Source organism: Pocillopora damicornis, chromosome 10, assembly GCF_964200805.1.
Source record: "Pocillopora damicornis chromosome 10, jaPocDami1.2, whole genome shotgun sequence".
NCBI classification, from domain to species: Eukaryota; Metazoa; Cnidaria; class Anthozoa; order Scleractinia; family Pocilloporidae; genus Pocillopora; species Pocillopora damicornis.
This window is the reverse complement of record NC_142679.1, coordinates 11,949,935-12,002,860: the sequence shown is the minus strand read 5'-3', so window position 1 is coordinate 12,002,860 and position 52,926 is coordinate 11,949,935. Positions and strand designations below refer to the sequence as shown.

Sequence of the window (52,926 nt, the reverse complement as noted above, 5' to 3'; positions counted from 1 at the left end):
ATAAAAAACATTACTACCATCCAAATTTAGACTGGTAAATGAAATGGTAAAGATTCATAGCTTAGTCTTTTCCGCCCTTTTTAAAAAAACGACGGAACACTTTGGAGGTAATAACTGTGACTGTTTGGGCTAATGGTTTCCTTTAAGAAACATAGTCTAGGCTAAAAAAAACACTACAGTAGAAAGATTCTTGTAAGTGCTTTTGTGGTAGGTTTCCATTTCCCAAAAGTAATTGCAGAAGACTCTTAAATTCAAAGTGGATCCTTTGACAATTACAGCACCATAAGCTCCTTGACCATGCGTATTAATATACATTATCCGCGGGACATTATCTTCCGGTTTGAAATAATGTCTAGGAAATACGTTCTGTCAACCTTAAGGTTATATAGCTGACCACATGCTGTGGACAGTACGTGGTCATCTTCTACTCTAACAGGTAAGGGTTCTGTCACAGAAATATTTGCAAAGGACAACATGGTGGCAGCTTCTGGTACGGAGAGATATCTCTTGGGTAGACTGTCCCGGCAAACCTCCTATTTCCTAAATCTATACAGGCACAAAGCATCCTAAATATATCGTGCGGAAGGTGTCCTAGATCAGGAATTTTAATTCCATTTCTAAAGAAAATATACGTAACAAGAAGAAAAATTAAGCTACAAGCATTAATTTCATTGCTTCCGTTGAAGGTGCTCTGGCTTATCTCTTGAGGGAACTACCAAACACAGATATCCATACTAAAAGTTAAGGCATTTTAAGGGGGCAATGCTTGCAATTCATCGACGATCTTTCATAACTCCTCTCTATATAGAATTCCGGGTCAAAAGCCTTCGTAGTTCCTTTTTCTTTACTGATTTAATTGGTCTGCCTCCTCCTCGTCCTCTGCGTCTGCTAACCAGGTGTCAGTAGGTTTTGCTTCTTGATTGTCTTCGCACAACTAATTCTCGGAAGGAATCTAGTTCCTCTGATAAAACAGGGGCAAAGTAATTCAACCCTGATGCAATTTTCTTTAAAGCAAAGTTCCTTCCTTCTTCTAACAAGGAGATCTTTCCTCTGGTCAACAGCGGATCTGAAATCGATCCAGAACTACCTGACACCTAAATTTAAAAAAAATAAAAATAAAAAAAGGAAACCCTCTTCTGGAATCATTACCATAACACAGTCTTGAATCTGGTAAAGGTTAAGACTGACACCCACTGAAAATGAACAAGATAAGCAACCTGCCGATTGCGATTGACACTATGATCCTAGCTTACAAAAGACTAAGTGCTAACTGAACACGATAAGTTGAAAAATGTTGTTGCAATGTGTCAACAAAGAACGACTTTTCCTGTAGAGGCTTTTTTGTTGGTTTCTATTTTGTTTTGAATTCACGTGTAAACCACGGAACAGCACCAAAACGTTACATTTACCAAGCTTTCAGTACAGTTTTCTGGTTTTGGATTTACGATAAGATTCCATCTTTGTAGAAGGACATAAATCCAGTCATCTCTTTTTTGATCAACAGCAGCTCTTCGCTTAATTGCTGAACTTCAATTTGCCTTTCTTACCACTGCTCTTTTGATACTGAAAGGGACTGGAATGTCATCCAATTGGTTTTCACTGAGAAAGAATACTCTATGGCGATACGATCAATGCTCAAAAATGATTGTGGCTTACCAGTATTGTTAGAGTTATCAGGCTACTGTCATGGGATTTCCCCTTTCTCAATCTTCTCGGGTACCACGCTACTGGTATCACCAACAAGTTGACTGTAGTCGCACTCGGTTGTTTTTAGCGAATAGCTTTCACTGATAACTTTTCTTCGCAGCCTTTGCCTCTGCTTAGACGAGTCTGCATAAAAGAAAGGAAGGTAAAGAAGTGTGCTTCCTTTTAAAAGGTCAAAACGCTCTGATATTTGAACAAATTAGATGACCACTGTCACTCTTAATTAAAAACCTTAAGTTCATTTATGAATGGCAGACTAAACTCTTGTTTTCAGGAATCTGATAGTTTCCAAGAGCTCTAACCTCATAGCTTTCCTATGTTGTATATCATCTGAGAAATCGAGAAATAATAAATTTCCATCTGCTTTTTTAAGAGTCTGTCCAAGAGAGACCGGGCAAGCGTGACACATACCATCTCACCGATTTCTTTAGGGTCACTAAGTTATTCAAGAATCCAGGGTGGTTCAGGCTCCCGGCTTATCCCTGGGGTATTAGAGCCCCACACCAAATTCGTGGGGTAAAAGGCTAAAATTAGCAACATAAATAAGATGGAACCTTCTCCGAAGTTCCCCTCCCCACCCCCCCCCCCCAAAAAATACATATATACATATATGGTGCATTGAGTAAAATTATAATAGGTATAGAAAGTGTTTCATTTGTGTAAGTTACATTTGGCAAACGTTGCTGTCAACTGCCGACGTTCATTACTCAACTTGGTAATGTTTAATCTATAATTATGTACATACCTTCATGATTAATGTTTTCTAATAGATTGTGTCACCGTCACAGAATTTCTATTATAAGTGATATCTGTTGTTTTTAGACATTAGTGCCACAAAACTAGCGTCAGCGATCACATTCTCAAATTAAAATTGAATGAATGAACATCAGGTCATGACCAAAACTTGAACAGATTAACGTCGGAGGTTAGGTATTTCAGAGGGACGTGATCAAAAATCTTTTACAAAAGGCCAAAAAGTTTTTTTTCTCCCACAAACGTAGTGTTAAGATAAGTCTTTCCTGTGATGGTATGTTTGTCGACATACAATGTTGCCCATTAGAGATATTTGCAATTATTGGTTCTTTTTAAGTGGCCCTGCAGGATACGCAAATAAGCCTAGGCCATAAAATTTATTTGGCATTACAGATATCAGCACCTGTGTTTAAAAAGCAGGGATAGATATATAAATGGTCAAAGTTTTCTTCAACGAGGACGTTTTTGAGGGATTAATGCTAATTGTAGACTGAGTTATGAATCAAGTTTGAAATAGGCCTGTACCATGAGGGATGTTTGATGTCAACTTACAAGCTGTCATGGAAGTGTTATCATTCCAAGTGATTGTCTGCTAAAACAGGAAGCCGTGAGAATAGTATAATTTGCAAAGGTTTAAAACCACAGCTTGCAGTTAACACAGATTTTTAACTTTAACTGATATTAAATTGCGTCTTGAGTCTCTTAGTAATCTCAACATGTTAAATTTTATTGGCATTGGAGACATCAACAGAGAACGTGCAGAGAAATGGCATGTCTATGTCTGTGTTTCCTAGAAGACGCGATTTTCCAGAGAATCTAAAATTAAACTCTAGAAAGTAACTAGGGACTTTAAGAAACGAGAATAGGGACGGCGACGGGGACCCCAAAAAAGACTGGGGAGATAACGCCGTTGGGGCGGGAATTTCCGCTTATGATGTCTGAAAGAAGTTCGTAATCAACTTTTGATTAGCCACGATGATGGTGTGATAAACGATGAGGAACTTCTACTCCTGTACGATTTAAACAGGTCCGATAATGTTGATCTTCCGTACAATTCTTATCCTGGTTTTGACTTCGATGATTTGGAAAACGACGAGTGCCTTTCAGTTTTTCGCTTCTACAAGAACGACTTACCATTTCTGGCTGAAGTATTGGGGATTCCTGAGGTAGTGGAGTGCTATCAAAGAAGTATCTGCAGCGGATTGGAAGCTCTTTGCAATTTTCTAAAGAGACATAGCTATCCTTGTCGATAATTAGACATGATTGCTCGCTTTGGGAAGCCTGTTCCAGTGTTATGCATGATAAACAACTACATGATCGACTACACCTACCAAGCACACAGTCACAGAATTTTGTAGTGGAATGATAGCATCTTACAAGGTAAATTGAAAGAAAATATTCTCGGTAGATGTTTGTCGACTGGCGCGACAAAATTCTTCAAAATTGTGCTGACAGATAAAAAAACCAAAACGGCTACATAAGTTGTAGAATGAATAAAGGGGTAAGTTTCTAAAGAAACTGTGGTGCTGCGTCGGTGGGAGAGTATAGCAGGTAATTTAGTGTTAACAACTGAGTTGAAACGTAAATTAGCCACCGTAAAGGGTAGAAAAAGCTGACGTTTCGAGTGTTAGCCCTTCGTCAGAGCGATTGGAGGAATTGTGGGTTGTGTGTGGGTTTATGTGTAGAAAGTGGAGCTACGCCATCGGTGGGAATATGGTGACAAGAAAACAGGAATAATGAACTTTAACATAATAAATGAACTTTAATATAAGGAATAAATTAGTTGAATGAAAAGCGCTAGTTCATTCCGTGGGGATTAAGGGTGCCGATTTGGAAGATAAATTTTTGTTCTAGTGTTTTACGGCTTTCCGAACTAGGCAGTTGTAAGGATCAGTAGGCCGCAAACTGCCATATGCTGTTTAGAATGATTAGGAAGATTAAAGTGTCTAGCGACTGGTCATTTTTTTCCACGTCGCGAAGGTGTTCTCGGAATCGGTCACCTAGTCGTCTTCCTGTTTCGCCGATGTATAACTTATTGCAATAAGTGCAAGTTATGTAGTAAATAACATTGGCGGAGGTACTCGTAAAGTGATCAGTAATCTTATTGGATCTCTTGGGTCCCGATATTTTCTCTACGTTATGAATGAAAGAACACTGAAGTTTTGCATCGTGAGCGAGCGCATTTGAAAGTTTCAGATTGGTCATTGGTTTGAAATGAACTCCTGACTAAAAAGTTGCCTATGTTTTTGTCACGTTTGAATGAAATAAGTGTGGGTTTGCGAAACGACAGTGCCAGTCTCTGAATCGTTTTGGAGTAATTTAAAATTTTTAAGAATGATAGATTTAACTGCGTGGTTGTGAGTATGAAATGTAAGAGTAAATGGAATCCGGTCAGTATTTTCCTTCTCAGCCGTTTGTAGTGCTGACTGTCGATCAATTTGTTAGGCACGGTGGTGGCCCGCTCGAACGACAGAGACAGGATAGCCACGTTTACCGAAAAACTGGCAGATTGCCTCTGATTTTTCGGAAAAATCAGAGTCGTCATTACATAAACGACGAAGTCTGAGAAACTGTGAAAAAGGTATGAAGTTCTTGACGTGAGATGGATGTGAAGATGAATACAACGAGTAACTACGTGAATCTGTAGGTTTGTAGTAAACACTAGTGCATAAACCGTTGCCTTCAATTGAAATTTTGATGTCTAGAAAAGCCAAAGAAGTGTCATCAGGACTCGAGGGAAAACAAAACTAATTAGTTTCCCGAGGGACCATGCAGTAAGTGCTTTGTTATATATTTAGACTTTCCCTTTAACAATCATATGGCAGAAAAAAAACTAAAAAACAAAGACTGCACAACTTCTTTATTCATAATCGTCAATCCTGCTGAATGAATAAGTCTTAATTTTATTACAAATGTTTCGAAGAACATAAAAAAGTAAAATAGGCTTTTATGACCTCAATAAGAAAAAAAAATCATTTGGAATTATAAAAATTGATGGTAACATTTGCTACCGAAAATGCCTCTTGCGTTTAGTGTTTACAGTCTCCTGGCTATGAGAGTATTCGGCGCGGGCAACAACTGCGCAATTGTGTCCCGGTCAGGATATATTTGAATTTGATCAGGGGCATGTGACCAAGAATTAACCAATGACAGTGCTCGTTGTGTTGAGTAAGAGTCTAGGTATATAACAATGTCGAATGTAATCCTCAGATGCAGTGAAGTAAGTCAATGTCCGACTATCAAGGATTTCTACTTTCTAAATGGAAATGGCAAAGAAAATGTTTTCAATTTCTTACCAACAACATTACTTTTATTGTATGCATGGTTTTACGCAGGGTTTACAGCTGTGTTAGTAAGATTGGATCAGCGGGTCCAGACTCGATTGGTAGTCATTACAATTATCAAGACCACAACAGACAAGTAACATTGTTTAGCGGTATTCAACTGTGGACAGTGCCACGCAATGGTGATTACAGGATAGAAGCAATAGGAACCTCAGGGGGATACGGTGAGAACAGTATCATAAAAACCGGAGGAAGAGGAGCACGGGTGATTGGGAACTTTAATTTGACCAAAGGTCATTAATAGACTTGTTGGTCAAAAAGGAGAAAAATGGAATTCAAACCGAGAAACTGCCGGAGGTGGTGGAGGTACATTTGTAGTGAAAGAAAACAACAAGTCTTTGATCATAGCTGGAGGTGGAGGAGGGGTCAACATCCAGGATGTGATGCATCCATAAACATAACAGGGAATGGAGGGAACAACTCGTCACTGTGGTCAGGAGGAAGCCAAGGACATGGAGGAAAAACTAGTGGTAAATTTGCAGATAAGCGGAGAAATAAGGGAAAAAAAACCAATCAGTATGTTCAATTCACCAGGACAGGAAGACGACAGTAAGATTTATTTAAACTTAATTATCGAGATTACTAATTCTAATTTTAAGGTTTTTCTTTTCTCGGAAGCACCTCTTAGAATATCTAAAGTTCAACTGAGTTTTCCGTTCAGTTTTTAAAAATCCAACACATTTATTTACTGCTCACCACCGATCTGTCAATATGCATACGCATCACTTCATTTATATTTCTCTTGTCCTGATAAGCTTCTCTATTTCTATTAATTGACTACCCAATAATATTTTAAAATAAACTTCCAAAAATTGAGAAGTGCACTTAGTTGATTCCTTAGGAGCCATTATCTGGAGCTTCCATCTTTCAAACTTACCCTCTGAGTCAACACTGTCCCGTATCTTTTAATTTTTAGAAGAACCTCCCACGGGGTTTTTCGCGGGTGTTTACAGAATAGCCGACGCTCATAATAATAGCCAACGCTCTTAAGTAAGTAATCTGTTTTGAAGGCTGATTGTTGTTAGTCTAAACTCCAGAGTTGAATTATCTTTTGTTTGATCTTCAAGTTTAGTTGCTGAGCATTTAAGGTGTTGACCGAACGGTGCAACCTTAGGAATTAAATCGATTTTCAATTTTAATACGATCAGTTATACCCAGTATCTTTGTTTTTCCGGCTGCTATGTGGGCCGACTGATTGCATTTTTTCGCATGACACAGATTGCAGTTTTACTGCCATTGGCGCTGGTTACAAGTTATACAAAAAACTTGTATTACAAGGCCTCGTTTGCTGAGTATCAATAGAATCTTCTATTTATAAATATTTTAGCTTTGTTTTGGTTATACGATGATACTCTTGATTCAAAGTTTCAAAGCTTTCAATAATACCTTAGGTTGGAAAGATCCAGACAGTAGAGAAGGGGAAAGCCGAAATATAGTGGCAAGGGCACAACCCCCATTGTATATAATAGGCCAAGCCGAAAATAAAAAACAAAACTATCAATGAAATTTTTAAAAGCACAGTCCCCGTCAAAGTACCTGCTTTAGGGTTATGGAAATTTGAAAGCTTTTTGGTTTTACTAATAAATCTCATCAGTGATTCGGTCTTGTTTCTCTAAATACGTGAAAGTAAAATTAAGGATGTGAATAAGGTGTGCTGTTTTAAAATCATGTCCATTTATTGGACTGGGAATACTCATACGCCTGTCGGGCGAACTTATGTAATAATCGGTGTTATAACAGAGTTTGCGACTCAAAAGACTCAGTCTGACTACAGATCAGGGCTCACACTGGAAGAGAATTGTTCAATGGCTTTCGCTGGAACTGTAAGTTCGATCGACTATGTGACGATTTCGACCCTAATTGTATCTTGGTTGATATCATCCATGCATAGTTATTCATTAAATAACATGCAGGGAATTAGGACTAGCTAGTATTTCAAATAGAAACTATTGTGAAGTCAGGTCTTCAGATTTCATGTGCTACATTATAGGAGTGGTTTTCAATTGACCGTGATGGTTTATCATGTAATCAATTTGTTTTTCTCTGTCATCTCAAAACAAAAAGCAATTTTCAATTTTCACTCTACCAGTAAGGCCCAGTATCTTTGTTTCTTCTCCTTTTGGGTCGTATTTTGCTGCCGGTTGCAAACTATTCGCGAAAAGTGTGTTTTACTAATTTGTGATACGTTTGGTGTCTTATGGTTTTTATCATTGTAATATACCATTCTCTATTATTTTAGTTTTGGTTTTTAGGATTCCAGTCGATTGAAAAGGGTTCAGCTACACCTATAGCGGAATGCCTATTTGAATTTTATGTTTCAGCGAGAGGTACATTGTATTCTTGATAATTCATTTTACATTTTGAGGAAATATCAGGGAGCGTGGAAATGAAATATCAGAAGTATTTGCTGCAAAAGGCATTTTTTTTACGATTAACTGATAGGTTAACTTAACAGATACTGTGTTGTGACTTCGGTGATTGTTTACAGTTGTTTCTGGCATCTTATGTTAATGCATCATTCACCTTCTATCGTACAAAACACGTGATTCTAAACCGGGATGTAAGAGTTTCTCTAATTCGCTTCAGCATGAGGGAAACGGGAAATTCAATGGTTATTCCTGGACATGAAATCATGTAAATTTAATTCATATTTCTTGAAAAATTCAGTCGCCCTTGACCACTAAGTATTTCTATAATCTGGAGGTTTTGTTCAAATTTAATTATATATTGAAGTTATGCTGGAAAACTCCTTCTCGACGGAAACTGGAGTGCTGATATGCTGAACTGAATGCACTGCACTGAACTGTTTCCAACATATATATACTTTATATCCCAGGGGACAACCTATGCTTAACTTCCTTGTTTTTTTAATTACACTAATGGCTACCTGTTTCAGCCAACAGGTGTCTTTTCTCATAGTTTTTACTCAGTCTTTGACTCTTTGTCCCTTCGTATTGCTTACTTTCAAATGCTTACAACTCAAAAAGAAAATCCTTACCACTAAAAGTTTCATTTTAATATCCCTTCTTAGTGGGTATGGCTTGCATTGAGAACATCTCGGTGGACGTAACAGTTTTCATGGGTTCCTACAAGTTTGTTAATATGATTGTGGAATTTTATAATGCAACGCGAGAATTCCGTCAATTTTGTATTTTGGTTATAAAAAGCTTTGACCCACTAGGTACACATGCTTGGCGCCCTTGGTCTTATCTTCATAAGTGAATGGGTTTCTGCTCAGTTAACATGTATCTTTGCATTTGAGTGTTTACTCTTTAGATATCAATGCTCGCCTGGCTATGGAATAAATTCATTTGTGGTTATAAACTTTCACACCTGTGTTTCACCAATCGCGAAAAAGTAGATGTTCAAGGTTTGCCTTACGTTTGCATCCAAAACTTAAGTCAATTTCAACCCACAGGAATAAAGAGGTGTTTCATTATTTCTGCTTTGCTGTGTTTATAAATGTTATACCACATATCCGAAGCATGGATGCTATACTACACATCTAAAGTGTAGATGTTCTACCACAGATCTGTGGTAGAACACCTCTTGCATTTTCTTCCCGGTTTTAGGCGACACTTACCCTGGATCTTAAAACTTTCATGTTATTCCTTATTTGTTTGATAATCAAACATTCCTCGTGGTGCTGAAGTATTTCGAATTGCCAGTTTCATATAGACTTAATTCTTGAAAACTAATTGTCAGAGAATGCCTCGGACATCAGTGTTCCGTGATTGCTGAAACACCGATGAAAACTCTGAAATGACGCTTGAATTTGATAAGTTTTGGGATTACTATCGATCATTAGCATTTGGATGCCAAGATACCTGTCAGTTTCTGAGCCGAAGATGGGTGTTGAGGGGTCTTTCTGAAGACAAAAGAAATTAGCACAAGTTCCACTTTGCAACAAGATATTGTAGGAGCATTTAAAACCGAAAGAAAGCTGTTACAAACACAAAACCCATGGAGGTGTTCTGACTGCTGAGCACAGATAATGAGATGTTTGATTTCACCATATCCTACGCGCGGAGTTCTTTGAGGTTTTAACCAAATATTAACTCTGAGAAAAATCCACCTTGTTGCTTGAAACAAAAATCAATTAGTCTGGCAAGATAGTTAAGGGAGGAAGAAGGAAGTTAAGAATAGAATTCCCACAAGGATTAGGTGTGTAGATGTTGCAAACAGTCGCAATTCATTCGATGAACAATTTTGATGTTCCAGTTTCTGTTTAAAAGGAGTTTTTAGTGTCTTATCAAGAAATGAATAAGGCTGATTGAAGAGCCTTATTATCAAGTTTACAAGGAAGAACAAACACATAAAAACTCGTCAAGGATGAATGAATTTTCCAAGAAATATGAATGAAAATATGGATCCAAAAAAAATTTGGACGGACGATTTTGCTGACACTTGTCAATGTGCGTGTTACCCGAAAATATGGGATTCTAAGAAAAATCTATAATCTTTAGCTGAAACGAATGCAATTAGCTCGAATAAAAATTAAAATACGAAATTCGAAGTTGAACAAACATATCCCTGTACGTGTAAAAGCTCCAAGTTTTGTTGTATAAGGTGTTGGCTAACACAAAAACATTGGTAACAACTGCAAACTATTCCGAAATTGCAAAAAAAATAGCTTAACTTATACCTCATTCACACCAAAGCATCTTTTAAAGCTGTTTTGTTGCACACGGTTTAAAATTGTATTCTTCACAAAAGCTGCTTTAATTGATGTTTCTAAGAAAAGATTATAGACTATTGTTTGTAATCTAAAATGTTATAAACTATTTGTTTCAGTCGTATCTGATAATATTGCGCCACCTCGGAACATTAGAAGATACAATTTCATAAACCAGTGCAATTTTATGTTGCCGAAAATGCGCACTCATCGTTACACGTACACATATGTTCAATCCATGTCCAATCGATAAAACTTTTATATGTTTTTTTTTCCCACAGTCATTTTATAATACATGAAATTTTTATTTTACATATGTGTATGTAACTTTGACATTTTGTAAAAATCATGCAATTGGCAGCCTAAGGAGCCTGAAGATTTGAATATTTTATAATCTTTCTATCTATCTCCAACTATGTCCAGGTTCTGGGTGTGATTAGAAAGTGGCGGAGGTTAGTGGTGTGACTGTGGGCTGATATTTTTTAAGCTCTTTTTTCTGAACTTCTCTTCGATTCCATGACTCAGCTCTCCGTCACTTCTGGAATACTATTGACAATGGAGCAGCCTGTGGCTAATAAATAGCTCTGTTTTATGTTATCGAAAGACAAAATAGAAACTCTCTCAGAAGTTGTACTGTTAAAAATGCTCATTTTTTCTCCTTTTCTCACCATGTTCGTCCTGGATGTATTTCATTGTACACCTCAACTTAATTCCGGGAAACAATGAGACTCTCGGGAAAGCTAAACCAATAATACTCGTGAACAAATCACGCGCGTCTGATTGGCTGAGAACGAGTGCATTTTTTATGTAACACGAATGCAAAGTTGTTACAGGAGTTCATGCAAATTACAATAGCGTGCGCGTTGTCAAAATTTCGTTTGTCTTGACTTTCTGTGATGCCTTTTTCATGTACATTACTAACAAGTAATAACATGATTTCTCTTTCCACAAAGAGTCATTTCGGTCCACGTTGCGAGGGAGATCACTCTTCGAAGGAATGAAACCTCCTTACCAATCAAAAGTTAAAGGGACCTGCCTCTGATATGAAAATGGAGGAAAAAGTTTCAGGAAAATGCAGATTAAGTCAAGGGTGATATCAAGCCCCCCATTACTCAATAACAACAACAAGTGATACTTTTGTGAAACTTAAAAGCTTACTTGTTTATTGAAATCACACTCAGCAATTAAAAATAAAGATATGAAATCATCATTATAAAAACCCTTAACATGACATTACGTGACATTTCTAACGATGTAGTTGCTGTAATAAGCAAAATTATTGTTAAAAAATGGGATTAAGAACAAAAGGACTTAAATAAAAAAAAAAACCTCTGGACTGAATGTCTGCCGTGCTAAAATATTTTTGCTTCTCAGCCTTGGCTTCCTAAGACTCCTGATACTATCAGCTACAGTCAGTACAGATTTAAGATACATTGCTAATTGGAAATACGATCTCATGCATGGGAAACGGTGAATTTCTCTCTTCTCAAAATTGTAACTTTCAGTAAAACAGTGTCTATCGAATTTGTAATATGAGCAACGCCACAGCGGCGCCGAGAGCACATCTCACTAAAAGCTGGACTACTAAATTAAAAATGTAAAAAAGAAAGAGCCACTGTGGGTTCAAATATTACTGCTTATCTTGGGGGTAACAAAAAAAGCGTTGAATGTTTATGATATAATAAACACCTGATTTCCGTTAGCATTTTGTCTTCAACACGGTGAAGATACCTACAACGCGATGGATACGTTTCGTTCATCATATGGGCGTAGCTCATCATATGGGCGTGGTCTATAGTATGTTGGACGTTGGCAAACATATTGGGAACAATATACATAGTTAACCAAGTGCTTTGACCAACAAAACCACAAAAAACACTCCCGGATCGTAACGCATGTACGTGAAGCTATCTTGGTTTCAATTTTCCAGTATCCTCCAATATTGGAACACCAACACTTATCCCAATAGGTAACGGTGCCTTTTCCACCGGCGCACAGATTACATGGGTGAATTGGCGGAAATGATCTCGCATTTCGACGACTGCGATGTTGCGTTCCTGTTGTAGAAAGAAGAGACACAACTGCATTAAATGTGTCAGAACAAGTAAAGTTTGCTAAACAAGAGTTTGGTTTGGGTTTGGGTTCACTTCATAAATTAATAAAAGTCATAAGGAAAGCGCGAACGCAATTTAGCCTTCTGTTTTTTTTCGGTATACGCATTTCAAAATTCTCTGTCCTTGACTCACCTTCTGTCTCAACCCTTGTAGAAGTCAATGAGTCGTCCATCATTTTCACCTGATATATCGGGTATTGTGGACAAAAGTTTGCCAACTCCTCGCTCAGTTGAGACCGATTAGCCATCTCTTTGTCTACTATCCACTTGCTCTCAATTATTTTGGTCTTGTCCTTGTCTAATTCCTGCAAAATAGCAACAGGATTTCTTAGTATTTTTCAGCTATCCCTAAGAGAAATCATGCGTCTCCTGTACTTCTCACCAATCGATGCACTAGTCAGTTAGCAGCCAGGACAATATCTAATTCTTGTAAAACGGCAACGAGATGTTTAAGAATTTTTCAGCAACGTATCTTTCTGTAAAACAGTACACTGTATTCTTTGGTCAGCCAGCCGCCAGGACAAAACCATTGAAACCCGTACCCACATATTTCTCTTCTTGAATTTTTCATTGGTTTCTCAGCAATAGACTGGGATACCTAGTTAAGTTTCCAAAATGTTCCCAGCTTCTTCTAATGATCCAAGATGTGAGACATTTAAGTGGCAGCACCTCGAATGATGATTATAGCGAATAGTTAGCAAATAAAGACTTAACACCAGTTGTGTTTTTAACTAAAAGATGAAAGATTAGGGAATTTTGTGACCGTTTTATTTCTTTGCCATCTAATAATGTTTAAATAATACAGTTTCTCTGAGTCGTTTGTCTGAAGAAAGGATCATGTCCTTACCTCTGTCCGGTCAAGATCACTCTCGAGTTTTGCTGGTGTCGGCATCTCTTCTGACAGTGGCATAAGGTAGCATATCTTTTTTTCCGGCAACAGCATCATAGTCATATTCTGTTTTACGATAAAAGAGGAATTTTTCGATAATCCCAATGTTGTTTTAACACTGGTGTTTCATTTACACGAAAACATAAGTTTGTAAGCATGATGAATATGTCCCCTTTGTCTTGTCTAGTAAAGGGTAGCTGATCATGTTCAGCGTTGTCCCAGTTGGCTTAAAGAGGTCTCATCAAGACTTGCTATGCTTGAAACACGATAAAAAGATTGTGCTTTATAATGAGTCAGTTGGGTTTGAACTGATTAAGCACTTTTTTAGGTTTGATCGACGATTTGATAAATCCTAATGTTTTTACACCGCTTGACGCTAAAACAAATAGACTTACCGTCTTAAAGTCGTGCAAAATATTGCTTTCGTCCACGTCATTATGAGCAGGAACTTTAAACAATTCAGTTTGCTTTTCCGTGGCCACTTCGATGGTCTCGTTGTACTCTGTCCCAGTCTCGCTGATTTGAACTTTATAATCCACAACCTGTGCAATAGAAAATGCTCAGATTAGAGCGGAGTCTTCTTATATTCAGAACGGTGCGCTGACCTTTGAATTTTGACAGGTTTGTTGAGATATATAGTAAAAATATTTACGTAGAATGTAGCTAGCAAAGATGACAGGAATCGCGATAACGCGTCGGTTCGAGTGAAGTTTAATTAAGATGTGAGATGTGATGTTGAGATGTGTGGTAAAAATATTTACGTAGAATGTAGCTACAAAGGACAATAGGAATCGCGATAACGCGACGGTCTGAGTGAAGTTTAATTACAACATTGTGGCAAGCAAAGAGATTTGTATCTCTAATGAAAGATGCATTTCTAAGTGCAGCGAAGCTTAAATTTTAAATCCAGTTATTTTGGTGATTGGTTTTGAAACGTTTAATTTTTTCAAAAAATTATACGAGCGAGAGGTTATCAGAAAATGACGGTAAAAGAAGACAGAGAGGGGAAAAAAGGCAAGCTCTTCATGGCATGCAAGATGAATTACTGCTGAGCCTTTTTGTGCTGATTATTGGATTGAGAGGAAATAATTAATTTACCTTCTTGGAGGGAGAGCGAGCGGAACGGACGGGACTTGCAGATGTCCAGTTTGCTGTGGCAACAAGCAGCAGGATTACGAGGGCTGGTTTCTACAAAGAACGAACAAAATACATAGAGATTGTCATTAATTATTTTAATTAATTTCTTCTAATCACTGAAAAACACGAGATGAAGCCCTTAGTCAACCCATAAAAGTTCATCTAACTCCTACTTTCAAAATTTTTATTTCTATAAAAACTGTTGCCAACAAGATGATACTGCGCTGGGAAAAATGGGAGACATCCTTTAGATTCTTTCTATGTAACTTAGCCGACATTCAATAATCAAAGTTTAGAAATAAAGATGCAGTTAAAAGTCAATCATAATAATGATGACAATATTCAGTAAAATACAGATACACAGTTGACGAAAAAGAGGCAATGATCAATACATCAGTTCTAGAAATCTGTTTCAATTGTTTGTGTAGTGCATGCAATTATAACTAGGCGATATCTAAACTTAAACAGTGTCTGTTCACTTACAGCGAGCATAGTTGTTAGCTTCTTGGCTCAGCTTTGTTTGGTTTACTCCGTCAATTTTCTTCTTGGTGTTGCTCGTCTCTCTTTGAATGAAGTTGGCGTGCACTGTAGCTTGGACGTGCTTTGCTTCTTTTTATGCCGTACTTAATGCTATGCATATGCATTATTAATGCATATTTGAATTTTATGTTTCAGCGAGAGGTACATCGTGTTCTTGATAATTCATTTTAGATTTTGAGGAAATATCAGGGTGCGTGGAAAAGAAATATCAGAAGTGCTTGCTGCATAAGGTATTTTGTTACGATTAACTGATGGGTTAATTTAACAAATACAGTTTTTTGACTTCGGTAATTGCTTACAGTTGTTTCTGGCATCTTATGTAAGTGAATCATTCACCTTCTATCATTCAAAACGCGATTCTAAACCGGGATGTAGGAGTTGCTCTGATTCGCTTCAGCATAAAGGAAACGGGAAATTCAATGGTTATTCTTGGATATCTGATCATGTAATTCTGATTCATATTTCCGCATCCCAGCGGACAATCTATACTTAACTTCCTTGTTTTTATTTAATTACAGTAATCGCTACCTGTTTCAGCCAACAGTGTCTTTCCTCATAGTTGTTACTCAGTCTTTGACACTTTGTCTTTCTTTATTGCTTCCTTTCAAATGCTTACAACTCAAAAAGAAAATCCTAAGCACTAAAAGTTTCATTTTAATATCCCTACTTAGTGAGTATGGCTTGCATTGAGAACATCTCGGTGGATGTAACAGTTTTCATGGGTTCCTACAAGTTTGTCAATATGATTGTGGAACTTTATAATGCAAGGCGAGAATTTCGACAATTTTGTATTTTAATTTTACAGCTTGAACCCACTAAGTACACATGCTTGGCGCCCTTAATGTTATCTTCATAGGTAAATGAATTTATGCTTAATTAACATGTATCTTTGCATTTGATTGTTTACCCTTCAGATATCAATGCCCGCCTGGCTATGGGATAAATTCATTTGTGATTATAAGTTTTCACACCTGTGTTTCATCAATCGCGAAAAAGTAGATGTTCAAGGTTTGACTTACGTTTGTATCGAAAACTTAAGTTACTTTTAAACTACGGGAATAAAGAGGTGTTTTATTATCAAATAAGTAAGGACTGACAAGAAAGTAATGATTTAATTTTATTGTCCTCTAAAGCAGGAAGAAAATCATGAAGAACGATAGAGACAGGGTAGAAATACTGTAAAGTATTTGAAAAGTGCCCACGTCCTTTCCGTGGGGCCTGTGAAAGAGGCGTAACCGAACCTGTGTGACAACAAAACTCCTATTGTAGATTCAATTTACAACCAACCATTTTGATACCAAAATTTCCATGTTTATCAAGAGCGAGTTTACCACTCTACAAAATATCCTGGAAAGATTACCAAACATGCTTGATTCCATATATAAGCATAAGTAAATATGCTGTCATACACTGCAAATATTTTGCGAAATGCCGTCGTTGCTGACTCACATCGACTCACTTGAAAGACATAAAATAATCATACTAAATATTAAACGACGAAGAGGAAAAGAACCTAGAGAGGGTGTATTTTTTACTACAAAAATGATAACTTGTGTTGAAAAAAGAAAAGCTTCCGTGAAGACGCATAAAGCTCAGAGAAAACATTCCATTCTATGTCATGCGAAAAATATTCATCTCACATAACCTTCGATCTAAAGAAAGCAGATGGCGAGTAAACTTTTAAAACACAGATAACTGGTTATCAACTCTAAAGTACAAAGCACAAACAGCGGTCGGATAAAGGTGACACTGAGCCACCACTTCATTTCAAATTATTCTTAAAATGAGCACAATGACTTAGAAACAGAGAACACAGGAAATTCTAATGAGGTTCACGAACAATGACGGAAAATGAAAAATAATTATGTTATCTTCAGCAAAACAGAAGTAAGTCTTAATACGCTTAGACAGTGAATCAAAGTATTTCTCTGCAAAACATTTGCAGTGTTACGCATACCCATAGCTATTTCTCAGGATATGTTGCGTGATGTTTGCCTTGCTTTCAGCAAACACGGAACTTGATGGTATTTCGTCATTTTCAAGGGGGATACAGACTTGTACAAATTAATTGAAAGACGCCGAGAATTGTTAAAGCAGGCTACATTTGCTATACTTGCATTATTTCTGCTTTTCTTTATTGTCTATCTCTTGCATTTTCTTCCCGGTTTAAGGAGACACTTACCTTGGATCTTAAAACTTACTTGTTCTTCCTTATTTGTTTGGGTAACCAAACATTCCTCGTGGCGTTGACGTATTTCGAATTGCCAGTTTCATTTAGACTCAACTCTTGAAAACTAATTGTCAGAGAATGCCTCGGACATCAGTGTTCCGTGATTGCTGAAACACTGATGAAGACTCTGAAATGACGCTTGAATTTGATAAGTTTTGGGATCAATATTGATCATTAGCATTTGAATGCCAAGATACCTGTCAGTTTCTGAGCGTAAACTCATTAACGAAACTGAATTAAAACGAGCCGAAGATGGGTGTTAAAGGGTCTTTCTGGAGGAAAAAGAAATTAAACAACACAAGTTCAACTTTGCAAAAAGATGTTGTAGAAACATTTAAAACCGAAAGAAAGCTGTTACAAACACAAAACCCATGGAGATGTTCTGCCTGCTAAGCACAGACAATGAGATGTTTGATTTCATCACATCCTACGTGCGGAGTACTTTGAGGTTTTTACAAAGTGTCAAAGGCCAAATATCAACTCTGAAAAAATTCACCTTGTTGTCTGAAACAATAATAAATTAGTGTGACAAGATAACTAAGGAAGGAACAAGGAAGTTAAGAATAGAATTTTCACGAGGATTAGGTGTGTAGATGTTCAAACAGTTGTAATCCATTGATTGAACAATTATGATGTTCCAGTTTCTGTTTAAAAGGAGTTTTTTAGTATCATATCAGGGAATGAATAAAGCTACATTTGAAGAGCCTTATTATTAAGTTTACAAAGAAGAACAAACAAACTAAAAAACTGGTCAAGAATGAATGAATTTTCTAGGAAGTATGAATGAAAATATGGATCGAAAAAAAAATTTAGAGGTACGATTTTGCTGACACTTGCCCCAGTGTGCGTGTTACCCCAAAATATGGGATTCCACTAAAGAACAATCTGTAATCTTTTGCTGACGCAAATGCAATTAGCTCAAATAAAAATTGAAATAGGGATTTCGAAGTTGAACACACATATTCCTGTGAAAGCACCAAGTTTTTTCATAAAAGGTGTTGGCAAACACAAAAACGTTGGTAACAACTGCAAACTATTTCTAAGGAAAGATTATAGACTCTTGTTTATAATCTAAAGTGTTATAAACAATTTGTTTCAATCGCATCTTATAATACTGTGCCAGCCAGGAACATTAGCAGATACAATTTCATAAACTAACGCAATTTTATGTTGCCGGAAATGCGCACTAATCGTTACACGAACTCATTTATTCAATCCATGTCCAATCTGTAAAACCTTTTTACGTAGTTTTTTTTAAAAGTCATTTTATATTACATGAAATTGCTATTTTTGTAAAAACCATGCAATTTAGCCTTAGGAGGCTGCAGATTTGAATATTTTTATAATATTTATATCTATCTCCATCTATGTCCAGGTTCTGTGCGTGATCCGAAAGTGGCTGAGGCTGACGGTGTGAATGTGGGGTAATATTTTTGAAGCTCTTTTTTCTGAACTTCTCGTTGATTCCATGACTTAGCTCTCCGTCACTTCTGGAGAATACAATGGAGCAGCCTGTGGCTAATAAATAGCTCTGTTTTACGTTATCGAAAGACAAAATAGAAACCCTCTTAGAAGTTGTACTGTTAAAAATGCTCATTTTTTCTCCTTTTCTCACCATGTTCGTCCTGGATGTATTTCACTGTACATCTCGACTTAATTCTGGGAGACAATGAGACTCGCGGGAAAGATAGACCAATAATACTCGTGAACAAATCACGGGCGTCTGATTGGCTGAGAACGAGTGCATTTTTTTTGCAAAGTTGTAACAGGAGTTCATGCAAATTACAATAGTGTGCCCGCTGTCAAAATTTCGTTTGTCTCGACTTTCTGTGATGCCTTTTTCATGTACATTACTAACAAGTAATAACATGATTTCTCTTTCCACAAAGAGTCATTTCGGTCCACGTTGCGAGGGAGATCACTCTTCGAAGGAATGAAACCTCTTTACCAATCAAAAGTTAAAGGGACCTTCCTCTGATATGAAAATGGAGGAAAAAGTTTCAGGAAAATGCAGATTAAGTCAAGGGTGATATCAAGCCCCCCATTACTCAATAACAACAAGAAAGATACATTTGTGAAACTTAAAAGCTTGCTTGTTTATTGAAATCACACTCAGCAATTAAAAATAAAGATATGAAATCATCATTATAAAAACCCTTAACATGACATTACGTGACATTTCTAACGATGTAGTTGCTGTAATAAGAAAAATTATTGTTAAAAAAATGGGATTAAAAACAAAAGGAGTTTAATTAAAAAAACAACTTCTGCACTGAATGTCTGCAGTGCTAAAATATTTTTGCTTCTCAGCCTTGGCTTCCTAAGACTCCTGATACTATCAGCTACAGTCGGTACAGATTTAAGCTACATTGCTAATTGAAAATACGATCTCATGCATGGGAAACGGTGAATTTCTCTCTTCTCAAAATTGTAATTTTTATTAAAACAGTGTCTATCGAATTCGTAATATGAGCAACGCCACAGCGGCGCCGAGAACACATCTCACTAAAAGCTGGACTACTAACGACACTAACTTAAAAATGTAAAAAAGAAAGAGCTACTGTGAGTTCAAATATTACTGCTTATCTTGCGGGTAACAAAAAGAGCGTTGAATGTTTATGATATAATAAACACCTGATTTCCGTAAGCATTTTGTCTTCAACACGGTGAAGATACCTACGGCCCGATAGGTTCGTTTCGTTCATCATATAGGCGTGGCTGATAATGTGGGCGTGGTCTATAATATGGGCGTGGCCTATAGTATGTTGGACGTTGGCAAACATATTGGGAACAATATACATAGTAAACCAAGTGCTTTGACCAACAACACGACCCAAAACACTCCTGGATCGTAATGCATGTACGCGAAGCTATCTTGGTTTCAATTTTCCAGTATCCTCCAATATTGGAACACCAACACTTATCCCAGTAGGTAACGGTGCCTTTTCCACCTGGACACAGATTGCATGGGTGAATTGGCGGAAATGATCTCGCATTTCGACGACTGCGATGGTGCGTTCCTGTTGTAGAAAGAAAAGATACAACTGCATTAGATGTGTCACCACAATTTAAAGTTTGCGAAACAAGAGCAAAACATTCAGAGAAATACCTCAATTAATTTGGCGCAGGAACTTACGACATCTAGAAATTTTATAAATTTATATCACCTTCAAGATTCACCAGATGTCTATATATTTTGCATTCTTTAATTCTTTCAAGGAACAGTTTGGTTTGGGTTCTCTTCCTAAATTAATAAAAGTCACAAGGAAAGCGCGAACGCAATTTAGCCTTCTGTTTTTTTTCGGTATACGCATTTCAAGCTCCTCTGTCCATGACTCACCTTCTGTCTCAACCCTTGTAGAAGTCAATGAGTCGTCCATTATTTTCACCTGATATATCGGGTATTGTGTACAAAAGTTTGCCAACTCCTTGCTCAGTTCAGACCGATTAGCCATCTCTTTGTCCACTATCCACTTGCTGTCAATAATTTTGGTCTTGTCCTTGTCTAATTCCTGCAAAACAGCAACAGGATTTCTTAGTATTTTTCAGCTATCCCTAAGCAAAAGAGAAATCATGCGTCTCCTGTACTTCTCACCAATCGGTGCACTAGTCAGCTAGCAAGCAGGACAATTCCTAATTCTTGTAAAACGGCAACCAGATGTTTTAGAATTTTTCAGAAAACTTTCTGTAAAAGAGAAACTATGCGTATCCCACAGTGTTCACAAATCAGTACACTGTATTCTTTGGTCAGCGAGCCGCCAGGACAAAACTATTGAAACCCGTACCCACATATTTCTCCTCTTGAATTTTTATTGGTTTCTCAACAATAGACTGGGATACCTAGTTAAGTTTCCAAAATGTTCCCAGCTTCTTCTAATGATCCAAGATGTGAGACATTTAAGTGGCAGCACCTCGAATGATAATTATAGCGAATAGTTAACAAATAAAGACTTAACACCAGTTGTGTTTTTAACTAAAAGATGAAAGATTAGGGAATTTTGTGACCGTTTTATTTCTTTGCCATCTAATAATGTTTAAATAATACAGTTTCTCTGAGTCGTTTGTCTGAAGAAAGGATCATGTCCTTACCTCTGTCCGGTCAAGATCACTCTCGAGTTTTGCTGGTGTCGGCATCTCTTCTGACAGTGGCATAAGGTAGCATATCTTTTTTTCCGGCAACAGCATCATAGTCATATTCTGTTTTACGATAAAAGAGGAATTTTTCGATAATCCCAATGTTGTTTAAACACTGGTATTTCATTTACACGAAAACATAAGTTTGTAAGCACAATGAATATGTCCCCTTTGTCTTGTCTAGTAAAGGGTAGCTGATCATGTTCAGCGTTGTCCCAGTTGGCTTAAAGAGTTCTAATCAGGACTTGCTATGTTTGAAACATGATAAAAAGATTGTGCTTTATAATGAGTCAGTTGGGTTTGAACTGATTAAGCACTTTTTTAGGTTTGATTGAGGACTGGATAAATCCTAATGTTTTTACACCGCTTGACGCTAAAACAAATAGACTTACCGTCTTAAAGTCGTGCAAAATATTGCTTTCGTCCACGTCATTATGAGCAGGAACTTTAAACAATTCAGTTTGCTTTTCCGTGGCCACTTCGATGGTCTCGTTGTACTCTGTCCCAGTCTCGCTGATTTGAACTTTGTAATCCACAACCTGTGAAACAGAAAATGCTCAAATTAGAGCGGAGTCTTCTTATATTCAGAACGGTGCGCTGACCTTTGAATTTTGACAGGTTTGTTGAGATATATAGTAAAAATATTTACGTAGAATGTAGCTAGCAAAGATGACAGGAATCGCGATAACGCGTCGGTCCGAGTGAAGTTTAATTAAGATGTGAGATGTGATGTTGAGATGTGTGGTAAAAATATTTACGTAGAATGTAGCTACAAAGGACAATAGGAATCGCGATAACGCGACGGTCTGAGTGAAGTTTAATTACAACATTGTGGCAAGCAAAGAGATTTGTATCTCTAATGAAAGATGCATTTCTAAGTGCAGCGAAGCTTAAATTTTAAATCGTGTTATTTTGGTGATTGGTTTTGAAACGTTTAATTTTTTCAAAAAATTATACGAGCGAGAGGTTATCAGAAAATGACGGTAAAAGAAGACAGAGAGGGGAAAAAAGGCAAGCTCTTCATGGCATGCAAGATAAATTACTGCTGAGCCTTTTGTTACTGATTATTAGATTGGGAGGAAATAGTTGACCTTCTCGGAAGGAGAGCGAGCGGAACGGACGGGACTTGCAGATGTCCATTTTGCTGTGGCAACAAGCAGCAGGATTACGAGGGCTGGTTTCTACAAAGAACGAACAAAATACATAGAGATTGTCATTAATTATTTTAATTAATTTCTTCTTATCACTGAAAAACACGAGATGAAGCCCTTAGTCAACCCATAAAAGTTCATCTAACTCCTACTTTCAAATTTTTTACTTCTATAAAAACTGTTGCCAACATGATGATACTGCGCTGGGAAAAATGGGAGACATCCTTTAGATTCTTTCAGTGTAACTTAGCCGACATTCAATAATCAAAGTTTAGAAACAAAGATGCAGTTAAAAGTCAATCATAATAATGATGACAATATTCAGTAAAATACAGATACACAGTTAACGAAAAGAGGCCATGATCAATACATCAGTTCTAGAAGTATGTTTCAGTTGTTTGTGTGGTGCATGCAATTATAACTAGGCGATATCTAAACTTAAACAGTGTCTGATCACTTACAACGAGCATAGTTGTTAGCTTCTGGGCTCGGCTTTGTTTGGTTCTCTCCGTCAATTTTCTTCTTGGTGTTGCTCGTCTCTCTTTGAATGAAGTTGGCGTGCACTGTAACTTGGACGTGCTTTGCTTCTTTTTATGCCGTACTTAATATGCTATGCATATGCATTATTAATGCATATTTGAATTTTATGTTTCAGCGAGAGGTACATTGTGTTCTTGATAATTCATTTTAGATTTTGAGGAAATATCAGGGTGCGTGGAAAAGAAATATCAGAAGTGTTTGCTGCATAAGGTATTTTGTTGCGATTAACTGATGGGTCAATTTAACAAATACTGTTTTGTGACTTCGGTAGTTGCTTACAGTTGTTTCAGGCATCTTATGTTAGTGAATCATTCACCTTCTATCGTTCAAAACGTGATTCTTAACCGGGATGTAGGAGTTGCTCTAATTCGCCTCAGCATAAAGGAAACGGGAAATTCAATGGTTATTCTTGGATATCTGATCATGTAATTCTAATTCATATTTCCGTATCCCAGCGGACAATCTATGCTTAACTTCCTTGTTTTTATTTAATTACAGTAATCGCTACCTGTTTCAGCCAACAGGTGTCTTTTCTCATTGAAGTTACTCAGTCTTTGACACTTTGTCTTTCTTTATTGCTTCGTTTCAAATGCTTACAACTCAAAAAGAAAATCCTAACCACTAAAAGTTTCATTTTAATATCCCTACTTAGTGAGTATGGCTTGCATTGAGAACATCTCGGTGGATGTAACAGTTTTCATGGGTTCCTACAAGTTTGTCAATATGATTGTGGGACTTTATAATGCAAGGCGAGAATTCCGACAATTTTTTATTTTAATTTTACAGCTTGAACCCACTAAGTACACATGCTTGGCGCCCTTAATGTTATCTTCATAAGTAAATGAATTTATGCTCAATTAACATGTATCTTTGCATTTGATTGCTTACCCTTCAGATATCAATGCCCGCCTGGCTATGGAATAAATTCATTTGTGATTATAAGTTTTCACACCTGTGTTTCATCAATCGCGAAAAAGTAGATGTTCAAGGTTTGACTTACGTTTGTATCTAAAACTTAAGTTACTTTTAAACTACGGGAATAAAGAGGTATTTTATTACCAAAATGGTAAGGACTGACAAGAAAGTAATGATTCAATTTTGTTGTCCTCTAGAGCAGGAAGAAAATCATGAAGAATGATAGAGACAGGGTAGAAATGCTGTAAAGTATTTGAAAAGTGCCCACGTCCTTTCCGTGGGGCCTGTGAAAGAGGCGTAACCGAACCTGTGTGACAACAAAACTCCTATTGTAGATTCAATTGACAACCAACCATTTTGATACCAAAATTTCCATGTTTATCAAGAGCGAGTTTACCACTCTACAAAATATCCTGGAAAGATTACCAAACATGCTTGATTCCATATACAAGCATAAGTAAATATGCTGTCATACACTGCAAATATTTTGCGAATGCCGTCGTTGCTGACTCACATCGACTCACTTGAAAGACATAAAATAATCATACTAAATATTAAACGACGAAGAGGAAAAGAACCTAGAGAGGGTGTATTTTTTACTACAAAAATGATAACTTGTGTTGAAAAAAGAAAAGCTTCCGTGAAGACGCATAAAGCTCAGAGAAAACATTCCATTCTATGTCATGCGATATATTCACCTCACATAACCTTCGATCTAAAGAAAGCAGATGGCGAGTAAACTTTTAAAACACAGATAACTGGTTATCAACTCTAAAGTACAAAACACAAACAGCGGTCGGATAAAGGTGACACTGAGCCACCACTTCATCTCAAATTATTCTTAAAATGAGCACAATGACTTAGAAACAGAGAACACATAGGAAATTCTAATGAGGTTCACGAACAATGACGGAAAATGAAAAATAATTATGTTATCTTCTGAAAAACAGATGTAAGTTTTAATACGCTTAGACAGTGAATCAAAATTTTTTAGGATATGTTGCGTGATGTTTGCCTTGCTTTCAGCAAACACGGAACTTATTGGTAATTCGTCATTTTCAAGGGGGATACAGACTTGTAAAAATTAATTGAAAGACGCCGAGAATTGTTAAAGCAGGTTACATTTGCTATACTTGCATTATTTCTGCTTTTCTTTATTGTCTATCTCTTGCACTTTCTTCCCGGTTTAAGGAGACACTTACCTTGGATCTTAAAACTTACTTGTTCTTCCTTATTTGTTTGGGGAACCAAGCATTCCTCGTGGCGTTGACGTATTTCGAATTGCCAGTTTCATTTAGACTCAACTCTTGAAAACTAATTGTCAGAGAATGCCTCGGACATCAGTGTTCCGTGATTGCTGAAACACTGATGAAGACTCTGAAATGACGCTTGAATTTGATAAGTTTTGGGATCAATATTGATCATTAGCATTTGAATGCCAAGATACCTGTCAGTTTCTGAGCGTAAACTCATTAACGAAACTGAATTAAAACGAGCCGAAGATGGGTGTTAAAGGGTCTTTCTGGAGGAAAAAGAAATTAAATAACACAAGTTCAACTTTGCAAAAAGATGTTGTAGAAACATTTAAAACCGAAAGAAAGCTGTTACAAACACAAAACTCATGGAGATGTTCTGACTGCTAAGCACAGACAATGAGATGTTTGATTTCATCACATCCTACGTGCGGAGTACTTTGAGGTTTTTACAAAGTGTCAAAGGCCAAATATCAACTCTGAAAAAATCCACCTTGTTGTCAGAAACAAAAATAAATTAGTGTGACAAGATAACTAAGGAAGGAACAAGGAAGTTAAGAATAGAATTTTCACAAGGATTAGGTGTGTAGATGTTCAAACAGTTGTAATCCATTGATTGAACAATTATGATGTTCCAGTTTCTGTTTAAAAGGAGTTTTTTTAGTATCATGTCAGGGAATGAATAAAGCTACCTTTGAAGAGCCTTATTATCAAGTTTACAGGGAAGAACAAACAAACTAAAAAACTGGTCAAGAATGAATGAATTTTCTAGGAAGTACGAATGAAAATATGGATCGAAAAAAAATTAAGACGTACGATTTTGCTGACACTAGCCCCAGTGTGCGTGTTACCCCAAAATATGGGATTTCACTAAAGAACAATCTGTAATCTTTTACTGACACAAATGCAATTAGCTCAAATAAAAATTGAAATAGGGATTTCGAAGTTGAACGCACATATTCCTGTGAAAGCACCAAGTTTTTTCATAAAAGGTGTTGGCAAACACAAAAACGTTGGTAACAACTGCAAACTATTTCCGAAATCGGTGTTTCTAATAAAAGATTATAGACTATTTTTTATAACCTGAAGTGTTATAAACAATTTGTTTCAATCCTATCTTATAATACTGTGCCACCCAGGAACATTAGCAGATACAATTTCATAAACTAACGCAATTTTATGTTGCCGAAAATGCGCACTAATCGTTATACGGACTCATTTATTCAATCCATGTCCAATCTGTAAAACTTTTATACGTAGTTTTCTCTATGCAGTCATTTTATATTACATGAAATTGTTATTTTTGTAAAAACCATGCAATTTAGCCGTAGGGGGCTGCAGATTTGAATATTTTTATAATTTTTCTATCTAACTCCATCTATGACCAGGTTCTGAGTGAGATCAGAAAGTGGCTGAGGCTGACGGTGTGACTGTGGGGTAATATTTTTGAAGCTCTTTTTTCTGAACTTCTCGTTGATTCCATGACTTAGTTCTCCGTCACTTCTGGAGAATACAATGGAGCAGCCTGTGGCTAATAAATGGTTCTGTTTTACGTTATCGAAAGACAAAATAGAAACCCTCTCAGACGTTGTACTGTTAAAAATGCCCATTTTTTCTCCTTTTCTCACCATGTTCGTCCTGGATGTATTTCACCGTACACCTCAACTTAATTCCGGGAAACAATGAGACTCCCGGGAAAGATAAACCAATAATACTCGTGAACAAATCACGGGCGTCTGATTGGCTAAGAAAGAGCGCATTTTTTATGTAAGACGAATGCAAAGTTGTAACAGGAGTTCATGCAAATTACAATAGCGTGCCCGCTGTCAAAATTTCGTTTGTCTTGACTTTCTGTGATGCCTTTTTCATGTACATTACTTACAAGTAATAACATTATTTCTCTTTCCACAAAGAGTCATTTCGGTTCACGTCATCACTCTAGGAAGAAATGAAACTTCTTTACCAATCAAAAGTTAAAGGGACCTTCCTCTGATATGAAAATGGAGGAAAAAGTTTCAGGAAAATGCAGATTAAGTTAAGGGTGGTATCAAGCCCCCCATTACTCAATAACAACAACAAGTGATACATTTGTGAAACTTAAAAGGTTGCTTGTTTATTGAAATCACACTCAGCAATTAAAAACAAAGATATGAAATAATTATTATAAAAACCCTTAACATGACATTACGTGATATTACGTATCAATTCTAACGATGTAGTTGCTGTGATAAGCAAAATTATTATAAAAAAATGGGATTAAGAACAAAAGGACTTAAAATAAAAACCAACCTCTGGACTGAATGTCTGCAGTGCTAAAATATTTTTGCTTCTCAGCCTTGGCTTCCTAAGACTCCTGATACTATCAGCTACAGTCGGTACAGATTTAAGCTACATTGCTAATTGAAAATACGATCTCATGCATGAGAAACGGTGAATTTCTCTCTATTCAAAATTGTACTTCTTATTAAAACGGTGTCTATCGAATTCGAAATATGAGCAACGCCACAACGGCGCCGAAAACACAGCTTACTAGAAGCCGGACTACGAGCGACACTCACTTAGAAATGTAAAAAGGAAAGAGCTACTGTTGGTTCACATATTACTGCTTATCTTGGGGGTAACAAATGAAAAAAAGCGTTAGCTGTTTATGATATAATAAACTTGTAGTAAGTGATAAATATTCTCTTTCTCCACGGCTTGTGAACTTATATTGCAGTTGTATGGAAACATTATAATTACACAACGCTTAACGGCCATTTTATTTTTTGGAATATTAATTAGCCAGCAGCAAAATAATTTGCGTTATTATCGCCAGCATCTGATATTCGGAGATGTCTACAATAGTTTATGATAAAGAAATCTGTATCAGGCTGTATGTTAAAGAATCGTACAAATACTACCAATCCAGAATTGAGGAAGGAGAAAAAAAGGGAAAATGACCTTTGCAAAAGAGGAGAAAAGAAGGATGGGAGAGGCAGCTGAAACTGTTGTACCCTGAAAAGCTGGGTAGGAATTCTCTTTCAGAAAATTTTCCAGCCTGGTACCCTCTCAAAACTAAAATGGTACTTTCCTTAAATAGACGTATAGGCATGAACAACTGGGCCTGAAGTTAATCATTCCTAATTGATAGAGTCACGACATATGTGTGACTTAAAAGCCTCTAGAAGAAACTTTGTGTTTTGCAAACTATAAATATTGATGTTGCCTTTCAGATGAATTTTTGCGCGATAAACCTAGCTTTAGATAACATTCTCCAGTGTTTTGGTCTAACAAGGAAAGGAGACATTCTCAGTGTCCGGGGGTACTGTGAACGAAAATTGAGAGTACTTTCAGCTTTGTACGTTTGATGGCAAGTGCCTTTACCGTCCGAACCTGTTGCAGTGGTCGACAAACAAATGCTTTACATGGCTAAAAGCGAAGATATACCTAATCTTTTGGAAGAAGACCCGGAGATAAAATTTATGGGTTTTGGTAGTACTGCAGACAGATTCAATGAAACCATACCCCTAGACTCCACAACGTCGCAACCTTCATCTTTTCTCGCTTTCCCTTCAGTTCCTGACCTCCCACCAGAACAGTTGGTGGAAGGCGACGATCTAGCGCAAGTATGTTGACTTTTCACGGTTACCCGTTTGGAGTCGTCACCTACTCCATGTCTACACGTTGAAAAAATAAGCTGGCATAAAAGAATAGAACGAATTTCTCCCTCATAGAAGTTTGGTCTTGCTACACGGCTGCGTGTGAAGGTCAAACGTCATCGTTCCTGCCTGCAAGTACGGGCCTATGTTATGAGAGTTGCTTTCATTCCAATGTTCCGTCATCACCAGTCCCTTTCATTGTTACAAGGAAAACGATGGAGCTAATCCTTGCAGAAATTCAAATCGGAAAAGAAAAAATAACAACGTGAGTAGACATTGTCTGACTGCGGGGTTTTGTCGGCAGTTTTCTGAGATGCCCTGGATGTTTAATAGGAACACCGTAATGATTTCTCTGTCTCTTTGTGCAGGATCTTCGCGCTCGGGCCGCAAATGACACTACAAGAGCGCAAATAAACAATATTCCCGAAAAAAGTCATGTCATTATCATTATTATCAATAAACAAGGCCAAATGATATCAAGAATACGAGTTTTAATAATACAAGCTAAGTGAATGACGAATTCAAAGTCACTTCAAATCATCATGTAAGCTGTAGGGCTGATAATGCATTAGCAGCCCGCTGTCAGTCTTTTGCGGCCCGCTGAGCGTGTGTTTTGAAGAGGCCGATTTTCTATTTGGCCGCGTATATTGATAATAATACCGTTTCGAACTCTTGTACAAATTTTAGTCCTGACTATTCTTATAAAGAACACATATTATTTGATATATTTAATAGCACAATAATGACCTTTTTCTCCAACCTTCCTGCAGATATTTCCTCCCTGAAATGAAACTGTGGTTGGTACTTAGTTCAGATTTACTTTCTGGTTATCTCACAGGAAACCCAAGAAGATAACATTGACAGTCAAACTGAGGAGAATCCTACAGCTGTTCTCTCTGAAGTGGCATAACACCAGTCGTCTTCAAATGTGCCCCTGTCAGTGAGTGTTGCAAATGAAACTGCCTTCAGTGAAATTTGGTATGTTGCTTTTGCTTGAGGATTAGTTTTATCATTGCAACTTAAGGCAACGCGCACATAGAACCCATGGTAGACTAGTACTTAGTTCTATCCCGTGTGGCGTAAAGCTACTCTCATAGCTGTTAACGGGTGTAACCCAGCTGGGTACCCCTTTTCTTGTCCACACAACACAAACGTGAAAAAGCCAGGTAATTGTCACACTAAATTTTTGTGCGAGTGCAGAGAAGAGAATACTGCCTGATGATAACATTGTAAAGTTTTTGACATTTAGAAAAAGTAAAATGACAGCGTGCAGACAAAGTAACAAGTCATTTAGCCTGGTAAAGTACGAATGAATAAAATAAACGGATAAGTTCACATCCTTGCAAGTTATCTTAATGTATAATACGTGGTATATGATCATTACATGAATGCCTTCATTTTCAGTACCTTGAGGATAAGAAGAACAATGGTATATCACGACATGAAAGAAGCGTTCCAGGCAGAGAACATCGTGACCCCTGAGCTGAAAATTGTGATGGTCGACGTAAGAGGACAGGAAGAACGCTGGGTTGACGTTGGTGGTGTCTATCGCGATGTTATTGCCTGCTTCTGGCAGGAATTTTATGATTCATCGACCCTTGGTGAAAGAGAAAGGGTTCCAGCCCTGAGACATGATTTCTAATCCAGTGAGTGGTCAGCTATAGGAAGAATTCTCACAAAGGGTTACTTGGATCTGGGCTATTTCCCTTGTATGCTCAGCCAAGCGTTCGTTGTAAGTGTGATATTCGGCGGGAAGGCAGTCCCTGCGGAGATTCTTCTTAAATCGTTCCAGAATTATATCGCCAAGGATGAAGAAGACGTTGTTGCTGAGGTGCTCAAGGAAAATTTTGACGCCGACGAGCTGATCGATGTAGTTGACAGGTTTGGTTGTAGGAAAGTCCCGACAAAAGAAAATGCCAAAGATTTTATTCTCGAAGTGGCTCATAAAGAAATGATTCAGAAGCCCCAGTACATGGCTGATGCGTGGTGAGAGGCCCTAATGATACTGAATAGCAAAGAAAAACTGACTACAATCGAAAGTCTGTGTCATTTGTACCAGACATTTGAGACCACTAACCGGAAAGTACTGAGCATGATACAGGCAGATCCCCAAAACAACTCGGAGAGGGCGGCAGCTGAGTTCCTGAAACGCTTTGTGAGAGGAATGGATAAAGCTCAACTGAAGTCTTTCTTGAGATATGTAACAGGCGCCGATGTCATCTGTTTACTATGTATTTCAATCCAGTTTTCAACCTTAGATGGATTCGCTAGACGATCCATCGCATACTGACACCTGTGGGTCTGATCTGGAGCTCCCGTCCACAATGACACGTCTCTAGAATTGCGGGAAGAGTTCAACAACATTCTTGCGAAGACGAAGTGGCAAATGACATCATGTAACCGGATTTTGCTGTACTTTGTTCGAACGAGTCTGCTCCATGCCCGTCATACTTAAATGGGAAGTGTGACTTTGTTTTGTTTAAGAATTGTTAAGTTCACGGCAGATAACAAATTCAATAGCCTTTCAACCAAAAAAAATACTTTTTTTTTCTTTTTTGGGCAGCATAGACTCAGTGACACTGGTGCTTTGAAACGCGTATGTTGATTTATCTTAAGTTTCTGTTTTCAAGAGTTCATCTGGAGCCATGGCACTATAACTGAGCTGAGTTACTTAAACATTTTCTCCATCTAAAGCCTTGGGGGGTTGATATTAATAGTTCAGTTCCGTTTCGAGGTTAACATGAACAATTTTGTGGGAGGAAAAAGGTCTTTGGGGGTAAGAGCAACGTACACTTGCATTGTTGTGTTAGACGTAGTGCACCCTATCAATAAAAGAACGGGTTGAGTTACATGACCGCTCTACATTGCTCATTTAAGCTATACTTAACACCTATCCCACGGGCGAAGCCCTTATGACGAGCTCAAGATTCCCTTTCGCGCGAGCTACCAGTCCTCCTTTTTCAACGAAAAACCGGTTGAAAGGTTTGCGAAAGAAATATAGTTTCCGGCAACATAAAATTTCCTTACATAGGTCAAAGCACTTTTTTCGGAAACATTGTCTCAAGTGGATAAGATGAAAATTTTTCGGGAGACGTGCACATTATTTCTTAGAATTCTAAGCGTGTGACCTTCCTTCTATGAAAAAACTTGCACCCGTGGCCGTTCACAGCCTATAGATATAAATAGAGAATCAAGCACTACGAGAATATAAGTGATTGTTTGTTTGCTTAGACGCTGGAAGCCTCTAAGTGCAAAAGGACTGAAAATAACCCGCGGCTTGATTATCGGGAGGCGAATGTTACAGCCTGAAGCAACAACAGCAAGCTTTATTCGCACGACTATAAAATATTACAGTATTGCCGAAATGCAAATCAAGGAGCTAAGGGAACAAGAATCGAGCTAGCTTGTTTCGTGGATCAAAGCATGAGGAAATAAATTTAACTTACTGTAGGGATGAAAGTATAGTCTCTCTGTTTTTTTCCCTCTATCGCAAAATATGTCGCGCTCTACTCCAACGTATCGAGCACTGTAAAACGGGAAAATCAATACACAGACTTCCTATGAAAGGAAGTCTGTGTTGTGCATATAAACATATTGTATATATACACATAAGTTAAAGAATTAAAGAGGACGCATCGATTCTCTGTGACTCTGAGTTTCGCGCCTAAGCGCTCGTCAGAGTCACAGAGAATCGATGCGTCTTCTCGAATTCTTTAACTTTGTATACTTAGCTCTGCTACCAGCGCATTGAGCACTTTATGCCAAGGTAGACTCTACCCCCACATTTATATGTATATATATATATATATATATATACATTTTTTTTTTTCAAATTCAGTTGTCATGAAATCCAGTTACAAAATGGACAGGCTTCTCGTAGACAATCTCATTTGAGGCCAACAGAGAAAGCTGCGAGCCCAGGAAAATCAAAGTGCTCTGTGAGCAAACTCGTGAATTGACACATGATTTTTTAGATTATATGTTTAATGTTATCTGGTTTAGGGAATTTTGTGGTTGATTGTCATATCTAGAGTACGAACAGTAGTTCAGTGTTCGCTAATGTAGCAAAGAAACAAAGTAACGTTTGGATAAGAAGGCATTACAATTGAAATGATCATGCTATTACATTTGACAAGGTGGATGATGTCATGTGTTTTAAACGTCTATCATTTTTGTTTCTGGTTCAAAAGAAAAGGTTGGAAGTAAATGTGGGTGAAAAGTGAAATTTACTGTCTTTCGTTGTAAATATTAGAAAATCAAGGCAATACTGTCTTAATGAAAACATTAACGATTCCCTCTTTATCAAATGAGACAAACGGGAACGAGTTTTGAGTGATATAACTAATCCAAGCCTGCCACCGTCATTTTGGATCTCCGCCTGGGTAGATTTAGGTCACGTGCTAGGCAACGTATGATCAATAACAAGATAGAATTTCATTTCAGGCCTATTTATCAATTTTGTGGTGTGTAACTTTCGCATTTTAGTACGTTGTATGTATGTTGAATCTTCAAATTGTCTTGAAACTTAAAAGAAAATTGTTCTTTAAAAATTCACTGAAAATCGGTAGCTAAAATTGTTTGTTTAGGTGTTATCTGATTTTCGTGTTAACTTGTTATTTCGTCAGTCGCCGGCATCTTTTGTTGCTTCACACAGGAAAAACACACGCGACGAAACGTAATGATCAATTTTGTCCTCAATCTCACGCTATAACAGAAAAAGCTTTTGAACATCTGTAAACTCCGAGCGCTTCGCAGTAAGTGATATTTTCAATGAATCTTCGGATTGTTTTCAAGTTCAAGGATTGTAAATTACAATTTTATGAAAAACGAAGGTTGTTCTGTTATTTCAGTATGAATCCTTGCATGCCTGCCAGTCGCTGGCGCCGCTTGTTGAAACTAAAACGAAAAAAAAAACTCTTTTAAGATTATCATTGGCTTCTTTTTCACCCCACCACTATTCTTAGCAACAAAGGTCGCCATTTCGTCTGTTTATTGCTCGCCAAAAACTATAAAATGCACTCAAAAGCCTAAAATCTAAAAAAAGTTTACAGGAATCGACCAATCGAGCGAGCGAGCGAGCGAGCGAATGCCATTCCCCACATCGTATCTATAACTCGCTCTTGCGCATGCGCGCAATTCACGAGTTAAAAAGACAAACAGCAGCTAAGTCTGCAGTTTAGGATAACTTCATTCTAATTTATCGTTACAGTTACAACAAGATTTTTATTCAAAAATCAATTTTATTTAACTGTAATTAACCCCTTCACTCCCAAGAGTGCTAAGTCAAAATTGAGAAGAAATCTTTGAATTTCAGTATGCAGAATCAACAAAAACAAACATTAAAACACGAAAGTGCTGCTTGAAAGCTTACATTTGAATATTCACACACAAGAGCTTCATCCTAAGAGGTTACAACCACATAAAATCAAGTCAAAGTTTGACTCTGGGAGCGAAAGGGTTAATACCATTTGTATCATCATCCAAAATTAAATGATTCATTTAAAGACTATTTTTTGACTGATAGTATTTATTGCAATAAATATAATTCAAGTTATTGTATTTTATGAAAAAGAATCAACAGATTTTATTCACAATCTGTGTCAAACCAAATTTAATGATTGATTAGGACTATTTTGTATATGAATAGCTGTAATTGAGGATTATTTTTAATAAATAATAAAAGAAAAAGGAATCAAATTCCATCCAAATATTACTACATGTTGATGTGAGTATAAAATCGAAAATATTTTACATGTAAACCTGAGTTTAATTAGGTATGTAAATAAATTTCATTGAATACTTGAATTTTTAGTTGTTAGTTGCCTCAAAATTTTGCTTAAAAATTCTCAGTAATTCTTAAACATTCCTAGAAATTCCTGAAAATTCCTAGGAATTTCTGGCAAGTTTTTAGATTTAGTCTCTCAGGGAAAGTCATTGGTGCTCTGAGTTGGAATTCCTAGGATTTTCTTAGGAATGCCAAGTCCTGTTTGCTATTGACTTGGAATTTCTGGGAATTTCCAGGTTTTTAGAACCAGAGTTGTTACAGTTGGGAATTCCTAGGAATCCCGAGGAAAAAATACCTAGGAATTCTAAGGATACTCTAGGAATTCCAAGGAATTCCAAAATCCATTTCGCAAACGTAATTGTTCAAACTGCAATTAGCGCTAACATAGACTAAAATTCAAACTTATTGAAAGGTATTACTAGCAAATACAAAGCCCTTACTGCAGAAGCATATAGGCCACTAGACTGCCTGTGTGAGTTGTAAGGTTGCTCTGAGACTACATTGTAGGAAGAAGATTTAATACTTGGACGAGCTCTCACCTGAAAACAAACAAAGATACAAAAAGCTAGTAAGAATATGACTTCAGCAAATAAACAAATAGAGCTCTATGAAGACCTCTAAATAAATCACAGTAACTCATACCAGTCATCAAGGATGGCCTCACCAGTCATGCATGTACACGTGCAGCATTATCAGTTTACAGCTGTACTACATGTCTTATATTTACTGCACTTCTCGGAAAATGTTACTTCTCCTCAGTAAAAATTAAGATATATAGTAATCAAATTTAGAGAGGCCTGCAAGTTTTTGGCCAATTAGTGTTCACATGAAGATCCTACTCGTTAGTCCATGTGTTTATGGTTTTCTTATTTTCACAACGAATAAGCCAAATTGACTCCAACTATTGTTTACCCGTCTTTGAAATGTGGAGAACTTAACCCTACACATGTGACAGACATCACCTTCTGCCCATTCAGGAGCCTGATGAAAGAATCGGTAACGAGTTTTAAACATTTCAATCAAAGATATTTTCCTACACGTGCATCAGTAAAGTAAACTACACACCAGGCAATTTAGCACATTGGTTTTTAACTCTAAGACGCATAAAAATAATTATGAATTAATTCCGTCATTAATTACCCTATTGCTTTGCACGTGTCTTACTCAGGATATGATCTCCTATAATCAAGAAACTTACAGTTTCTGAGGTGAACAAGGAATCACTTATTGGAGGAAACTTATAACCTGTGCAGAGAGGTGGACAAACAAACAAAAAACAATTAAGGCAAACATATCCACCCTAGTTGTTTCTATATAAAAACCCTTGCTTACCAGATGAGGAAGAAGGAAACTTGCCACCAACTTTGCAACACTACCCCCTTCATATTTTCCTCTTGTTTTAGGTTTGAAATAGCAAGAATTCCCTGTAACTTCAAGTACAACCTATTCTACTTGTAAAGTGCATTGGTGATGTTGGAAGAAATTGTATAAATACCTCAGGACACCTCACTTAAGCTTTCTATTCTCACGAGATTAAATGTATCTTGGACAACTATGTATTTTGGTTCTTTGCGAAATGCAGCTGACCATGTCTTTGAACTTAATTCCATCAAACGAAGCTTTCCCTCCTCAGTTTTGAATTTTCTATCCATGTAAGCACTCACATACATAAAAATCCAGCTAAAAACGTGCCCTTTGAAAATCCATTTTTCTCCTTTTCTCACCATGTTTGTCCTGGATGTATTTCACTGTACACCTTGACTTAATCCCGGGAAACAATGAGACTCTTGGGAAAGCTAAACCAACAATACTCGTAAAAAAATACGCGCGTCTGATTGGCTGGGAATGAGTGCATTTTTATGTAACACGAATGCAAAGTTGTAACAGGAGTGCATGCAATGCAAATTACAATAGCGTGCGCGCTGTCAAAATTTCGTTTGTCTCGACTTTCTTTGATTCTTTTTTCATTTACATTACAAACAATGATAACTATAACATGATTTCTCTAGCAACTTGGTATAATAAGCACTTGAAAATTTATCACCAAATTGCACTCGACAATACACCAACTGTTTCCCTCAAGAGCAAACATAAAGTGAGCAATATTCCCTATCCGTTACAAAGATTGTCAACTCCATACCCTTATGCAACATAGTAGGTAACCAAAACTTTGAATTTAACTACTCAAATTTCCCTGCTCACTGAAGGTAAGAAGACAACGATACAACTTTAACAAGGGAATGACCCTTAACGTTATTTCCAAGTCAATCAATGAAATGGTTTTCATATGTATGATCCTACCCTAAAGGTCAGTCCAAGTTTGGTTCATTGTCACTTCTTTCCTCAAAGAGTTATTTCAGTCCACGTTACGAGTAAGATCACTCTACGAATAAATGAAACCTCCTAACCAATCAAAAGTTTAAGGGACCTTCCTCTAATATAAAAATGGAGGAAAAAGTTTCAGGAAAATGCAGATTAAAGTCAAGGTTGGTATCAAGCCCCCCATTAATCGATAACAACAAGAAGTGATACCTTTGTGAAACTTAAAAGCTGGCTTGTTTATTGAAATCACACTCAGCAATTAAAAACAAAGATATGAAATCATCATTATAAAAACCCTTAACATGACATTACGTATCATCTCTAGCGTTGTAGTTGCTGTAATGAGCAAAAATATTGTAAAAATTAGATTAAAAAACAAAAGGACTTAAAATAAAAAATCAACCTCTAGAAAATGCTTCCAATGCTAAAATATTTTTGTTTCTCAGCCCTGGCTTCCTAAGACTCCTGATGCTATCAGCTACAGTCAGTACAGATTTAAACTACATGGCTAATTGAAAATACGATCTCATGCATGGGAAACGGTGAATTTCTCTCTACTCAAAAGTGCAATTTTTATTAAAACAGTGTCCATCGAATTCGAAATATGAGCAACGCCACAATGGCGCCAAAAACACATCTCACTAAAAGCTGGACTACTAACGACACTAACTTAAAAATGTACAAAAGAAAGAGCTACTGTGGATTTAATATTACTGATTATCTTGGGTAACAAATGAAAAAAAGCGTCAACTGTTTATGATATACTAAACACCTTATTTCTGCTAACATTTTGTCTTCAACATGGTGAAAATACTTACTACGCGATAGGTAAGTTTCGCCCATAGTATGGGTGTGGCCTATAAGTTGGACGTTCACAAACATATTGGGAACAATATACATAGTAAACGTAGTGCTGTAACCTACAACCCACCCGGATTGTAACGCATATACGCGAAACTACCCTTTTTTGAATTCTCCAGTATCCTCCTCTATAAGAACACCAACACTTATCCCAGTAGGTAACGGTGCCTTTTCCACCTGCGCACAGATTACAAGGGTGAATTGGCGGAAATGATCTCGCATGTCGACGACTGCGATGTTGCGTTCCTGTTGTCAAAAGAAAAGACACAACTGCATTTAATGTGTCACAGTGAAGTTTGCGAAGCAAGTGAAAAACATTCAAAGAAATACCTCCATTAATTTCCTGCAAGAACGTACGACATCCAGATATTTTAGAAATTTTTATCACCTTCAAGATTCGCCAGATGTCTATATATTTTTCATTATTTCATTCTTTCAAGGAACAGTTTGGTTTGGGTTCACTTCACAAATTGATAAAAGTCAAAAGGAAAGCGCGAACGTAATTTAGCCTCCTGTTTTTTTCGGTATACGCATTTCAAACTTCTCTGTCCTTGACTCACCTTCTGTCTCTACCCTTGTAACAGTCAATGAGTCGTCCATCATTTTCACCTGATATATCGGGTATTGTGGACAGAAGTTTGCCAACTCCTCGCTCAGTTCAGACCGATCAGCCATCTCATTGTCCACTGTCCACTTGCTGTCAATAATTTTGGTCTTGTCCTTGTCTAATTCCTGAAAAAAAGCAACGAGATGTCAATATTTTTCAGCCATCCCAATGCAAAAGAGAACTTATGCGTCTCCTGTACTTTTCACAAATCAGTGCACTAGTCAGGTAGCAACCAGGACAATTTCTAATTCCTGTAAAACGGCAACGAGATGTTTTAGAATTTCTCGGCAATCTTAGTTTCCGTAAAAGAGGAGCTATGCGTATCCCAAAGTGTTCACATATCAGTACACATTATTCTTTAGTCAGCCAGCCGCCAGGACAAAACTATTGAAACCCGTACCCACATATTTCTCCTCTTGAATCTTTTATTGGTTTCTCAACAATTGACTGGGATATCTTGTTAAGTTTCCAAAATGTTTCCAGCTTCTTATAATGATCCGAGATGTGTGACATTTAAGTGGCAGCACTCGAATGACGATTGTAGTGAGTATTTAGCAAATAAAGACTTAAATTGTTTGTCTGAAAAAAGGATCGTGTCCTTACCTCTGTCTGATCAAGATCACTCTCGAGTTTTTCTGGTGTCGGCACCTCTTCTGACAGTGGCATAAGATAGCATATCTTTTTTTCCGGCAACAGCATCATAGTCATATTCTGTTTTACGATAAAAGAGGAATTTTTCGATAATCCCAATGTTGTTTAAACACTGGTGTTTCATTTACACAAAAACATATGTCCCCTTTTTCTTGTCTAGTAAAGGGTAGCTGATCATGTTCAGCGTTGTCCCAGTTGGCTTGAAGAGTTATAATCAAGACTTGCAATGCTTGAAACACGATAAAAAGATTGTGCTTTATGATGAGTCAGTTGGGTTTGAACTGATTAAGCACATTTTTTAGGTTTGATTGACGATCGGATAAATCCTAATGTTTTTACACCGCTTGAAAAAGCAATTAGACTTACCGTCTTAAAGTCGTGCAAAACATTGCTTTCGTCCACGTCATTATGAGCAGGAACTTTAAAAAGTTCAGTTTGCTTCTCCGTGTCCACCTCGATTGTCTCGTTGTACTCTGTCCCAGTCTCGCTGATTTGAACTTTATAATCCACAACCTGTGAAATAGAAAATGCTCAAATTAGAGCGGAGGTACGCTGACCTTTGAATTTTGACAAGTTTGTTGAGATGAGTCGTAAAAATATTTACGTAGAATGTAGCTAGCAAGGACGACAGGAATCACGATAACGCAACGGTCTAAGGCAAGTTTAATTACACATTGAACATTGTGGCAACCAAAGAGATTTGTATCTTATGAAAGGTGCATTTATAAATGCAGTGAAGCTTAAATTTAAATCCAGTTATTTCAATAATTAGTTCTGAAACGTTTTAGTTATTTCCAGAAATTACACGAGCGATCGAGAAGTAATCAGAAAGTGACAGTAAAAGACAGAAAAGGAAAAAAAGGCAAGCTCTTTATGGCATGCAAGATAAATTACTGCTGAGCCTTTTGTTACTGATTATTGGATTGAGAGGAAACGATTTACCTTCCTAGAAGGGGAGCGAGCGGAACGGACGGGACTTGCAGATGTCCAGTTTGCTGTGACAACAAGCAGCAAGAATACGAGGACTGGTTTCTACAAAGAACGAATAAAATACATAAGAGATTGTCATTAATTACTTTTATGAATTTATTCTAATCACTAAAAAACACGAGATGAAGCCCTTAGTCTACCCATAAAAGTTAATTTAACTTCTAGTTTCAAAAATTTTACTTTAATAAAAACTGTTGCCGACAAGATGATACTATGTTGGGAAAAACGGGAGACATCTTTTAGGTTCTTTCCATGTAATTTTGCCTACATTCAATAATCAAATTTTAGAAATAAAGGTGCAGTTTAAAGTCAATCATTATAATGATGACAATATTCAGTAAAATACAGATTCATGGTTGACGAAAAAATTACATGAACAATATAGATCAGTTCTAGAAACCTGTGTCAATTGTTTGTGTGGTGCATGCAATTATAACTAGGCTATACCTAAACTTAAACAGTGTCTGTTCACTTACAATGAGCATAGTTGTTTGCTTCTGCGTGCAGCTTTGTTTGGTTTACTCCGTCAATTTTCTTCTTGGTGTTTCTCGTCTCTCTTTGACTCAAGTTGACGTGCACTGTAACTTGGCCGTGCTTTGCTTCTTTTTATACCGTACTTAATGCTATGCATATGCATTATTAATGCATATTTGAATTTCATGTTTCAGCGAGAGGTACACTGCATTCTTGATAATTCATTTTAGATTTCGAGGAAATATCAGGGAGTGTGGAAAAGAAATATCAGAAGTTTCTGCTGCATACGGCATTTTTTTACGATTAACTGAAGGATTAACTTAACAATTGCTGTGTTGTGACTTCGGTGATTGTTTACAATTGTTTCTGGCATCTCATGTTAGTGCATCATTCACATTCCATCGTACAAAACACGTGATTTTAAACCGGGATGTAGGAGTTGCTCTAATTAGCTTCAGCATGAGGGAAACGGGAAATTCAATGGTTATTCTTGGACACGAAGTCATGTAAATTTAATTCATATATCTTGGAATATTCAGTCGCCCTTGACAAGTTTTTTTTTTTTTACCGTTTTGCTGTTTAACCCACTACTGCATTTCCAGAATTTGGAGGTTTTGTTCAAATTTAATAATATCTTGAAGTTATTTTGGAAAACTCCTTTTCGACGTAGAATAGAGTGCCGATATAGTGAACTGAATGCACTGCACTGAACTGTTTACAACATAAACACACTTTATCCCAGGGGACAATCTATGCTTAACTTCCTTGTTTTAATTTAATTACACTAATCGCTACCTGTTTCAGCCGACACGTGTCTTTTCTCATAGTTTTACTCAGTCTTTGATACTTTGTCTCTCCATATTGCTTCCTTTCAATGCTTACCACGTAATAAGAAAACCCCAACCACTGAAAATTTCATTTTGAATATCTCTACTTGGTGAGTATGGCTTGCATTGAGAACATCTCAATGGATGTAACAGTTTTCATGGGTTCCTACATGTTTGTCAATGTGATTGTGGAATTTTATAATGCAACGCGAGAATTCCATCAATTCTGTATTTGGTTTTAAAAAGCTTTGACCCACTAGGAACACATGCTTGGCGCCTTTGATCTTATCTTCATCAGTAAATGGGTTTATGCTCAATTAACATGTATCTTTGCATTTGATTGTTTACTCTTTAGACATCAATGCCCGCCTGGCTATGGAATAAACTCATTTGTGATCATAAACTTTCACACCTGTGTTTCACCAATCGCGAAAAAGTAGATGTTCAAGATTTTCCTTACGTTTGTATCCAAAAAAAAGTCAATTTTAAACCAAGGGAATAAAGAGGTGTTTTATTATCAAATAAGTAAGGACTGACAAGGAAGTAATGATTCAAGGTTATTGTCCCCTAAGACAGGAAGATAATAATGAAGAACGATAGAGATAAAGTAGAAATACTGTAAAGTGGAAATAAACAATTTGAAAAGTGCCCACGTCCTTTCCGTGGGGCCTGCGAATGAAATGCAACCGAACCTGTGTGACAACAAAACTTTTATTGTAGATTCAATTGACAACCAACCATTTTGATACCTCAATTTCCATGTTTATCAAGAGCGAGTTTACCACTCTATAAAATATCTTGAAAAGATTACCAAACATGCTTCATTCCTTACACAAGCATAAGTAAAAAAAATCAATGGTGTCATACACTGCAAATGTTTGCGAAATGCAGTCGTTGCTGACTTAAATCGACTCACTTGAAAGACATAAAATAATCATACTAAATATAAAACGACGAGGAGAAAAAGAACCCAGATAGCGTGTATTTCTGATTACAAAAACGATAACCGGTATTGAAAAAAGAAAAGCTTCCGTGAAGACGCATAAAGCTCAGAGAAAACATTGACATACTATTTGAACGGAAAAATATTCACCTCTTACAACCTTTGATCTAAAGAAAGCACATGGCGAGTAAACTTTTAAAACACAGATAACTGGTTATTAACTCTAAAGTACAAAACACAAACAGCGGTCGGATAAAGGTGACACTGAGCCACCACTTCATTTCAAATTATTCTTAAAATGAGCACAATGATTTAAAAATAGAGAACATATAGGAAATTCCAATCACGTTCGCGAACAATGATAAGTTAGAGTTCTTCCACAGAAAATGAAAAATAATTATGTTATCTTCAGAAGAACAGAGGTAAATCTTAATACGATTAGACAGTGAATCACAGTATTTCTCTGCAAAACATTAGCAGTGTTGCGCGTACCCATAATTAATACTCAGGAAACAGTTAACATGGCCGCCGTCATTCTCGCGATATGTTGCGTAATATTTGCCATGCTTTCAGCGAGCTCCGAACTTGATAGTATTTCGTCATTTTCTGGGGGGATACTATGTTGCAGGCTTTTAGAATTGAAGCATACATCAAGACTTGTACAAATTAATTGAAAGACACTGAGGATTGTTAAAGCAGTTTACTTTTGCTATATTAAAATTATTTCTACTTTGCTGTGTTGTCTATCTCTTGCACTTTCTTCCCGATTTTAGGAGACCCTTACCTTGGATCTTAAAACTTCCTTGTTATTCCCTATTTGTTTGGTAACCAATCATTCCTCCTGGTGCTGACGTATTTCGAATTTTCAGTTTCATATAAACTTAATTCTTGAAAACTAATTGTCAGAGAATGCCTCAGACATCAGTGTTCCGTGATTGCTGAAACACCGTAGAAAATTCTTGAATGACACTTGAATTTGATAATTTTTGGAATCATTATCGATCATTAGCATTTGAATGCCAAGATACCTGTTCACTGAGCGTAAATCCATTAACTAAATTGAATTAAAAACGAGCCGAAGATGGTTATTAAAGGATCTTTCTGAAGACAACAGAAATTAACACAAGTTCCACTTTGCAGCAAGATATTGTAGAAACATTTAAAACCAAAAGAAAGCTGTTACAAACACAAAACCCATGGAGATGTTATGGCTGTTGAGCACAGATAATGAAATGTTTGATTTCACCACATCCTGCGCGCGGAGTACTTTGAGGTTTTAACAGTGTCAAAGGCCAAATATCAACTCTGAAAAAATCCACCTTGTTGTCTGAAACAAAAATCAATTAGTGTAACAAGATATCTAAGGAAGGAACAAGGAAGTTAAGAATAGAATTCCCACGATGATTAGGTGTGTAGATGTTGCAAACAGTTGCAATCCATTCATTGAACAATTTTGATGTTCCAGTTTCTGTTTAAAAGGAGTTTTTTAGTGTCTTATCAAGGAATGAATAAAGCTGATTGAAGAGCCTCATTATCAAGTTTACAAGGAAGAACAAACACATAAAAACTGGTCAAGGATGAATGAATTTTCTAAGAAATATGAATGAAAAATATAGATCCAAAAAAAATTGAGACGTACGATTTTGCTGACACTTACCAATGCGCGTGTTACCCGAAATATGGGATTCCAAGAAAAATCTATATTCTTTCGCTGAAACGAATGCAATTCTGGCTCCACATTCTATCCGTACTTTTCGCGTTCCATTTATATGAATAGTTTCAAGACTTCCTCGAGTAACCTGTGTAACTCTAAACATTAGTGTACTGTTCTAAATAATTAAAAACTCCAATTAGAGTACTTGTTTGAGCATTTACTGTCATAGGTTGTGGATTATAAAGTTCAAATTAGCGAGACTGGGACAGAGTACAACGAGACAATCGAGGTGGACACAGAGAAGCAAACTGAACTGTTTAAAGTTCCTGCTCATAATGACGAGGACGAAAGCAATATTTTGCACGACTTTAAGACGGTAAGTCAATTCGTTTTTACGTCAATGGCTGTAAATGCAGTTGGTTTTATCTAATCTTCCATCAAACCTAGACAAACGGCTTGATGTTTTGTTAGATAAATGCAAAAGATGTAATGGCAACTATGACACCATTTTTTTAAATATGCTTTCGTGTTCAATACTGTAAAAGACTCATTCATTCCTCATAAAGCACAATCTATTTATCGTTTTACAAGCTTAAAAAGTCTTGATTATAATTCTTCATGTCAACTGGGACAACGCTGAACATGATCAGCTTCCCTTTACTAAACCAGTCTAGGGGATATGTTCATTATGCTTACAAATTTATGTTTCCGTGAACATAAGATACCAGTGCTTGAGTAGCGCTTAAATTGTTGAAAAATTCTTCTTTTCTCGTAAAACAGAACATGACTATGATGCTGTTGCCGGAAAAAAAAATATGCTACCTTATGCCTCTGTCAGAAGAGGTGCCGACACCAGCAAAACTCGAGAGTGATCTTAATCAGACAAAGGTAAGGACGTGTTCCTTTTTCTCAGACAATCGACTTCAGGCGACTTTCCGTTGACCGCGGGAAATTTGCGAAATGTTATTAGGTAGTAATGAAATAAAACGGCCACAACATTCCTTGATCCTAAATTTTTTAATAAGACACTCTCACTCTGTCAACTTCTGTCTTCTTTTGTGAATGCAGAAACCTAATTAAATCTTAAATAGCGAACTATTTCTCTATAGAATTATCATTTCGAATGCTGCCACTTAAATGTGAACAATTTTTTCTGTACTGCGTTTCAAACCGGAAGAGAATTCGAAAGAGAAAATGAGGATATGGGTTTTAGTTTTGTCCTGGCGGCTGGCTGAACAGTACAATGGTGAACAGTATGCGATACGCATGATTTCTCTCTTGTATAGGGATTGCTGGAAAATTCTAAAACCATCTTGCCATGCTATTTTGCAGGAAATGGACAAGGAAAAGGCAAACATTATTGAGAGCAAGTGGACAGTGGACAATGAGATGGTGGACCGGTCTGAACTGAGCGAGGAGTTGGCAAACTTCTGTCCACAATACCCGATATATCAGGTGAAAACAGTGGACGTATCATTGACTTCTACAAGGGTAGAGACAGAAGGTAAGTTAAGGACAGAGAAGTTTGAAATGCGTCTACCGAAAACATCAGAAGGCTAAATTGCGTTCGCACTTTCCGTATGACTTTTATTAATTTATAAAAAGAACTCATACCAAGCTGTTCCGTGAAAGAAATAAAGAATGAAAAATATATAGACACCTGGTGAATCTTGAACGTGATAGAAATTTCTGGAAAATATCTCGATGTCGTAAGTTCCTGCTGGAAATTAATTGCTTTTGTTTTGCAAACTTCAAATTGCTGTGACACATTTAATGCAGTTGTGTCTTTTCTTTTTACAACAGGAACGCAACAGCGCAGTCGTCGACATGCGGGATCATATCCATCAATTCATCCCAATAGGCTGTGCGCAGGTGGAAAAGGCACCGTCACCTACTGGGACAAGTATTGGTGTTCTTATAGAGGAGGATACTGGAGAAGACAAATCAAGATATCTGGGCGTGTTTCCATTACGATCCGGGTTTGCTCTTGGTGGAGATGTTACTTAAGGCGTATCATTTACTATGTGCTTTGCTCGCAATATGTGTGTTATTGAACCTGCAGTGGTTTGTTAGCCAGCCTTTAATGAGATATGTTCTCAGTGTTTCAGCTTTGCTCTTATTTTATTTCAGTATGAATGAATGAATGAATGTGTATTTATATACCGCACATATCACATACTGTCTCAAGGCGGTTTACAATTCTAATTGAGTAAGATCGAACGTCAGCTTGTAAAAGTAGACGCCGTAAGGCTTAGTGCAAGTTAAAAATTAAGTATAGGGACAATAAAGTTTCAACATTTCCCATGCATGATATTGTTTTTTCAATAAGCATTGTAGTTGAAGTATACACAGTGTAGCTGATAGTCTCACGAAGCCAAAGCTGAGAGACAAAAGTGTTTTACAACTGTAGACAATTTTCAGAGGTCGGTTTTTGCTCCGACACCTGTGTTTTTTGTTTTTTTGTTTCGGTTCTTTTTGTTTTTTTACTTTTTACCATATTATTGCTTATTATACCGTTAGAAAATGATATGTAAGGGTCATAAAAATGGTTGCTATGATAATGATCATATATCCTTGCTGTTAAGTGCTAAGTGTGATTTCAATAAACAGGCAGGCTTTGAAGTTTCACAAATGTATCACTTGTTGTTAATGGGTCACGAGGGGCTTGATTACTAAATAATCTGACATTTCATGAAACATAGGAGCATTACATTCAGTACAAATAGTGCCGACGCGTTTAAAACTTGCAAGTCGCATACAACTAGAGACCAAAGATATTGGCGATCATGGTAAACTTTTAAACACTTTTCTTTATAGTTTCAGCACGGATGAAGTTGTTCTTTACTTAGTATAGATAGCAAGGTTTCACTTATTCGTCGGACAATCTGTCTCGTAACGTGGAACGAGATGGCTCCTTTTGTGGAATGAAACGACGATAGAGCGAAGTGACAATAAAGCAAACTTGGACTGACCATTAGGGTAGCCATTAGCATGAAAACTACTACATTGATGGATAACGAAATAACTCTTCACTTGTTTGATGCTATTCCCTCTATAAAGCTGTATCGTTGCCAGCCAGCAGGGAAACTTTAGTAATGAAATTAAACTGTTTGAGTGCCCCATTGCGTTACAGTAGGATTTAAAGTTCACAATATTGGTTAGTGATCGGATAGGGAATAAAGATATATATCATAGAATTGTTCGAGCAGTGAGTTTTATGCTTTACAGTATTTCTGCTTTTTTCTTTCGTCTAAGTGATCTTCCGTTATTTCATGCCGGTTTTAGCAGACACCAACCATGATTCGTAAAGCTTTCTCGACTATCTACGTCAATTTTCTTGAGATCAAACCAAAATCTCTCGGTGTACCAAGAACTACCAAGTTTATGCGGTCTTTCAAACTGAGTTTTCGAGAATACCTTGATAATCACTTTTTCGCGACTACTAAAACACGGAAGCTTCAGTCTCTAATCAGACAAGAGTTTAAGAGAGTAGAATATTAGCATATCCAACACTGTAATTTGATTCCTATTAACAGATCAATTAAAAAAGATGTCATGTGTTCACGAAGCATGAAACCACAAAAACATCAGTTACGAAAATCCAAAGAAAGCTGAGAGACAAAAGAAGTATTTTGATTTCGTTTTATTTTGTTACATTTACGATTTATTCCACTTTAAAATACAAATTATGAAAAAGAAAAACAAAGTTAATAACTTGTGACAATAGAATATATTATCAACAGTTCAATTCACTATTATGGCGAGCAGGCCATCTTGATTTTCGAGTAGAACCTGGCAACTACTTATGAATAATACTTAATAAGACCTATCAAGCCCGCGACAAATATTTCTCCAGTTGTAAACTGTGGTTAATTAAAAGATATTCACAAACATATGCAAAAACAAACACAAATATACAAAACTATCCATATTGTCGCTTCATTTGTCACTTTTTACATTTCCACCCGGACAGAAATTATATCGGTTAAAAATTGCAATTTCCTGACCATTTACCGGTTACGTTATTGAACAAACGTTAACACAAGAAAAGAAATTCGAAATTTTATTTGTACATGTAAAATTCACGGTTTCCTTTAATCAAAAGATATTAACTCTAGATCCGTCAACTGCCTCTGGGGAGGTGGGCCTTGGGGTGGCGGTGCTGATCCAAATTGCTGTGGCGGTGGTTGACCAGGACCCGGTTGGTACCCTTGCTGAGGTGCAAATTGTTGGGGCTGTTGTTGTGGTTCATAAGCCTGCTGCCCTGGAGGGCCCTGTTGAAGGGGAGGGCCCTGTTGCATGGGATGGCCTTGCTGCATTGGGTGACCTTGCTGCATCGGGTGAACTTGCTGCACCGGGGCTCCTTGTTGCAACGAAGGAGGTCCTTGTTGAAACGAAGGAGGACCACTGGGTGGAACCATGTTGAGTTGTGGTTGAGTTGGTAAAGAATTGAACTGCATCTGAGATGATCCTCTGGAGGCGTCCATTGCCGGAGGAAAGCCATTCGCTTGAGGAACATGGTATGACTGTGTTTTAGTCTGTGGAGCCTGGTTTGGGGGTTGAGGGTACTGGGGTGGGGCAGTCTCTGGTACCAGTGGTGCCTCCGTTGGGTTGGAATATTGTGGATGTTGTGGGTATTGGGATTGGGCCTGTGGTGGCGGCATCTGGTTATACTGGGGTTGTTTCCCTGTGGGGCCTGGAAGTGTTGTAGCTGGGAGCTGATTCTGTAGCGCAGATTGTGTTGGCGGCTGCTGACCAACTGACTGTCCATATAGAGGTGGAGGGCCAGGCTGCTGGGAGCTAACCTGAGCATACTGAGGAGGAGGTGCTTGGGGAAGTACTTGCGCAGGGGCAGTTGGAACGGGGAGGGGTCCCCCAAGACTATAAGGCTGAAGAGATGATGGACCAGACTCTGGTGGAACTTGAGATGCATATGATGGTGGCTGATACTCTAGCGAACTTGGCTGGGGTTGGAACTCTGTTTGAGGGGCTGGCACTTCGTTCCTGTATGACATATAGTCCGCCCGTGTGGTGGGTACATAACCCTCTCCTGTTGGTCGAGCAGAATACTGAGACGGTGGTGGGGCATCAGGGGCCTGATATCCAGGAGGGACAGCAGGGGTGTAGCCCGCGAGTGGATTCTGAGGATTGTAAGGTTGTGTACCAGCTGCAGTCATTGGAGCGTAATTTATGGAAGAATACGGACTGGATTCCCCTGTGGATGGATACTGCACTCCGGCATATGGGCTTTGCTGCTGCTGCTGCGATGGCTGCATCTGTCTTTGATATTGTAATCTCTGTTGTTGCTGTTGTTGTTGTTCAATGACTGCTTGTCTCTCGGCCTGTAAACGTTGTTGGTAAGCCAAGTACTCAGCCTTCTGCTGCCGCATCAGCTCCAGCTTTTGTTCAATTTGCATCCGTCGAAGCATATCTTGTTCGAGTTCCTGCTGACGAACTTTCTCACGGTGTTGCTCTCGCATCTCATCTAAGGATGCACGTGCTTCATGCACAAGACCAAGTTTCACTTGAAGTGCCTCGTATTTAGCTGAAAACAAAAGGAATGAAACAAATTACATGAGGAAAAAAGTAAGGGACAAAATCTAGTCAATAGAAACTGCCAAACATGGACAGACACCAATAGTCAACTTAACTGGCGGTATTTCTTTATATCTGTTGAAAATGAAGGCGACGAAGCCGCGAAAAAATTAACCCTGAACTAAGAAAACAACCAGTTAAGAGGGCTAAGGCAACAAAAAAACAAATAACTTACCTTTTTTCTCTTCTTGCCCTTCTATGAGTCTCAAAATTTGGGGATGCATTGCGCTGACAGTTTGGAATAATGACTAATAAAAACAAAAGAAAATACCCCTTTGTTGAGGCAATAGTCCGACAAAGTACAACTAATACTAGACGATACTAGAAACTGACATCACCGGCACCCATCACCACAAATAAATAGGCATCTTTTCGATTTCAAAAGTCCAAAACGCAATAACTTTTTCAACAAGCACAAGCGTTTGTAAGAACTTTTGAAACACTCCTACTTGACTTTCAGGTTGACAAGTTTTTAACCCTTTGATATTGTCCAGGAGTGTGGATGGGAACTGGTAAACTGTAAGTGACGAACTAACGTAATGCTGGGAGAGAGAGAGAGAGAGGGGGGCGGGGGAGAGAGGGGGGGGGGAAGAGAGGGGGGGGGAAGAAGAGTAAGGGAAGGCAACCCTGCATGGACCGGCATCCCGCCTAGCTACTTCTTGCTGATGACACCAGGATGAACTCTGGCTCAATTCTCAACATGAGGAGTAGACAACAATACCTGTGCTGTAGCATCCATAGCGATATGCTTCCCTTGACCAGAAATTCTCTGCATTCTGTCTAACAGCATTTCCACGTTGCTTTGAAATGTTTTCACCATGGCATCCGTCACTTCAGACACGTCTGAATTTACGCCTTCAACCTGATACACATGAGCGGAAAAATACAAATCAAGCCAAATTAGGGGAAAAGCCTTGAGGACTTTTTCTCACTCCTGAATATTACTATTTAAAAAAAAAAAAAAAAAAAAGAAAAGATTGTCTCAGGCACCCTTAGATCTCGATGCCATATTTTCAAATAACTTGATTTAACAAGATCTTAATACAAGGTCTCAAAGCAAGCTCAAAAATTGATCCGACAGATGTAGGTCTGGCTTCATAAAAATATCTACAGCCTGTACGTCTTCGCGCTGCTGCACGAGCGACGAGATTGGAGCCAGCGAGAGGTATATCAGGGGTCTGGACCCTCGCAGATCTCTTACAGACCTCTAGTGCGCTAACATCGCTGGCCCGCTCGAAACCCGTGGGTTTGACCGCTACTGTCGCAGCTTCAAGACCGCCTGCTGGCTGTGTATGCATGTCTACGGTAAATTTGTTCTCAAATTCAACAAAAAGTAATGTTATTTGGCATTTTATAAGACAGGAAGGATCCTTTAGCCGATGGGTAAATATAAATTAAGTTTGTTAGAGCATGTCATCAACAGACGGTTTATGTGGGTGACTGACCAGGGTCTCCCTTCTGTGTTCGCGTCATAAGTATAAAAAACTTATCTTCCATATTTTTGCAGGATATTGAGAAACGAAAGATTAAAAAATAAATATACTGCTCGAAAAAAAAATTAAAACGCGTTCAATTAGAGCATTCATTTAAAACTTAAATCAGTTTTTATCCTGAAATAAAATTAAAAACGGTAATCAAAAGTAGGAAGCATTTTATCCTCTTGTTAATGAGTCTATGATGTTAGAAAAAAAATTAATAAAATAATTAATAAAATTTACAGCAAGAGGGTTGTTATTAGCCATGGGCTCATTGTTGTCTCTCTGAGATTTCCTTCCTTTCTTTTTCTTTTTTCCTTTTAATCCACCAACTCTCATCTAAAACGAAATACACAGTCTTTTCTTAGCCTTCAAGGTTAGGTTAAAAACAGTTCTTTTAGGGTCTTCAGATGGGGATAAAATGCTGGGTTATGTTAATTTAGTCTACATCCCTGTGAAATTAGTGTTTAAAATTATTGACATAATTAGAGTGATTAAAATGAGGATAAATGATGATCAAAATACGGGGTAGTAAACTCACAAAACGAATTTTCAACTTTCACTTTTTTCTTTTCATTACCGAAGCACACCTGGAGTAGAATTCGCTGAACATTTGTCGCATTCAGACTTGATTATGTAAAAACTCAAGATGTGACATAAATCCTCTAAATTTATACAAACACTGCTGTGAAAACAATTTCTTTCTGCTTTTATCTGCCAAGTAGAATATCTGTTACTTAAAGCTTACAAAACAATATGTTTTGGAGTTTGCTTTGAGAAAGTAAGATGAATGATGGCACCCGTTGTGTAAACATTTTTTCATTACGATTAAATTAAAAGTTTCAATAATTTTAGATATTCTCCATTTTACTATTTTGCGAGTCAACGTTTTTATAGCTAAAAAGAGCATTTTTTTCCTAAATGACTTTCAATGTAATGGTAACAAATGTTTTATATGTGTATCACAACCTGGATAAAAGAACTCTACCTTAAAATGGTGGATTCTTTTTGCCACTGAATTGTTAAGACTCTAGCTCCCAATAGTTTCAATAAAAGTAAGTGATAAAATGCTGGTCTTATTTAGCAAAAAATCTCAATTAAAATTAAAACAGTTATTACTGGTGACACCTGTACAGTTCATAAACTCAATACAAATACTAGCAGACCTAACAAAACAAGGTGATGCCTTTCATAAATTTCCTCTGGAAAGCCAGTAGAAAGTTAAAGGACTAGTGCAAAATGACTGGATTTGTCTGTAGCATAATCCATTGATCTGTTTAACACTTTATACAGTTAAGAACAATACAAAATTTATGAGTACTCCATACTGTTCGCTACACATTTCCTAAGGTGCAGACAAGGAGAACTGGTTTAACAATCAAGAGCTTCTTTAGCTGGTGATCATTTGCTTTATTCTTGTGATCTTAATGTTTGATTCAGGGGTGATATTGTAAGGAGAAATTAGATGTTGGTCACTCTTAAAAGTCAAGGGGTTAACAGTAGACAATCAGCAAAAGATGTTTACCTCTACATGATTGTTAGCCTGCGTTGGTGCTGGTGCACTGGCTGGAGGACTTGTTCTCTCTCTTGATGTTTGCCTTTCACTCCTCTCTTCCCAGTATGAGCGATTCAGATATCTTGCAAGCTACAATTCACACAAGTGAGTTAGGAATTTAATATCTGTAAACAACCAAAGTTGCCCACACATGGAGTAAAACCATGGGGC

General features: G+C 37.3%; 5 protein-coding genes and 1 pseudogene across 9 annotated transcripts in view; 2 read left to right on the top strand and 4 right to left on the bottom strand.

Moving 5' to 3' along the window:
* Positions 1–11,611: 11,611 nt before the first annotated feature.
* On the bottom strand, positions 11,612–17,147 carry LOC113683924 (uncharacterized). The gene is made up of 6 exons (XM_089184272.1): positions 15,099–17,147; positions 14,577–14,666; positions 13,874–14,020; positions 13,437–13,544; positions 12,723–12,894; positions 11,612–12,533 (listed from the first exon to the last, which is right to left on the bottom strand). The coding sequence occupies exons 1-6, from the start codon at positions 15,105–15,107 to the stop codon at positions 12,208–12,210; spliced, it is 852 nt and encodes a 283-aa protein (XP_089040398.1). The 5' UTR covers positions 15,108–17,147; the 3' UTR covers positions 11,612–12,207.
* A 2,309-nt stretch (positions 17,148–19,456) lies between these two features.
* LOC149038943 (uncharacterized) lies at positions 19,457–23,159 on the bottom strand. Its single transcript, XM_089184271.1, has 6 exons — positions 23,132–23,159; positions 22,611–22,700; positions 21,912–22,058; positions 21,475–21,582; positions 20,726–20,897; positions 19,457–20,405 (listed from the first exon to the last, which is right to left on the bottom strand). The coding sequence occupies exons 1-6, from the start codon at positions 23,138–23,140 to the stop codon at positions 20,062–20,064; spliced, it is 870 nt and encodes a 289-aa protein (XP_089040397.1). The 5' UTR covers positions 23,141–23,159; the 3' UTR covers positions 19,457–20,061.
* Positions 23,160–28,782: 5,623 nt separating this feature from the next.
* LOC149038942 (uncharacterized) lies at positions 28,783–31,579 on the top strand (annotated as a pseudogene). Its single transcript, XR_016180640.1, has 3 exons — positions 28,783–28,983; positions 29,933–29,994; positions 30,421–31,579. The product of XR_016180640.1 is annotated as an uncharacterized LOC149038942 (transcript).
* Positions 31,580–37,334: 5,755 nt separating this feature from the next.
* On the bottom strand, positions 37,335–41,503 carry LOC149038941 (uncharacterized). The gene is made up of 6 exons (XM_089184273.1): positions 40,709–41,503; positions 40,185–40,274; positions 39,609–39,755; positions 39,195–39,302; positions 38,545–38,716; positions 37,335–38,230 (listed from the first exon to the last, which is right to left on the bottom strand). The coding sequence occupies exons 1-6, from the start codon at positions 40,715–40,717 to the stop codon at positions 37,941–37,943; spliced, it is 816 nt and encodes a 271-aa protein (XP_089040399.1). The 5' UTR covers positions 40,718–41,503; the 3' UTR covers positions 37,335–37,940.
* A 2,665-nt stretch (positions 41,504–44,168) lies between these two features.
* Positions 44,169–46,762, top strand: LOC149038940 (uncharacterized). The gene is made up of 4 exons (XM_089184270.1): positions 44,169–44,506; positions 44,911–45,018; positions 45,463–45,634; positions 45,934–46,762. The coding sequence occupies exons 2-4, from the start codon at positions 44,914–44,916 to the stop codon at positions 46,182–46,184; spliced, it is 528 nt and encodes a 175-aa protein (XP_089040396.1). The 5' UTR covers positions 44,169–44,506; positions 44,911–44,913; the 3' UTR covers positions 46,185–46,762.
* A 996-nt stretch (positions 46,763–47,758) lies between these two features.
* Positions 47,759–52,926, bottom strand: part of LOC113683923 (hepatocyte growth factor-regulated tyrosine kinase substrate) — an 11,358-nt gene continuing 6,190 nt past the window's right edge. For 2 of the 4 annotated variants that reach the window (XM_027201212.2, XM_089184266.1), the window contains 5 exons: positions 52,726–52,845; positions 51,444–51,539; positions 50,447–50,587; positions 49,901–49,973; positions 47,759–49,675 (listed from right to left, as the gene is read on the bottom strand). In XM_027201212.2, coding sequence (XP_027057013.2) covers positions 48,225–49,675; positions 49,901–49,973; positions 50,447–50,587; positions 51,444–51,539; positions 52,726–52,845 — 1,881 coding nt within the window. In that variant the 3' untranslated portion in view covers positions 47,759–48,224. The remainder of the gene's footprint in view (positions 49,676–49,900; positions 49,974–50,446; positions 50,588–51,443; positions 51,540–52,725; positions 52,846–52,926) is intronic. The other 2 variants (XM_027201213.2, XM_089184267.1) reach the window with 1 other exon arrangement.

Bases quoted from the DNA above. Each gene is read 5' to 3' on its own strand.
- LOC113683924 (XM_089184272.1), bottom strand. The intron at 13,545-13,873 runs GTAAGTCTATTT...ATCGTAAAACAG, and splicing joins TTTTGCACGACTTTAAGACG to AATATGACTATGATGCTGTT. The intron at 12,895-13,436 runs GTAAGGACATGA...GCTATTTTGCAG, and splicing joins GTGATCTTGACCGGACAGAG to GAATTAGACAAGGACAAGAC.
- LOC149038943 (XM_089184271.1), bottom strand. The intron at 20,898-21,474 runs GTAAGGACATGA...GCTGTTTTGCAG, and splicing joins GTGATCTTGACCGGACAGAG to GAATTAGACAAGGACAAGAC. The intron at 20,406-20,725 runs GTGAGTCATGGA...TTTCTACAACAG, and splicing joins TACAAGGGTTGAGACAGAAG to GAACGCACCATCGCAGTCGT.
- LOC149038941 (XM_089184273.1), bottom strand. The intron at 39,756-40,184 runs GTAAATCGTTTC...TCTATTTCACAG, and splicing joins CTCGCTCCCCTTCTAGGAAG to GTTGTGGATTATAAAGTTCA. The intron at 38,717-39,194 runs GTAAGGACACGA...GCTTTTTTTCAG, and splicing joins GTGATCTTGATCAGACAGAG to GAATTAGACAAGGACAAGAC.
- LOC149038940 (XM_089184270.1), top strand. From the start codon at position 44,914: ATGACTATGATGCTGTTGCCGGAAAAAAAAATATGCTACCTTATGCCT. The intron at 45,019-45,462 runs GTAAGGACGTGT...GCTATTTTGCAG, and splicing joins GTGATCTTAATCAGACAAAG to GAAATGGACAAGGAAAAGGC. The intron at 45,635-45,933 runs GTAAGTTAAGGA...TTTTTACAACAG, and splicing joins TACAAGGGTAGAGACAGAAG to GAACGCAACAGCGCAGTCGT.